The sequence below is a fragment of the Electrophorus electricus genome, chromosome 11, assembly GCF_013358815.1.
Source record: "Electrophorus electricus isolate fEleEle1 chromosome 11, fEleEle1.pri, whole genome shotgun sequence".
NCBI lineage: Eukaryota > Metazoa > Chordata > Actinopteri > Gymnotiformes > Gymnotidae > Electrophorus > Electrophorus electricus.
Genome location: NC_049545.1, coordinates 24,306,171 through 24,373,670, shown reverse-complemented (window position 1 = coordinate 24,373,670; position 67,500 = coordinate 24,306,171). Strand labels below are relative to the sequence as shown.

General features: G+C 46.3%; 2 protein-coding genes across 2 annotated transcripts in view; one reads left to right on the top strand and one right to left on the bottom strand.

The window, feature by feature from the left end:
* Positions 1–9,597: 9,597 nt before the first annotated feature.
* On the bottom strand, positions 9,598–35,035 carry cxxc4 (CXXC finger 4). Its single transcript, XM_027029780.2, has 3 exons — positions 34,768–35,035; positions 32,018–32,958; positions 9,598–10,811 (listed from the first exon to the last, which is right to left on the bottom strand). The coding sequence occupies exons 2-3, from the start codon at positions 32,840–32,842 to the stop codon at positions 10,767–10,769; spliced, it is 870 nt and encodes a 289-aa protein (XP_026885581.1). The 5' UTR covers positions 32,843–32,958; positions 34,768–35,035; the 3' UTR covers positions 9,598–10,766.
* Positions 35,036–66,049: 31,014 nt separating this feature from the next.
* Positions 66,050–67,500, top strand: part of tet2 (tet methylcytosine dioxygenase 2) — a 29,523-nt gene continuing 28,072 nt past the window's right edge. The window contains exon 1 of the mRNA XM_027022747.2: positions 66,050–66,424. The gene's annotated coding sequence lies outside the window, so the exon portion shown is untranslated. The remainder of the gene's footprint in view (positions 66,425–67,500) is intronic.

Here is a 67,500-nt window from a genome sequence, read left to right as displayed (position 1 = left end):
CCACACTGCTAACACATTATCCATGCTGCTAACACACTAACCACCCAACTAACCACCCCGCTAACACATTAACCACCCTGCTAACACACTAACCACCCAGCTAATGCACTAACCACCCCAATAACCACCCTGCTAACATACTAACCACCCCGCTAACACATTAACCACCCGACTAACACACTACCCACCCTGCTAACACAATAACCACCCCACTAACACACTACCCACCCTGCTAACACATTAACCACCCTGCTAACATATTAACCACCATGCTAATGCACTAACCACCCCGCTAACACAATAACCACCCCACTAACACACTACCCACCCCGCTAATACATTAACCACCCCACTAACACAATAACCACCCTGCTAACACATTAACCACCCTGCTAACACACTAACCACCCCACTAACACACTACCCACCCCGCTAACACATTAACCAACCTGCTAACACACTAACCACCCTGCTAATGCACTAACCACCCCAATAACCACTCTGCTAACATAATAACCACTCTGCTAACATAATAACCACCCTGCTAACACATTAACCACCCTGCTAACACAATAACCACCCCACTAACACAATAACCACCCTGCTAACACATTAACCACCCTGCTAACACACTAACCACCCCACTAACCACCCCCAACACAATAACCACCCTGCTAAAACATTAACCACCCTGCTAACACATTAACCACCCTGCTAACACACTAAGCACCCCACTAACACATTAACCACCCTGCTGACACCCTAACCACCCTGCTAATGCACTAAACACTCCAACACCCTGCAAACATACTATCCACCCCGCTAACACACTAACCAACCCGCTAACACATTAACCAACCCACTAACACACTACCCACCCCGCTAACACATTAACCACCCCGCTAACACACTAACCACCCCCACTAACACATTAACCAACCTGCTAACACACTAACCACCCCACTAACCACCCCACTAACACATTAACCACCCTGCTAACACATTAACCAACCTGCTAACACACTAACCACCCCACTAACCACACCGCTAACACATTAACCACCCTTCTAACCACCCTGCTAACACAATAAACACCCCACTAACACACTACCCACCCCGCTAACACATTAACCACCCTGCTAACACACTAACCACCACACTAACCACCCTGCTAACACACTAACGACCCTGCTAACATACTAACCACCCCGCTAACACTTTAACCACCCCACTAACACAATACCCACCCTGCAAACACACTAACCACCCTGCTAATGCACTAACCACTCCAACACCCTGCAAACATACTAACCACCCCGCTAACACATTAACCACCCCACTAACACACTAACCACCCCGCTAACACATTAACCAACCTGCTAACACACTAACCACCCCACTAACCACCCTGCTAACACAATAACCACCCCAATAACACACTACCCACCCCGCTAATACATTAACCACCCTTCTACCCACCCTGCTAACACATTAACTACCCTGCTAACACAGTAACCACCCCCACTAACACAATAACCACCCTGCTAACACATTAACCACCTTGCTACCACACTAACCACCCCAGTAACCACCCCGCAAACACACTAACCACACTGATAACATGTTAACCACCCTGCTAACATATTAACTGCCCCAATATCACACTAACCACCCCACTAACCACCCTGCTAACACACTAACCACCCCACTAACCACCCTGCTAACACACTAACCAACCCGCTACCACATTAACCACCCCACTAACACACTAACCACCCCGCTAACACATTAACCAACCTGCTAACACACTAACCACCCCACTAACCACCCCACTAACACATTAACCACTCTGCTAACACATTAACCACCCTGCTAATATGCTAACCACCCCACTAACACATTAATCACTCTGCTAACATGTAACCATCCTGCTAACACACTAACCACCCCACTAAGCACCCCACTAACACATTAACCACCCTGCTAACACACTAACCACCCCATTAATCACCCAGCTAACAAAATAACCACCCTGCTAACACATTAACCACCCTGCTAACGCACTAACCACCCCACTAACACATTAACCACTCCACTAAAACATTAACCACCCTGCTAACACACACCCATCCCAAAAACACATTATTCACCCCACTAGCACAATAACCACTCCACTGACACACTAACCACCCTGCTAAGAAATTAACCACCCTACTAACATATTAACCACCCCACTAACCAACCTGCTAACACAATATCCTCTCCGCTAACTCACTAACCACCCCAATAACCACTCTGCTAACATAATAACCACTCTGCTAACATAATAACCACCCTGCTAACACATTAACCACCCCACTAACGCACTAACCACTCTACTAACACATTAACCACTCTGCTAACACACTAACCACTCCACTAACCACCCCACTAACACAATAATCACTCCACTGACACACTAACCACCCTGCTAAGAAATTAACCACCTTGCTAACATATTAACCATCCTGCTAACATATTAACCACCCCACGAAGCCACTAACCACCTGCTAACACACTAACCACTCTGCTAAAACATTAACCACCCCGCTAACCACCCCACTAAACACCCTGCTAACACACTAACCACCCTGCTAACACAATATGCACACTGCTAACATGCTAACCACCCCAAAACCACATTAACCACCCCACTAACACACTAACCGCCCCACTAATACACTAACCACCTTGGTAACACATTAACCACCCTGCCAACATAGTAACCACCCCACTAACACACTAACCATCCCACTAATACATTAACCACCCCACTAACACACTAACCACCCCACTAACCATCCCACTATCATGTTATCCATTTGGCTAACACATTAACCATTCCACTAACAGACTAACCACCCCGCTAACACACTAACAACACCGTTAACACATTAACCACTCTGCTACCACGCTATCCACCCCACTAACCACCCCACTAACACATTAATCACTCTGCTAACATGCTAACCATCCTGCTAACACACTAACCACCCCACTAAGCACCCCACTAACACATTAACCACCACACTAACACACTAACCACCCCATTAATCACCAGCTAACAAAATAACCACCCTGCTAACACATTAACCACCCCACTAACACACTATCCACCCCGCTAACACATTAACCACCCTGCTGACACACTAACCACCCTGCTAATGCACTAAACACTCCAACACCCTGCAAACATACTATCCACCCCACTAACACACTACCCACCCTGCAAACATACTAACCACCCCGCTAACACACTAACCACCCCACTAACACATTAACCAACCTGCTAACACACTAACCACCCCACTAACCACACCGCTAACACATTAACCACCCTTCTAACCACCCTGCTAACACAATAACCACCCCACTAACACACTACCCACCCCGCTAACACATTAACCACCCTGCTAACACACTAACCACCCCACTAACCACCCTGCTAACACACTAACGACCCTGCTAACATACTAACCACCCCGCTAACACTTTAACCACCCCACTAACACAATACCCACCCTGCAAACACACTAACCACCCTGCTAATGCACTAACCACTCCAACACCCTGCAAACATACTAACCACCCCGCTAACACATTAACCACCCCACTAACACACTAACCACCCCGCTAACACATTAACCAACCTGCTAACACACTAACCACCCCACTAACCACCCTGCTAACACAATAACCACCCCACTAACACACTACCCACCTCGCTAATACATTAACCACCCTTCTACCCACCCTGCTAACACATTAACTACCCTGCTAACACAGTAACCACCCCACTAACCACCCCCACTAACACAATAACCACCCTGCTAACACATTAACCACCTTGCTACCACACTAACCACCCCAGTAACCACCCCGCAAACACACTAACCACACTGATAACACGTTAACCACCCTGCTAACATATTAACTGCCCCAATATCACACTAACCACCCCACTAACCACCCTGCTAACACACTAACCACCCCACTAACCACCCTGCTAACACACTAACCAACCCGCTAACACATTAACCACCCCACTAACACACTAACCACCCCGCTAACACATTAACCAACCTGCTAACACACTAACCACCCCACTAACACATTAACCACTCTGCTAACACATTAACCACCCTGCTAATATGCTAACCACCCCACTAAGACATTAATCACTCTGCTAACATGTAACCATCCTGCTAACACACTAACCACCCCACTAAGCACCCCACTAACACATTAACCACCCTGCTAACACACTAACCACCCCATTAATCACCCAGCTAACAAAATAACCACCCTGCTAACACATTAACCACCCTGCTAACACATTAACCACCCCACTAACGCACTAACCACTCTACTAACACATTAACCACTCTGCTAACACACTAACCACTCCACTAACCACCCCACTAACACAATAATCACTCCACTGACACACTAACCACCCTGCTAAGAAATTAACCACCTTGCTAACATATTAACCATCCTGCTAACATATTAACCACCCCACGAAGCCACTAACCACCTGCTAACACACTAACCACTCTGCTAACACAATATGCACACTGCTAACATGCTAACCACCCCAAAAACACATTAACATACTAACCGCCCCACTAATACACTAACCACCTTGGTAACACATTAACCACCCTGCCAACATAGTAACCACCCCACTAACACACTAACCATCCTACTAATACATTAACCACCCCACTAACACACTAACCACCCCACTAACCATCCCACTATCATGTTAACCATTTGGCTAACACATTAACCATTCCACTAACAGACTAACCACCCCGCTAACACACTAACAACACCGTTAACACATTAACCACTCTGCTACCACGCTATCCACCCCACTAACCACCCCACTAACACATTAATCACTCTGCTAACATGCTAACCATCCTGCTAACACACTAACCACCCCACTAAGCACCCCACTAACACATTAACCACCACACTAACACACTAACCACCCCATTAATCACCCAGCTAACAAAATAACCACCCTGCTAACACATTAACCACCCTGCTAACACACTAACCACCCCACTAACACACTAACCACTCTGCTAACACACCAACCACCCTGCTAACACATTAACCACCCCACTAACACACTAACCACCCCGCTATCACGTTAACCATTCGGCTAACACACTAACCATTCCGCTAACACACTAACCACCCCGCTAACACACTAACCATCCCACTAACACATTAACCAACCCACTAACACACTAACCACCCCGCTAACACATTAAGCATTCTGCTAATATGCTAACCACCCCACTAACATATTAACCACTCCACTAACATGCTAACCACCCTGCTAACACATAAACCACCCCGCTAACACACTAACCACCCCGCTAATCACTCCGCTAACATGCTAACCACTCTAATAAAATGCTAATCATTTGCTAATCTGCTAATCACAGTGCTAACCAGCTAATTACTCTGCTAACATCGTAAACACTAGTCTGTCAGACTAAACCTCTCCACTAACCTACTAACCTCTGCAGTCTGACCATTTCATGTATTTTGCACTTTCCCAGATGTATTGAGTTATTTTGGCTAAGTCACTGTGTGGCACTGTGTGATTGGCATTCTAATTATTTAACTAATTTAATGTATTTATGTATTAACTTACTTTTGTGATTTATACGGTGTACTGTACATCATCAAGTCTGCCACTGGTATCAAAGGTTTATATATATATATAATATGTTGAAGATATGCTTTGTTGATCTTCTTTCCCCAAAATCAAGCTTTGATTTTTAGATTTATGTTCTATTAGCCCAGTTAATACAGCATGAGCAAAGTCTGAGGTGTTCACTTTTTCATAAAAGCACAAAATGTGCTTTTTCAGAAAAATGCAAAATCACACAAATGCCTCATGGTGGCCATTCTACTTCCTGCCATAACCAAATTATGTATTTCACATCATATCTCCTGAACCAAACATGATGACACAGAAAAGCTGATGTCTACCCAGTGCTTTGATGGTTAAGTATTACAGGCACACCATATCCAACATGAACTGTTCTGGTGAATTTAGTGATGATGTGAGAAGAAAATCACAGTATCTGAGAACCTGGGCTTGGCTTTATAACATCATGTCTGTTTCACGCAAGTTGTGTAAAGGCTTTAAAGCTAAATCTTTTGTTTATTAATCCTGACAATACAGTAACTGTAAATACAATAATTTGTGATACCACTTTAACAACTGATCTAAAAAAAAAAAAGTGTTAAAACACTTAAAATGTTTTATTTTCTTTCAGAAACATTGTTTGTTTGTTTGTTGATCCTATCCTGCACTGCCTTTTTCAAAAGCTTCCATATGGACACAGAACTGCGGTTCTTGTGGGTAAGACGCTAGAACTTTGGGTCTTCAACAGCTTGTTCTTGGCCACATTGTGAGTTAATTTGCCTGGAAAACAGAATAAGCAGTGACCCACACAGTACATCATGAAACAGTGGCGTCCATACTAGCTGGGTCAGCAGGCGTAGGTAAAATCTTCACTTACTTTTCCAGCAAGATTTTCATACCTTATATCAAAGTGAAACTTGAAAAGGCCAACGCTTTGGGTGTTGTATAGGACTGCAATGAAGTTAACAACTGAAAGTCCCAGACAAGACAGAAGTGGGGAAAGGAAATAATAACAAGAGTGGATAAAAAAACAAGCTACCAACCACCTGAAAAGGCTTCCTGAGAGTGGTTGAAAACAAAATGGATCTCTTTCAATTTCTGGCCAGGAACCTTTGTGGAAATGTTATCTACCAAATGTTATTTCCACTTGTAGACCCAAAGTTCTATCCTTTTACACACAAGAATCAGATCACATTGCCCCCTTGCACTCATGAAAAGGCAGATACAGCTATACTGTGCATGGGATACAGCAAGAAAAGGATTTTAAAAGATCTCCCTGCATACAGTGGACACATATGTTGTGATCTTAGACCCAGAACCAGGCACTGAGGAGATGTGGGATTGGCAGGAACTCCAGATACCTGCCTGCCCATGGGCTTGCTACATCTCTGGGTCCTGACACATCCAAGGCCTTTTTTGTGTTCCATGACCTTCACTGGCTGTGACACAATAGCTGCGTTTGAAACCAGGCAAGAGAGTAGCATGGGATACCTGCCCTGAGAATGGCAGCAGACACTGTAGGGGCTCTGTAAAAGTCTCCAAAAAGCATTCCAGAGGAAGTCATTTACATCGTGGAGCAGTTCAAAGTTCTCTTTAATCGTACCGCGACGTTAACTCAACATCAATCTAACTCATCTGGAGATGTTCACTAAGAAAGGCAGGAACTCCAACTAAAGATGGTGCAGCACCTCAAAAGAGCTGTGTACCAATGAGGGATAAGTATCTGAGGTAGAAAGAGAGGATGCAGTTGGTGATAAGTACCTGAGGTACAACGAGAGGACACTGTTTGGGATAAGTACTGAGGTACAGAGAGAGGACACTTTTGGGGATGAGTACCTAAGGTGCTGCCATCTCCAACAGCCTGAATTTGGATGGATCAAAGTGATTGGAGACCATTGTAGTTTAAAAAAAACAAACAAAACAAACAAACTTGGTGCAGTGCAATTTTATAATGTTCTGTGATCTTTACCACCAGAGTCACAGCTCTGTGTCAGAGTGGAAGAGGCTGAAGGAGACAGTGAAACAGGTTAAACAACAACAAACAAATGTGTTTCTGAAATATTATTTAATTAAATCTTTGTATTTAACACCTTTTAAAACTCAGTTGTTAAGGTCATATTAAATACATTCACTGTGTAGAACAATGTGTAATGTGTCTAGATTAATGAATGTATTAAGATTAATGAAAGAATTAAGGTTATGGCAGAAAGCAAAACAGCTGACATGGCCACCGCGAGGTGTTTTAACATATCACTTTCACATATCTCCTTGACTATATAGTGTAATTTCCATGTACCAGTATGTTACTTATTTATTATTGTTATCGTTAGGATATGTACTGTTTTTGGTATGTTTAAAAAAACAAAACCAACCAAACCACCAATAAAACATTTGACACCATTTTTCTTCAGCACATCTTCTGTCTCCTCTTCCTGCATGTCCGCTTTCCCCAAACGTAAAGGCCTTTTGTTTAGATAATTCTCACCATAACTGCAACTTAATTTTGTGGTTATTGCCTTACCAGCTATTTCACTCACACACACTAAAAGCAAAGCTATGTAGAGCATTTTCCTTAAATTTATTCTGTGTCCTTACACAAGCTTTCAGCTCATTTATAGCGTACGGGTGTAATGATTATGACAAAATTCCTACCTTAACAGCTTCTTGCCAGATCAAACCGTTATCGATTAGAATGAATACCGCATACCAGCAATGACTCAACCCCGCCATGACAGAACCCAACTCTGATTTTACACAAATACGGCCTCGAGGCTCTGCAGATTAACACTTCAAAAATATTTCATTAAAAAGTTGTTGATCACGTGGATGTGACTGTCACCCAGTGTTTTTGACTGGTTTACTGATAAGCGTTTCTGGGCTGCAGTAAATGAGTGACAGTGCCTTAATCACACACAGGCCACGCAACCCCATCCTGGCTTACAGCTGGAAATGGAGATGTGTGTGTGTGCAAGCGTGTGTGTCAGTGTGAGTCTGTGTGTATGAGTGTGTTTTTGGAGGAGCGACAGCGGGAAAGTGTAGCGGGAGTGTGTGTGTGCGGCAGAAGGGAGGATTAGGGTGTCTCTGATGTGCTTTAATCTGGCTGTCCCATGCGTTCCTGACGCCCTTATCGCCCCCCCCCTCCCCACCCATCAGATGCTCTTCCTCGCTCCTCCTCCTCCTCCTCTCTCTGCCGCCTCGCTGCGGTTTCTATGGACGTACAGTACACAAAGATGTCATACGTAAACAGAATACTAGGACCTACTGTATTCAAAGCACATCTCTTCCTCAGAAACTGAACGGTGACACACTCCCTCTTATGCACGCACACACACACACACACACACACAGTTATACACTTGTATGCATATTACACACACATTCTGGCACTCACACACTTTCCCTGCCCAGTTCTGGACTGTTTCCGCCTTCTCCTGCACTTTCACAAAAATCCTCCTCCCTCTCTCCCTTCCCCTCCCCCACCCTCATTCTCCTCTCTCCCTCTCTCTCTCTCTCCCCCTTTCTTCATCCTCAGAGCATCCAGAGCTCGTCTCATTTAAACCCCCCACCCCCACCACCCTGCTCATTCCAGCGTGACAAACCACATGGGATTTGCGTCTCTCTTTAAAGGCGGGCGGATGCCCGTGGGAGTGACGCTCGTCTCCAGCTCGTGGTTTAGTATTCCGGAGGAAAGCGGGACTGAGGTGTCTCTGCCTGCTCTCCCTTGCCTTCTTCCCGCTCCCCCACCCCCTCCACCCGCCTCCACCCGCCTCCACCCACTTTCTGCTGTTGTGTGGGTGGTTTGCATCACAATAAGAGAAAGAAAGGATCAGAAACACATGCAGGTGATCATAATGTTTAATTTTACAAGTGAGAATAAAAATTTCCATTATTCGTTGACATCAAATTATTATTTTTTTCCTCATACTTTTTTGTCTTTTTTTCTTTTTTGGAACACATAAAAGCATCACAACAACAATATACAAATTCTCAGTAATCTTTAAAACCAAAACACATTTACACATGCAACAGCAGGGCGTATGACAGGGAGTGACTTACAGGATTCTTCAGGTTGGAATGTGTCAGTGCGGTTTCTCTACTACACACTATCACCGAGCTGGGCGCGCGCGCGTGTGTGGGCGTCCTCCCTCAGGGACCTGCCCAGATACTGGAGGTCTTCTGGACTGAACCGTATTAAAACGATGAATTCAGATGCTTCACTGTTAACTAGAATTTCTTTACTGGTACCTCTACCTTAAGACAGTTTTCAATGAAACATTTCACCTGAAACCAAGAGAAAATCAGCTATAGGAATGACTGTTGATCCAGTGTTTCAGTGATACTGAACCACCTTCAAATCAGGATGTTTCACATCACAAAAAAAGAAGAAAATGAAAAAGAAGATAAGCGTCGTGTTAGCAGGACAATATGCCCTGCCCTGTAACACGGTGCCCGAAACCAAAACAACAGGGGAACCACAGAGGTTCATGATGGCTGGGGTCTGTTCCTACTGCATCCATTCCGGAAGACAGCGCCTGCATCCCAGAGGATGGGACGCCATCGGGCTGCGGGAAGGTGTCGTCCCATAAGATCCTTCCAAATGAAACTTCAGCTGAAGCATGAACAGTGTTCACCTTCGGGGTTATTGCTGCAGGTCAAAGGGCTCCGTGTGGCATTGGGGCGGGTCGGGAACCCGGCTGACTTCCATACTGGTTATTCCAGGTTGTAATGATTGTCTACGGAAGTCCTTTACATGAGAACGGCTGCAACTCGCACAGCCACAACACTGAAACACATTCATAGACACCGAAAAATATACAATATGATACTGTCAAAAGGTACAATAATTACACAGGAAAAGAAATTACAGAGTTAAACCAACACCATATTGTTTTTCATTTATCTTTTCTCTTCATCCCTCTGTTTTTGTCTCTCTCTCTCTCTTTCTCTGTCTTCTTCTGTCTCTCCTCCATTGCCCGGGTTTGGTTTTGGGTTTCTGGGAGCCCTACAAGTTCTTTTTGCTGTCAGTCAGATGATGGACTTGGTTTTGGGCCTAAAAGAACCATCGGAATGCTTCTCCGTTGCTGACCGGCGTCCTCTACAGGAAGGGCAGAGAACACAAAGAGGTCACGTTAGAGAACAGCAAGCTAGCACAACGGAAGCAGCTCTCAGTTCGGATGTTCAAACATGGGGAATCCTGACCACCTGGGAGTGTGGAAGGGACGGCTTACTCAAGCTTCTATCACCTTTACAGAATTCTTTGTTTCCTGTATAAACCTGGTTGGTGAATTTGGCCCAAAAAACAGCTTTTAGTTAAACGATTACCACAGAGAGTCAGAACGAGAATCCTGTCCCAGGCTTGTATAATTTAATCTTCTGGAGTCCCAGGAGCAGGGAGTCGTGGACTCGCAGACACACCAAAATAATAATTACTGGGGGAAGCGCCTCGTCATGAATTCCCAAAGTGCAACAATGAGGCGTTTAATTACGGCACCTCCATCTGTGACGGAGCGGAACACGGCAGCACCATCTCAATCAGAGCTAAGAAAGCCCCCCCACCCGCACACCCCTCTCCCCTTCTCTCCCAACTCATTTGGCAGTCGGAACATAAAATCCTGAACTTCCTGGCAATCTCCGTGACCAATTAGCCCGCTGGGGGATTATTTATAACACTGATGGGAATTACTGGTGATCAGGAGCAGGACTGTGCCGGCCTGGCTGGGGAGACTGGAACGCCTTGCTGGATACGATGGATGTTTGCCTGGGCATTCGGTGAGAAACGGGAAACTCACGTTTTCAAGGTTCCTAACGACGGCTCTGCAGGGGAAGGTGATGACGGCCAGTTTAAAGAACTGTTTCAAACCAACCACGGAGACCCTCAACACTTCCCAGTGTTTTCACATATGATTATCAACCCCAATTCCAGATTTATGGTCTCATTTTCTCCTTAGATTTAAAGAGTGACCGTTTTTGGGGTTTTTTTCTTGACAAAGACCGATATCTATTGTTTTCATGTGTCGGTTTAAAATAAAAGCAGAAATGCAGTATGGGAGAAACTATTCACAGCTTTTCATGGACATAGAACAATAGATACGTGAAAACAACAGCTACGTGGTAAAAAAAAAAAACCCACGACGTTCTCCCCTACAGATGTGCCCTGCATCTGACTGCCTGGGGCTGTTCCTGCCTGACGCAGTGTGCGTGGGTGCTGATGTCTGTCAGGCATGTGCAAGTAAACACATTCAGGTGGCATGAGACGCTCAGAGCTGGGCATATCCGCCATGGCCCACATGGCATCACGGCAGAGATCAGGGCCAGGCTGCGAAGGGCATGGTTACCGACACCATGCTCCAGGAGACATCTGAGGAACACGCGCATCTACGCTGAGCTACGGTCATGCACACCTGCCTGCACAAAGTCTCACGCTGGAGGGGCTGTCTCTCTCACCAGGACGTTGTCCTGTAAGAAGTCCTGAATCTCAACGCCCTTCAGTTTGTATTCCTTGATGCGTTTGGTGCTGCACCGTTACTCGGGGACAGTCGTTCGTCCTATGACGACAGTTTCTAAGGCAGCAGCGTTGCATGTGTGGATGTAGATTCAATACTAACTGAATGGCACATGGTGAGCACTGGAGGAAAAGCTCATTATTGGAATAATTCTGATTCATATTCCGATTCACATTTTGATTTCACATCATACCAGATCAGGGAACCATTGGATTGCAGCAGGGGGAGTAAAACACTCATAAGAAGAGTTTTTCTGTTCACGTATCGCCTTGGTGGATTGGCCTGAGCGTATCCGGATTCGCCTGCCGTGTTCCAGTGAGTCTCTGTGCAGTGTGCGGATGCGTCCGGCCTGTGAACACTGGATTGGGAACTCTAGTCCTAGTCGCTACCTCCACACGAGAGCAAATGCACAATTAGGTGTTTAAGCAGCCCTGCGCCACTAACGAGTCATTATTCAATTACACTGGCTTGTTCATCACAAGCTCGGATTTGTTATTTCCGGTTAATTAATGGGGTTTCGGTTATGCTCGGTGTACGCTTGAGTGCTCTGTTTATGTGTTTAAACACTCCGTTCATTCGCCATCCCGACCCTGGGCCGCTGTTTAGACCACGGGAGCGCACACGCCACACACACACATACACACACAAACAGAAGCAGGTCCAGGGCGCTCCGAATGTGCTCCGAAATGACCTGGGGTAGGAAGGCAATGCAGGGACTGGCGTTCCAGACCCTCCGTGTGGAGACTATGGTCCGGAGCTTGCTTCATATGGATGTGCCCAAGTTTAGTCAAAACACCGAATATAGACTTGGTGGAGGGAGGTATTGCAGTATTGCACATTCAGTAACTACGCAGAGATCCCATGTTTCAGACCGCGTTAGAGTGAGAACTACAGCACTAGAAACACAGCCTTAGAAGACAAACAGGGAGAGGAAGGTTTAACATGTAACATTTTCTCAGAATAGTTAACAATATGATTTAAGGGAAGATTTTTTAAAACGTAAGGCTAGGATCGGAGGATTGGGGAGGCATGCAGACAGACGTGGAAGTGTTTTCATGTTTGAAGTGGGTGGGGCTGGTTACTGGGTGTCTGATTGGAGGATTGTAAACCCATTTGGAATGGACTTTATTCGTCTTTATTCAAATTTCCTTCTGTAGATGGATACAAATGCAAAACTCACCCCCCCCCCCCACCAAAATATATGAATGTGGAACAGATGGCAAAAGAATGTAAATAGCAAAACGTGATGAATAAAAAAATAAAAATAAAAACTGACAAACTTAAAAATTCCTCCCTGAAAATGAACTAAAATTAAACTGAATTGTGTTTGCTGAAACATTGGGAAACAGAAAATATTATAGAAATGAAATTTTCCACAATGCTGTAATTATTTCCTTAGTCTGCCCTCCCTTTCTCTGGGCGCTGTGTTTTCTGCGTGTCTCTTTGGGCGCTGTGTTTTCTGCATGTCTCTTTGGGCATTGTGCTTTCTGAGTGTCTCTCTGGTCCCTGTGTTTTCTGAGTGTCTCTCTGGATGCTGTGCTTTCTGCGTGTCTCTCTGGTCCCTGTGTTTTCTGCGTGTCTCTCAGCACTGTGTTTTCTGCGTGTCTCTCAGCACTGTGCTTTCTGCGTGTCTCTCAGCACTGTGCTTTCTGCGTGTCTCTCAGCACTGTGCTTTCTGCGTGTCTCTCTGGGAGCTGTGCTTTCTGCGTGTCTCTCTGGGCGCTGTGCTTTCTGCGTGTCTCTCTGGGCGCTGTGCTTTCTGCGTGTCTCTCTGGGCGCTGTGCTTTCTGTGTCTCTCTTTGAGCATTGTGTTTTCTGTGTCTCTCTTTGGGCATTGTGTTTTCTCTGTGTCTCTCTGGGTGCTGTGCTTTCTGTTTGTCTCCCTTCTCTTTAGGGGGAAACAAAATGGAAAAATGTTTACCCAAATTCCTGTATTTCCATATTGATCAGTCCCTAGTGGGCATGTGGCTTGCCACAGCCAGTAATGAGCAGGAAGTATGTGGCTGGCATGTCTGGGTTTTGTTAAAAACTGAACTATCGAGCACACCCAGACTGCCTGAGAAGTGCTAGGAGGAACTCCTCCCCTCCCCAACCTCCTCTCTCCTCCCCTCCCCTCTCCTCATTGCAGTGACCGGAACAAAGGCGGCTCAATTAGCACGGCTCTGCCAGCTATCTTGCACGCACACGTGCGGCCAAGCTCGCACACGTGCACGCACACATACACATGCCCGAGCCATCACAATCACTCCATCAGCCGCCCCGAGAGAGAGGGAGGGAGGGAGAGGGAGATAAAAGCTTGATAAAGAGAGCGAGCAGGGAGAACGTGAGAGGAAAAAAGCATGAGAGAGAGAGAGAGAGAGAGAAAGAGAGACTGAGATAGAAAGAGAGACTGAGAGAGAGAGAGTGCGAGGCACATAGGAGGGACCCTCTGGTTTCCCCTCCAATCAGCAGCACTGCGGCGAGGCCAGCCTCCCTGGGCCCCTTCCACATCAGCCTCCGCCAGCAATCTGGCTGATTGAGACCCAGGAAAAAAGTCCAAAGAGCAAAGACAGACAGTGAGGTACTCAGACAGCAGCACTACTGAAATCACTGTGTGTGTGTGTGCGTGTGTGTGTGTGGGGGGGTGTGGGGGGGGGGGGTGGGGTCCTGACAGCCATTGACACTGATTGGGGGTGGCAGGTGTGCTTAATGGCGTAGCTTCACGTGTCCTTCACTGATTGAAGCGCGAGGGGGGGGGGTGTGCTGACTCATAATCAAACCCTAATCAGTGTCTGTCAGACCCCAGCACAGCCCCACCCACCCACCCACACACACACACACACACACACACACACACCCTGCTAACCTGGCCCAGGAGCCCCAGCGGCGGAGGACTGCGTTTATCACCAGGTGCTAAAAACCGAGGAAGACGAGGACGATCGTTCCGTGCCTGTCATCTCTGCACGGGACACGTCCCTCCCGCAGTGCCACAGAGAGGACGAACGCAAGCTTTTGAAAATGTTAAAAACAAACAAACAGCACCTTAAGAAAGCCCTGTGGGAACGGCCCAGCAGACATCACGCAGGCGTGGCTGGCACTGCCCCCGCTTTAATCAGCTCTGACCACGGTGCCGTGGGGATGCGAGGTCTTCCCCCCAAGTGAGAACGCACAAGGAACTTGTAGTGGGGGGGGGGGCATCACGTTTGGGGGAAAAAGACAAAAACACATTTGGAAAAGTGGAATTAAAGAGGCAGCTAGTGGGAGAATGAGAGAGAGAGAGAGAGGGGGGGGGAAATGGAGGGGGAGAGAGAGATGGAGAGACTGATGTGGTTAGTCATTGTGAGTGGGTCATCTCTCTCTCTCTCTCTCTCTCTCTCTCTCTCTCTCTCTCTCTCTCTCTCTCTCTCTCTCTCTCGCTCTCTCTCTCCCTCCCTCCCCCACCTCTCGCTGGGAGGATGGAGATATGTGAGGGGAGGAGGCTGACATGCTCCAGAGCTCTCATTATACCCCGCGGCCCATACGTTACCCTGACACACAGACATTATTTATTAACGTATGGACGCAGATCCAGGCCACCTTCCATATCCCTTTGGAGGAAATTCTGACAGGCCTTTTTCTGAAATAAATAAATAATCCCTTCTCTCTATCCCTCGCTGTGTCCTTCCCTCTGTCTCCCTCACACACACACACACACACACACACACACACACACACACACACGCTCTCGCTCCTCTTTTCTCCTTTTCTCTGACACAAAACTAGCCACCTCTCCACGCGCTGCCTCCCTGTCGTAATTACAAACACATTTCACACGCCAGCGTGGCTGCAGCCCAACCAAAACTCAAGAACACGGGAAGGTCAGCCAATCCCAGCCAGCCAATCCGGCTCACCCAATCCCAGCCAGCCAATCTCGGTCTGTTTCCATCCACTGGCTTGGCTCTCGGTGTTCTGAGCTCCTCCGCCATGACAAAAGGCCTTTCTGTTTCAAATTAAGACATCGCGAGGGGAAAAACATGTGACCTTGGAGACAGACACCAAAGACCCCAACAAAAAGCAGAAAGAAGGGAGAGATGGAGAGAAGGAGAGAGAGAAGCAGTGGTAGAGCTCTGAGCTGTGGGAGGACGACAGGACCCGGCACCAGTCTCCAGCCTGCGGGAAAAGGAAAAAGTTTTGCCGGAGCAGTTGGCCTTAACTGATGGGTTATATATTGCCTGTCACTCCATTCTGCAGGAATATTGGGGCGTTGCCGAGCTCAAACCTCGAAGGTATAGCAATCCATCACCGACGCGCGCACCGGAGATCTCATCTCAGAGCTGCTAGCCAATATCACAGTGCGTGGCGCGCGGCGTAACCTAGGCCGGCACAAGGCCGGGACCCAGTGCGACTCATCCGTCCCTCCTGGACGTGATTGCTTTAGTGCTGCATCCAGAAAACACTGTCATCCCAACAGGGACCAGAGGAAAAATAAACACAAACAAACAAACAAAAAACACCATCATTATGATTTTTTTTTTTTTTTTACGATTTATTTTTCAATAAATTCCTAGCTGGTCGTTAGGACTTCCAGTAGAAACAGCACCTGCTTGCCAGTCCAAAAGACACTCTGGATATGACATATGAAAATATTAACAGCCATCAAGCATATAGAGGCTTTTGAAACATCATTTATGTAAATGATGTGACCATAAATTGTGAGTGTGTATATGATCTATTATATGTAGCACGGTAATGCCCATCTGTATGACGTTCTCAGGTGACAGATGAGCTGCTGGACAGTGTGAAGGTCAGGGTAGCAGACACAGTCCTCCTGCAGCTGAGGGTGGAGGGACATACCAGCTCCCTGAGGTGGGAGTATTGGGTTCTGTGCGTGGACACCCATCGTCCGAGGCACTTATTAGCACCTGTACCGAGGGAATTGGGAATGAGCGTTAGGGTGACAGGAATGTGGGAATGGTGGTCCAGTCGCATGAGCCATGGTAATATCCCAGAGTGCCCCAGTCACGGGCAGGGGCGCTTCCGCCCCTCCACCGCTCTGCCCTGACGTGTCTGACAGTTCAGCAGCTATTCGTCAGCCCATTAGAATATTAACACTGCCAGCTGGGACCAGCACAGGCGGGGCAACACCTCCCAACCACCCCAGCCTACCGGTGCCCTAACTGTGCTGGTACCATCAGCTGTGCCAGCTGACAGTCTGGGACGAACACCAGGGGTGGTGTGGGGCAGAGAGGTGGGCTGGTGGGGCTCTGTGGTGACTTTCTTTTGCCGGTTTTGCTGACTTAGCAAATGTGTCAGTTTGAGGGTATATTAGAGAGAAATGGGGTGAGAAAAGGGGGTCATGGGAGAGAGGGAGAGAGAGAGAGGGAGGGAGAGAGAGAGAGGGAGGGAGAGATGGGGGAGGGAGAGAGCGAGTGATGGAGAGGGAGAGAGAGAGAGGGAGGGAGAGAGAGAGAGGAGGGAGAGAGAGAGAGGGAGAGAGAGAGGGAGAGAGAGGGAGAGGGAGAGAGAGAGAGAGGGAGAGGGAGAGAGAGGGGGGGGAGGGAGAGGGAGAGAGGGAGGGAGAGAGAGAGAGAGGGAGGGAGAGGGAGAGACAGAGAGAGAGAGAGAGGGAGAGGGAGAGGGAGAGGGGGGGGGGGAGGGGGAGAGAGAGAGGGAGAGGGGGAGGGAGAGAGAGAGAGAGAGAGAGAGAGAGAGGGAGAGGGAGAGAGGGAGAGGGAGAGAGATTATATGGGCAGGTAGTAAAACGTGATTCAGCTCTACAAAAAGTAGAGTACATCCAAAAAATGGATCCAAAAACATGTCCTGAATGATGGTAACAGAAAAAAGGAAAAATGGAGAAAAAAACAGAGGGAAGGCTCTGTGTGTGTGTGTGTGTGTGTGTGTGTGTGTGTGTGTGTGTGTGTGTGTGTGTGTGTGTGTGTGTGTGTGTGTGGGTGTGGGTGTGTGTGTGTGTGTGTGGGTGTGTGCGTGTGTGTGTGTGCGTGTGTGTGTGTGTGTGTGTGTGTGGGTGGGTGTGTGTGGGTGGGTGGGTGTGTGTGTGTGTGTGGGTGTGGGTGTGTGTGTGTGTGTGTGTGTGCGTGTGCGTGTGCGTGCGCGTGCGTGTGTGCGTGTGTGCGTGCGTCTGTGTGTGTTGAGGAGGGCAATTAGCATAGTTGCAATAGCAGCAATATCCTCTGACTTGATATTTGACCTTCTGTGAAAGTTGCCAAAAAAGCACAGGAGAGATGCAGCCCACCATATGGCACAAAGCCACCAGGGGCCGCATGCCTCGAGTCCCTTACAGGCCTCCGTATGCAAATGGTGAATAATTACAGTACCTAGGTTTCAGGGGCCTCAATCTACAGCATGGAAGAGTCCTGTCTTAACAACTCCTAAATCACCCTAAACAAATATATCAGATTGCAGAAGGAAGTTAAACTATAACCAGGATTAAAACGTTGAAAAACTGATGCACACTTTCCAGTAATGTTGCCCTTCCTTATTGGCTTGCTATTGATGCTTTTGAAGCTGAACGTTCCATCACAATTTGTGTTTTTAACCCACAACAAATCAGACATCACATCAGATATCTCTGAGGCCCTGCTCATGGAAGAATAAGATCAGGTGGTCGTGTTATTGGTGTAGAAAACCTGGACCAGCCAGGCAGAACCTCTCCTAGTGAGTAGAGTCTGTGTAAGAGGGTTGTGTGTGAAGTAGTCCTCCAGCAAAGACAAGCGCAGAAACACACGGTCCAGCGTCGGCGCCATTCCCAACATTCCTCTTAGAGGTCAGATACATCACGGCAGCAGCAATCCAGAAGCTAAAGCTCTTTCTCATCTTCCTGTCCTTTCAGACACAGCTGGGGGAAAACCACACAATGTGGCAAAACCAAGGACGCTTGAAGAACAGTGGCTGTGGTTTTACAGAGACGTAAGGGTTAAAAACACACCTCAGCGTGGACCCTAGCCGCTTCTGCCCCTGTACGGGTTAAAAACACCCCACGGCATGGGCCCTAGCCGCTTCTGCCCCTGTAAGGGTTAACAACACCCCGCGGCATGGGCCCTAGCCGCTTCTGCCCCTGTAAGCCCTAGCAGAGCCGATGTTTCCTGGGTCAAGCTCACTCTTCTTCACCTTACAGTGTCTTTGCTCGCGACAACGACATCCTCCATCTCTGTAACCTCTGCTTACAGAGCAGCCAAACAGAATCCCAGCTCCATCCGTCCTGCTGTCTGGTTCTGCACCCCAGAGCTCACTTCTGTCTACACCGTGCCGGAACCATGCACACGTCTTTACGCCTGACGTCTGAGGTCGATTTGATTTTTGATACGTATGTGGTAGAAAGAAAATATCCACAAAACTGCAACTCCTAGAATTTCTAAGTGACTCATTTAAGCTGGTTTAAGCACTCCGTCCTCCCACGACTGACAGGACGTACACAGGACGTCTTTTTTAATAACTGACAGTGGTGTCCATGAAAGACGTCAAACGAGAGACCTACAGATGAGAATGAGGGGACAATCAGTGATGCTCTTTTCAGTTTTTCATTTTTCCTACACAGCAGTGAAATTGTTGTGCCTATTCTACTCACCAGAAACACCTCCCTCACATCGCACACCAAAACGCAAACGTCCCTTCTGCTTCATACCAAAAATAAGCTTCTCCTCACACCAAAACATACCCTCTCCTTCATACCGAAAATAATCTCCAGTTCCCAACAGAAACCAAGCCTCAGTGTCAATACCTCGGTGCTGCTCGAACCAAACACCGCCCTGGAGTCCACAGACCCTCCTGTTCCCATACGTATCCTGCCCCTCCAAACATAAAAATCACTGCACAAGAGGAGAGAGAGAGAGAGAGAGAGGGAATGCTAGAGGGAGAAAGACAGTGACAGACCGAGAGAGAGCAGCACAGAAGGAGCAGGAGGTGCTGCCTCTGGCTCCTCTGGGGACGGCGGGCGGAAAGCCACACTTCTGGTGCCGGCGTTGCAGGGCTTTGAGGCGTGTCAGGCCGGCGGACGGGCGGGCGGGCGGGCCGTGGGCGTGCAGCCGAGCGAGCCAAGCAAGCGTGGAGAGCAGATTGCTGTTCCTCTGAAATGTTAAATCAAAATGCAAAGCATGGCAACGCCGCCTCCTTGCTCCCGACAGATTCTCCAGCATATGTGAGGGAGCTGCCGGCATCTCGGGGGCCCGAATTAGGAACGCTGATATTTTAGGGTAATAACCTACAGAGCGGGCTTTCTCGCTGTGCGCTTCCCGTCTGTCTCATTCCTGATTCGTCTGTGTGGAATCGCGCATTGTTTTTTCAGAACGACCGAACAGACGCAGTCTTACTGGCCCACGTGTGTACAGTCAGACCATTTGGGTGGCGTGTGTGTTTTTGGAATTGGAATTGGGATTTATTTTAATGTAACTGAAAGTCATATCTGAACCTGGAATGACCTTTGACCCAATAAGTGTCTATCATCAGCGTTTTTCACTGATATGTCTGAGAACAGTTGTGTGACAGTGAGACCTCGTTTTTGTGATGATTTGCCAGCTATCATAACAGTGCCATTCTGCCCAAATCAAATAAACCTCAAAGCAACACAAACACACGAAAAACTGGCCAGACAGACCTGACCGCTGATCTCTGACTCCTCCCCTGCTGAGCTGACTCCTCCCCTGCTGAGCTCTGACTCCTCCCAGCACTCTTCCGGCAGCACGCTGAACACACTTGTTTGACATAAGCCAGTAACCCTCCACCAATGCCCCAGCCCACCCTGCTGGGGGCAGGACCCCAGAAGCTGCATCTGCTGGCAGGGCTCCAGGCCTCCTGCTGGGCTGATCACCCTAAAGTTCCTCCCTCCAGACACCAGAGAACGTTCAGATGGTGACAATGAAATATTTATACGTGAACACTGACCCGCAGAGAGCGAGCTGATGCTGTGTTGGGTTGGTGGTGAGACGATCGTGATACATCACAGCGTGCTTAGCACCTTCTTGGCTGTTGTTTGTTTGTTGGGGTGTGTGTGTGTGTGTGTGTGTGTTCACATCTCTAGCCCAGCCTTCACCGAACTCAGCAGTTACGATACTGCGTTCCTGAATAAGTCCAACACACCATGGCTGCCTGTTGTATGAGCACCCAGAGACTGAACTGCTTTGTTCTGTGGACATAGAGAGGTTGGAGATGGAAAGTTTAGAGAGTTCTTGCATTTGGAGGTTTTTGAATGTGCTCTACTGGAAGTGCTGTGGGTTATCTTCCGTAGGAGAGTAATGTACAGCAGAATAAAACAGAATAGAACAAGATCAAAATAAAAGATATGACAAGAATAAAATGCCAGGACAGAAAATCAAATGTGTAAATCATAAAAATAATTAATTATGAGTTAATTTTAAAAAATGCCATAAAAATCTGAAATCTGAAAATAGACCTGGGCCATCAAGTGTTCAGGCCATTACAACAGGACATAGTATAGGACCACAGTTAGAAAACACTGTCGCGCTACACATAAGAGCAGAGAGATTAAGTTAGCGCCATTCCGGTCTTCCAGAAACAACCATGAAAATTCCAAGGCCTGTATGATGGTGTCAGGACCTACACTATAATATGCCAGAAACGTCTAAACAGTAGTTTAAATAATTGCGATTCATTCATTCATTTGCAACAACTGACATCGGGGGTCATGGTCAATTGTATTATTAATTTCATATCTTTCACACCACAGGACTTGTTTGAGGTAAATCATAAAGGATGGCAGGATCTATAATATTTATGAATCATTACAGTGTTTATCATAACAGTGTTTATCTGGGCTTTAACAGTGTTGATCATAACAGTGTTGATCAGGGCTTTAACAGTGTTGATCATAATAGTGTTTATCTGGACTTTAACAGTGTTGATCATAACAATGTTGATCGGGGCTTTAACAGTGTTGATCATAACAGTGTTTTTCATAAGTGTTCAGAACAGTGTTTATTAGGGCTTTAACAGTGTTTTTCATAAGTGTTCAGAACAGTGTTTATTAGGGCTTTACAGTGTTGATCATAACAGTGTTTATTAGGGCTTTAACAGTATTTATTAGGGCTTTAACAGTGTTGATCATAACAGTGTTTATTAGGGCTTTAACAGTGTTTATTAGGGCTTTAACAGTGTTGATCATAACAGTGTTTATTAGGGCTTTAACAGTGTTTATTAGGGCTTTAACAGTGTTGATCATAGTGTTTATTAGGGCTTTAACAATGTTTATTAGGGCTTTAACAGTGTTGATCATAACAGTGTTTATTAGGGCTTTAACAGTGTTTATTAGGGCTTTAACAGTGTTTATTAGGGCTTTAACAGTGTTGATCATAACAGTGTCTTCCATTGCCGTGTCATGGACTCTCCATGCATTGGGTGTCTTCCTGACCTAAGTGCATTTTGGGTCACAAAATTCATTTCATCGCTGTGCAACATTGGCTTGATTGTTGCCTGTGGTCTCAGTCCAAACTTGGCAACTAACACCACATACATCAGCATGAGTGTTTCAGAGGGTAACAGCACACAGTGTGCAGGGTCCACTGGGAACAGGGGGCAATTCCCAGGTTTCCGGCCCCTCTAGAGTACCTATGGGTAGTGGACGGCTCTCTGTACGGGGCAGACGTTCTCGTTCCTGTGCAGCTGACACAGCCCAGATACTTTAATGATCAAACTATGGGACCAGTTAAATCCAGCAGGAGTAGATGGTCTCACACCAGCCTGCTATTATTGTAAAGAGGAAACAGCAACAAAAATACAATAATAGTCAAAAAATTAAATAATAAAAAAGTACCTTCAGCATGAAAAGAAGTCCTGTGATAAATGGATGACCCGTCGACCTCACAGAGAGCATTCAGTGCTGGAGATACATGCATGAGGTTCCTCCCTTGCATGAGGAATCAGCAGATAAACGCTCCTTAGATGTTTATAAACACTTATAAATTACTCATTAACATGAAACGCCAGTGTTGGGGGTTCGCCAGTGTCTGTGAATCACAGATAATAATGCGTAGGAAATGTTCACTCCTCTGCCTTATACTCTTAGAAATGATTCCACACTTCTTGTTTGTTTACTTCATGTGTTTGTTTATTTGTTGTGTTTGTTTTCCATTCTGTGCATTAATGTTGTTCCAGTGGCAACATTTTGCAAGACAGTAGTGTTGTGTGAGTCACAGGACTCTGCCCACACACAGCGTGACACGGTGTGATACATACGGCGGTGTACAGTCCCCAATAACCCTACGCTAACTTCTACCTGCTAATACCAGGTCAATGTCATTAGCATTAACATCTGTAATTGCAATTCCATTAATAATTCCATTAATATCTACATGTAATCCAAACAGCTGCATGCAGGTGTGCTTGCAACTGTGTATGGTAGCGATGGAGGGGTGTGTGTGTGTGTGTGTGTGTGTGTGTGTGGAGTCTCTGACTCCGGGGCCTGCAGGCATATGCCTCACTGTGATTGTGGTATTAGAGACAGGTACACAGACAGGTGTGAGTATGAGAGACAGGTAATCCCAAAGGTACACAGACAGGTGGTTCCAGTTTTCTCTGTGTGCTAATAACTTCAGATGCTAACGAGAAAAGCTGAACACTAAATTTAGTCTGACATGTATTAAAAGCCCCACATATGTCATTATTTGCATTCTGCACAGTTGGTCTAATATGCTGGTTACCTACCAGTCTGAAAGTGAGTCATCACCCTTTCAGTGTTCAGTGTTCAGTGTTCAGTCATCACCCTTTCAGTGTTCAGTGTTCAGTGTTCAGTCATCACCCTTTCAGTGTTCAGTCATCACCCTTTCAGTGTTCAGTGTTCAGTCATCACCCTTTCAGTGTTCAGTCATCACCCTTTCAGTGTTCGGTGTTCAGTCATCACCCTTTCAGTGTTCAGTGTTCAGTCATCACCCTTTCAGTGTTCAGTGTTCAGTGTTCAGTCATCACCCTTTCAGTGTTTTCACTTACAACATTAAGTAGCAAAGTGAAAAAAAACATCTTACCATTTTTATATACAGAAGAAAGTAAAAAGAAAACCACACAATTACTGGCACTCCAGAAAATGTGTTCATAGAAGCGCTGGCAGAGAACGGTCTCCAAACCCTCAGTTCTAATGCTGTGGCCGTGTGCTCAACACTGGCCTTACTCGCTATACACACACACACACACACACACACACACACACACACACACACACACACACACACACACACACAGAGACAGAGTGGTTTACAGTCCTGGCTTTGTCTCCATAACAAACTCAAACTTCCATTTTCAATCTCTAAGATGCAGGATAAATGAACAAAACACCAAATCTCTGATTGTTGTGTTTTCCTCTCAGCGGACTGCGGTGTGAACCTTCACCCAGCTGTACATGCACCTCCCGAGTACTACGCGATGGACTGGGGAAGTCTGAGTTCGGGTCTGGGTCAGAGGACACACACACCTACTGCAGATCAAGACACTTCACAACCTGCTCAGGTGACGGCAGCGTGTTACCCACGTGTGTCCTGCCCAGCATACAGCACGACGCCTACACTCACGCTACTGGAGACGGCTGCCCCTCCACCTGCCCCTGGGGGGTTTGTTTCCTGACTTGCCCCGAGGGGGGCGGTTCCTCAACCCGGTAGTGTACCACGTAGCTCCAGACTCTAAGAAGGCCCATCGCCATGTGCTGAGAACTCTCTTGCCTCTGGTCACAAAGTGTCATTTTGCTCTTAATTTTTCATATTTTTCCTGCTGGTTAGATGAATTTCATTCTCATATTCAAATCCCCAAGCTGGCTGAAACACCTTTCGTTCCATCTTTTTCAAACTGCTGTGTTTTTATGGCCATGGCCACGGTGGGATGTCTGGAATTAAACGCAGTGTGGTCTACGTTACGACGGCCTGCCATTACATTTCTGATACAGTAAAAAAAAAAAACTCTTACTCATTCTGGCTAAGAGGAAGAGCATCTCAGATTGGTATGTGACCACATCAGTTACCATCAGAACCATTTCACAGCCTGAGCTTGCTTTAAAGAGACTACCCACCATTCTGGTCCAAAAGACCTTCGCCAGAGACCTGCACACGAAATCAGGAAAAAATAACACAAGATCATCGTAAGCGGAGTCCCAGCACCCTTTGAGGGCTCATGTTTAATTGAGTGAAATTGCAGTATTACATTCGGTAGGTGATGGCGATGTTTCAGCGTCTGTGCTGCGGTTTTTTTTAAACAGGCCCCCTGTAATGACGAGATACCTTTTAACTTCCCAGCCAGAGTCGCCATCAATTATTTACGGTCATCTGTTTAAAATTTAAAGCGCCACACATTAGCGCTGCGTCTACCTGCACTTTCACGCGACCACCGCACGGCCGCCTCCGCGTAACACCCCCCCCCCACACACCCCCCCCCCCCCCCCCGACACACCCCCCCCCCCCCCGACACGAGTCAAGCGGAGATGTTAAATCAGACCGGGGCGGAGGGGGCGACAGACGCGGCCCGGAAGAGCGCAGGGCAGGAGCTCCGATTACACTCTGGCCTTAATTGGCGGCAGCAGCAAATGCCGATAAATTCTTAAACGGCACCTCTGCACCTCGCGGCAACCGGGGAGGGGAGGGGAGGGGGGGGGGCACCACAAATGGAAGCTGATTGAAAATCCACAGCACGTGAAACGTTGACGTAAAATGTATTTCTTTTTCTTTTTTTTAAGGGAAAAAAAGGGGGAAACGTGAGGAAGGAACCGCGTGAGCTGCGTCTGAGGCGCAGCGTAATTAAGCGATCTGCTTTGTGGCTCCGCCGGCGAAATCACATTGTCTTGACAGGAGCTTAAGGTTGGCCTTTAGGATCGAGACTCATTGCAGAGCTCGGGTATTTGCTTTTCTCTCTCCCTCCCTCCCTCCCTCTCTCCCTCTCTCCCTCTCTCTTTCTCTCTCTCTACCAGTCCTCCGTCAGATTAACCTGCAGTTTAGAGCTTGAATAAATCCAGTACGGTGGAGATCGACACATCTAAAGGATGCCTGTCCCTCAGGCCACCGCACCCCCTCTCCACCTCCCCCCACTGAGATTGGCTGCGAGCACACGCCGTTATCTCCAGGGAAGCAAAGGTTGTGGAGAGGAGGGGTTGCGAGCAAGCCCACATTCGTCCTTATCTATTCTGAGCACACCTAAAACAAATTAGAGCTGCCCGTCCAGGCTCATATAGGCCCCCTCGCTCTCATTAAGCGCAGGCTCCTGCCACCCTCCACCTGCGGGGGAGATTTGCGGGTGGCAGTGCGCTGGGGGTGTTTAAAGCTCCTCACTGGGAGAAGGCTGTACAATGGCTGTGCGACCTTTTCATTACACTGCTCCTTAGCGTGGTCGCAGCGCAGGGACAAAACGCGGAGCGTCTCGCATGTCTCGCACGTCTCGCACGTCGCCTTGCGTGCGGCCTTTCTTCGGGGTGACATCAGCCCGGCCTGCGGAGTCGACTAATTGTAAGGTGTTTTTCAGGGTCTTCTATTCAATTACCCAGGATGCTTTCTCTTCCTGTTTTTGTCAATCATATCACGGACTCATGCAGCCCCTACCCCCGCAGATACACGCGCGCGTGCCGTGCTGTTTTGTCCTGTGGGGCAATTGTGCTCCTGTTAAAGGCGATAGCGTTTTACCCTTCCATGCCCCCCCAACCTCTGCCCCACCCCCTCCCTCCCTGAGCACCTGAGCAGGCATCTCAAATTCGCGTCTTATTGTCTCTCGGACGAGTGACAGAGGAAGCTCGTGGAGATATCCCCTCTGTCAACATCTGACAGGCTGAAAGCAGCACGAGGCGCGGCTGTCTTGCAGGGAGTCCTGCAGGGGCTACGGAGCTGCTCGCGATTGCTGGGCGGCTGGCGCAGAATTAGCCAGAACTACAGCTAGAAACGTTATAGCTAAACGTATACGCTATCTACCAAACAATGCGTGGAAGTGTGCTTGGAAAGCCTGCACAGATACCCAGAGATACAGACACAGAAATACAGGCCCCGAGAAGCAGACAAAAGGACTTTAATTTATAGCAAAGGTCATCAGACCCAAATCTGCAGAGGCTAAAAGGGACTGCATGCATTTTTAATCTGCGCCGGTGGATCGCTAAGTAGCATGGCTACCTTAACCTTCACATTTCGCTCCACGTGTACTTTCAATTGCCTTCTGTAAATATCCTCCCTCCCATGTATGAAATCTGTTCGTATAGGTCAGGTAAATGTTCCTTTTCTGACACACACACACATTAATGTGCCTGTCCATTAAATGGTTATTTTTCACCAGATTCCACATATGAATTCGTGAAAATGTATATATTGTGAATATAGCAGGTATGTGACCATTTAACCAAACAAAATCGTTTTTGAGTTATGGATATTTTTTCCTCAACTCCTAAGATTTCACAGAGTCGTGTGGCACAGTGAAGCCACAAACACAGACTGGTCCTCCATACAGGTGTTTGTTCAGTGATCTGTGCTGATTCCCTTTTCAAAACTGCCTATTTTCAGACATTCCAGTGTCATATACGCTTGTTCACATGCGTTCATAAAGGCTCTTCATTCTAACAACACAACATCTTTGGACCCAAATGTTTAAACATTTCAGGCCCAAGTCAAGTTCCCCTTCACACTCAACATCCACACCAGTAATGTACCAGTGATGTACTAGTGCCTTCAGGATTCTGAATCCCAGTGTTTATAGTCATTCATAGGGCTGAATGTGTCAGACTTGTAACACACTCGTAACCTCACCTATATGGCCCAGTGTGGTCCGCTGTAGGGAATAAATCACAGGGCTGCACTATGTTAATGCACAGCTGTGCTTCTCTTTCCTGTCCTCGATCTCCCATATTTCTTGTGCAGTGACAATAAGTGACAGACTCTCTGACACCTCTGATGGACAGCTATCGGCTAGAACTCGAGTCTTGATGATGGGGAACTGATCTGCATACCGACAAAACACCATCGACGTCCTCGTCCTCTGTGTTCACACAGCTTTGGGGCTTTTTGGGGTTCTGGAAAAGAAGCTGACCTTCTTGGAGTACACTGCATCATTGCTGCACTGCATCGCTGCATCAATGTATCACTGCAATGCTATATCACCACATCACTGCATCACTGTATACTTCACCACTGCATCACTGGATCATTGTGTCACCGCAACAGCTACTTCATCCTGCAGATAACTACTTCACACCATTAGAAAAATCGAGCCTTAGCAGATGAGAAAGACCTTTGCTCAGCTCACTCCTGGCTGGTCTTTATGGCTGGTCTTCCTTCATATATTTCCAGGGCTGTACCATCTGCATCCCAGAGCAGCACCTCAGCTTGTCAATGTCCCGGTGAACGGATCGTTAAAATACCTGAGAAGATGCTGGTGAATGGTGACTCTGGAGTCACTACGTCAAAATCACACATTTCAATGTACGATTGTTCTTCTCTGAACATTGTATACATTGAAACTGTTGCCACTGACATGAACAAGGACACATTAAAGACTAACGCCATGGACAAGGTCTTACAAAAGGTTGTGTACCGTTAGGGTGGTTCTAGTTCAGCAGTTGAGTGTAATAGACGAATTCATGACCACTGGCAGCTGCTCTGAGGTCAGTTCAGAACCAGTCATGCTCCAACTGACAGTAGTGTTGTGATGCGAGGTTTTTATGCTACGTAAGCTCCACTCTGCCATAACATAATCATAAAGTCAATATTTCCACATTCAGTTTCATTATTAAAGATATGAGAGAAAATATGACTGAATGACTGAGGTTCTCCAGACCTCTGTGTCTCCGTAGTTACAGCTCACGGAGCTCAGACCCAAACACAAACAGATACACACCTGTGTACAAGTATGCTCAAAGCAGCTCTGTGTGCATCGCCCCTCACACACACACACACACACACACACACACACACACACCAGCACAGCCTTAGAGAGACTAAGCTTAGGCTCCTTTCTACCCAGAGCAGACAAAGGTAAGAACTCTGGAAATGTTAGCTTAGATGAGATGCCTCAGACTAGACTAATCCATTCTTGGGGCTCGGGGAAGAGAGAGAGAGAGAGAGAGAGAGAGAGAGAGAGAGAGAGAGAGGGGGAGAAAGAGAGAGAGAGAGATACTGTGTGAGTACACTCACACACATATATAATATATACACATATATATGGAGAGAGAGAGAGAGAGAGAGAGAGAGAGAGAGAGAGAGAGAGAGAGAGAGAGATACTGTGTGAGTACACTCACACACATATATAATATATACACATATATATGGAGAGAGAGAGAGAGAGAGAGAGAGAGAGAGAGAGAAAAGGCAGAGTTGGTGAGTGAGCGGAAAAGCAGTGACTTGGGCCAGTCCTCCAGGGTCCTGCATTAGTGCGCTAAATTAAAGGGGGTATTAGATTAAATTGGCTCTCCGATTTCAGGGGTGTGAGTAAAATTCTGATTTGCATTTTCCTCTGCCGCTTAAGATATAATTAGTTCAGGGCGATTCCCATGTGGAAACTCTGACAGCCACATGGAACCCAGCGCCAGCGCCTTCTCCCATTGCACTGAGAAGGAGGGGCAGTCAGATCACTGTGTATGTTTACCAACATGTTACTCATACATGTGGTAGCATGTGATGTGTATATGTCATTGTGTGTGTGTGTGTGTGGTAGCAACCCGTCTGGGTTCTTGGCCTATTTCTGCATTTGTCTGCATTCTTCATAAACCTGTGTGAGGAGCCATGTGTGGAAGATAGATACAAATCACACACACACACACACACACACACACACACAGCTGTATCACAGTGTGGAAGCATGAAAAGCCTTCAGATATTTCTAGGCTGGAAGCATACCTTCTGTTTCTCAGAGATGTCCAGTGTCATATTCTCTCCACACCTCCATGTCATAATTACAGAGCAGAGGCAAAAATAATCATTACTGTAGGAGCCCAGCATAAGAATTACAGGAATAAGCTCAGGACTGACTTCAAAAGCACGTCTGGACGTGTGGAGGGCGTTTCTCTCCCAGCCAGCACACCAGACACCACTGTAAGCACTTTCAGAGCAGAGGATGCTTCCCAAGACAAAGTCCAACCACATATTAGCCACACTACACCTGCCTTCCTGGACACCTGTTTCAGACACCTGTTAGGACATGATGAATGAAGCAAACATTGACTGTCACAGAAAGAATTTCTCTCCAAAACACGTGTAGAAGCTCACGTATTTTTCCGAACGCGTGCTCACTGTGTGCGCCGGTCAGAGGATAAGTTTAGCAAATCCCAGCTTGTGTCTTCAGCTGATCTAAAGCTCGACGTTGACCACGGCTTCTGCCAAGCCAGGTACATTCCATTATGTCAACGTTAACATTTCAACCATCCATTTGGCTGTCAGCTGTGCTGTTACTGTAGGTGGAGGAGCTGTGTTCAGTCTGCTAGATGGGTAAAAGTCACAGCGAATAACAGGGCACTCTGCAGCGCTGTGTAATTATTAGCAGTCCTGTGAAGTGTGTTAAGTGTTTTTATGCCGGATGTTTACTGGGGACTGAGGGCAGGTTAATTAAAACCTGAGATCACTTGGGTATTAACGAGCAGTCAAGCAACAAAAGCACAGCCACATCACGCTGGGCGGGGCTAGCCAAAGCCCCGCCCAGCAGCCCACGTGAAGATCACGCTTGACAAACGTACCACATTTTTACAGATGCCTGATGTGAGCTTGACATTCGTCTCTGTTTACACAAACACGTTAGAAGCATAACACACATTGAACAAAGCCAAGCCAATAAACAATCAAAATGTAAACTTTGTTTCACCCCACACAGATTACGCTGTTGGCCAGTCTGCTGCACAGATTTACCCTAATCTGGACTATCCTGTGTTCTTAGTGGGTGTATTGGTTTTAAAGTGTACTTGTACCTGGTTAGCAGCCACTGTGTTCATTTAAATTCATTTTGTATTTTACTGTTTGTTTAACATTTGTTCCTTTATGTCAAGTAGCAGGTAGAATGTCAATGTGTAGAAAATTGCAAAACTAAAAGTGATTACTTGTTCAGGAAATATTCAATTTACAGGATGTGCTGTGGGTATTTGGTGTGTCCTGTTGTGTTTGGCGATCAGTCTCCCCTGTGTGATTCATGCTAATGATGGTACGGTGAATTTTTTGGTTGCCACTATGATGTTAAACTTTCACATTAGAAAAATCTCTTTCTTTAAGATACTGAAAAATCGATAAAATATTTGAGTATAACATAATTCCCTGAATGAGCTACATTCATTCATGCTTTTAATGAATGAATGTTTATTCATTAACTCTAGTTTTGTACTGTAAACTCCAGAGTAAAACCTTGTGTGTGTGTGTGTGTGTGTGTGTGTGTGTGTGTGTGTGTGTGTGTGAGTGAGTGTGTGGCACCACCGGTCTTGCCATCTCTCTCATCGGCTTGCTGCAGTGGGGGCTCATGGGATATCGATTAGCCCTGTCCAGAGACGGTTTCCATAATTGGTTAAAATGACCAAGTGCAGAGAGGGACGGCTCTCTGCTGAAAACCATTTCCCAGCTCAGCTTGGAGCTGCGCCAAGCCTGGGGTTGCTCGGATACGTTCCAGGCCCATCCTGACTGGCAGCAATTAGGGGTGTCTGAGCCAAGCGCAGCTTGCGCGCCACACAAACACCCCTAATTACTGCCAATTAGGCGAGGCGGGTAGGCAGATTTGAGAAGCTGGGGGATGTTCAGGCTTGGGTGGGCATGGAAACAATTTTCAAGGGCTTAGAAACGTGACTGGAAGGAAAAGGTTAATGCTCTGGAGAGCTGGAGGAGGGAGGATGGGGTTGGTTGGGGGGGGGTATTGTGAGGGGGTTGTTGAGCGGGGGAGGGGGGTGCCTTGAGCTCACCTCCAGTGACGATCCAGGTTTCTTCTTCAGCTCCTCGCATTTCCGGAACTTGCAGATCTGGTGTCCCGTCTTGCGGTTCCGACAGCTGCTGCACACGCCGCAGTTGATGAGCCGCCTGCAGGGGGCGCACACGCCACACCTTTTCCTCTTCTTCTTCGCCGGGTTCCCGCTGGATGCGGTGGAATTATTCTGTGGGCAGTCTGCCAGATTGGCAATTTGAAACGCACTGTCTGTAACGGCAGCAGAGGCAGCAGGGGAGTGAAGGGCTGTCATGACGATGACCCCGGGAGGTAATGAGATGCCCCCTAAAGCCGGAATGGCGGAAAAAGTTCCGACGCGTTCGGGGAGATTCATTATCTCTGCTTCGGCAGCGCCGCATTTCAGCTTGTTCATGCATTCTCCCGCTAAAGGTCTGCAGTGTTCCGGGGATAAGGTAGAGAGGAAATTATTATTTGCCATTTGCAGCGTTTCTGGCGCTATGCCAGGTTTCCCCGGCCTCTGGGACTCGTTCCTGTGCACGCCGGTCCTGTTGGGGTTTATTGTTGCAGATTTCCTCCCCCAGAGCATGGCGTTATCGCAGTTCCACGGGGACACGCCGATCCGCGCGCTTGGGAAGATCGGCGTGGTTATGCGGGCGATCTTGGCAGTCTGCGGAAACGCGCCATTGGTTTTGTAGAAGTTTGCGAAAGACCGGTACCTTTCTATTTCCGCATTGTAATCCAACAGCTGATTTAATCCACTATCTTGCAGACTGTCCTTCTGCAAGAGAGACACGTCAGCGTTCTGTCCACTCTCGATGCAAAGGGCATTGTTTATATTAGACATGACGGGAGCTCAGTTTCAGGGGGTCGCAGGAGATGTCTGGCGATGGTCTTTGGCCTTCTTCAACACCGAGATGGTTAGAGACAGTGAGTTACCATCCTGGTTTAGTCTCTCCAGTGCTACAACAAGAAAACAAGAATTACACGTGCGACCGATGACCGGTCCCCCCTGCCCGTCCTGTACATGCTAAATCAAACACCATTTCACTTTATTCCTGCTGACTGCATCTTTAATGAAATGTATCCGTGTACCCCCCCCCCCCCCCCCCCCCCCCCCCCCCCCCCCCCCCCCCCCCCCCCGCTGATGCATATCTTCTGGCGGTAACGTGATCACTCAAACACTCTTATCTATCATAATAACAGGAAACCAGAACCTGCGTTCTCAGAACGGTGGTAGTCACCTTCCAGTTCACGTCCAACGCACAAGATTTAAGAAATAAGCTTCAGGCTAGGAGACTATTCTCAGGTAAAAGACTCTCCGTGAAAGCTGATGTAAGAAGGATGACACGCCACTGAACTCATGATTTGTAAATATTAAGCCCAACTTTAAGACAAATCCAACTTTAAGCCATGATTTTCAAAAATACGTCCTGCGAGTGTCCAAAAAGCCTCCATCTGCGTAACATCCTGCTGTATGGATCAAAATCACCCAGACGAATGCACTTCCACAGACCAGGCCAAGACGCAGCCTGTACGGTAGCCTCAACCAAGTTGGCTGGGTTCACATGAATGCGCCCCACCGCACTGCACGCACACGTCACCAGTTCCCATATGTGCAATACGTCTTCAGGTTATTCACTGTCTGCTGGTTTACATTCAGCCAGCGACACACAGACCTCACGCCAGCCAAGTCTCAGACCTTGACAACTGTAGTGTCAGCTGCTTGGAAGGGAGCTGAGGAAGGAGGTGTCCATTTCTCCGCTCTCTCACTCTGTCTGGGTTTCGTTTCCACAGATAAAAGCCCATTAGACACACACACACACACACACACACACACACACACACACACACACACACATCTTGCGTTAGCTTCCTCTGGCCTTTTTTTAATGACCAAAGCCCGTTGTTTGCGAGAACGCTCCAGCGTTTCGGATCACGTCTATGCTCTGGGCAACAGCTGGCGGATAAACGAATCTTAAAAATGCACTGGAGAGTCTCTGAGACCAGGCTGGGTGGTCATGGAAGCTCAATGACTAATGAAACATGCAGAAATAGCTCAGAGGAAAATGACAGATATTTCGCAATGGCTGTTATACAGTACAGTCACCTAGTATTAAACACTTTTAATGAGTTGTTTTATAAAGTGTATTATGGGGCCTATGATTAGCGATTTTCCAACTCAAGATTTACTATTTGCAAGCCAAGGAAAAAGAAAAAAAAAAAGCGACATGTTGTTTGTGCGGGCACAGTTCCAAAGTAAAGGATTCAGACCAGGAAAATATATATAACGCACCCAAATCCACACTCTCCCGTCTTAAGGATCGGACATCCTCTTGGTAATTATTACTTAATCAATTCGCCCCGTGAGCAAAACGTGCCGCCAGAAGCAATCAAGTCACAGCTATCGATCTTCGAGCTGTAAACAAAGTTTAGAGCAACAGCAATATTCGATACTTCAGGGAGACTGAAGTAGGGCGAGAGTCCTGGACGAGCGTGGACCAGCCCTGCTGCCGCACCGCTGTGCCATCAATGACACCCCGTCTCGCCTGGCGGAGACACTCTGACCAAAGGTCACGAACAGCAAGCCCGTGGCGCGGGACCACACAGCGCGCATAAACCGAGGAAATTCATCCGCTCGTGTCCTGATCACTTTGACGCCTGCAAAGCCCACGTAAGTTTAAAAAATAAAAAATAAAAAGGAAAAAAGAAAGTGTGTAGTAGAAAGCATGTATATCTGACGCTAGGGCAGGAAAATGGAAGTGCACCTACCAGGTTCCTGAGGAGAAGAGAATCCAGACGCTACCAGTCTGCAGAAACGGAGCACATTACTGTACGGCGCGAGGAGGGGAAACGGGAACGCGAGATACCGGAGCACGCGTAAAGACAGAGCGCTCAAAACAAAAGGACCATTTTTACGCACTTCAATTTGACAAAAAGAAAAGTGAACAAAAAAAACCCGGCGAATTGTTTGTGTAGCAAGCTCGTATTGTACGGCGGGTGCGAGCGGCCGGGAGCCGTAGGGACAGCGCGAGGCTGGCGTTTCCTCCTGCTCCGGGTGTATTGTGCGACTGCGTCCGCGGCTCCTGTCGCTGTGTGTGGCTGAGTGGTGCTGAGGTGGGGGGGAGCGGGGATGTGGACACCTACTGATCATTGGCTGGAAATTACTATAGAAACACGAGGAGCACTCGGGAGGGGGCTGCCTCAGACCTCTCAGCTGGGAGACAGCTCTGGGAAGCTTCGTCTTAACCTTTCTACCGTTCTTTCCCTGGCTATTATCTCTTCTATTCCCACATATGACAAGGCGTTTAGAGTGACTTGTCATCCAAGGATACGTTTTCTAATAGAGATTTTGTGGTCCGTCTGCAAAGAAAATGTCAAATTAATTAAAACAGGGACGTTGCGTGATTAAGATAAAATGCTTCAACCAGGGAGATTTTTTTTCCTGTCGGCAGAGCGACATCCATAATTACGGCGACCCGCGCGCATGACCACGGGCGTTCGTCAATATGCTAAATTCTCCCCGGTGGCCTCTCACGGTTGTACGCAGGCCGCAACTCACCTAGATTTAAAAAAAAAAAAAAAATATATATATATATATATATATATATATATATTTTTTTTTTTTTTTTTATTACAGCCTCAGAACAGCGTTTTATAAGAATGTATTATGCTTATTTTCTTATTTTAATCAACCAGTTGAATCAAGAGAATTTATTCTTTAAAACGTATACCAAAAATAAAATTAAAACAAAATTTAAAAACCATGATCTTGTGCAACTCTGTTACGTATCCATGTGTGACATCAATTATTTATATTAGACTGCAGAGTAACAGGTAGTTTAATGTTTAATGACATAATGGAAGTGAAACTGCTTCTGTCTCTGACCAGTACAAGGTTATGTGGGTAGTGATGGGGCTGAAGCTTGGAAGTGCAGTTAATGGATAGAGACTCACTGTCTACTGTGGGTAGAGACTCACTGTCTACCGTGGGTAGAGACTCACTGTCTACCGTGGGTAGAGACTCACTGTCTACCGTGGGTAGAGACTCACTGTCTACCGTGGGTAGAGACTCGACGTGTACAGTGGGTAGAGACTCACTGTGCACCATGGGTATGGACTCTCTGTCTACTGTGGGTAGAGACTCACTGTGTACCGTGGGTAGTGACTCATTGTGTACAGTGGGTAAAGACTCACTGTGCACCATGGGTAGGGACTCACTGTCTACTTTGGGTAGAGACTCACTGTCTACCGTGGGTAGAGACTCACTGTGTACCATGGGTAGGGACTCACTGTCTACCGTGGATAGGGACTCACTGTCTACCGTGGGTAGGGACTCACTGTCTGCTGTGGTTAGGGACTCACTGTCTACCATGGGTAGAATCTCACTGTCTACTGTGGGTAGAAACTCGCTGTGCATTGTGGGCAGAGACTCACTGTCTACCGTGGGTAGCGACTCACTGTCTACTGTGGGTAGAGTCTCACTGTCTACTGTGGGTAGAGACTCACTGTGCATCATGGGTAGGGACTCACTGTCTACTGTGGGTAGAGACTCACTGTCTACCGTGGGTAGAGACTCACTGTGCACTATGGGTAGAGGCTCACTGTCTACTGTGGGTAGAGACAAACTGCATTGTGGGCAGAGACTCACTGTCTACCGTGGGTAGAGACTCAATGTGTACAGTGGGTAGAGACTCAGTGTGCAAGGTGTTTAGGGACTTTTTGTGTACTGTGCGTAGTGACCCACTGTGCACTATGGGTAGAGACTCACTATGTATTATGGGCAGACTCACTGTGTACTGTGGGTAGAGACTCACTGTCTTCCATGGGTAGAGACGCAATGTGTACAGTGGGTAGAAACTCACTGTCTACCATGGGTAGAGACTCACTGTGTATCATGGGCAGATTCACTGTGTATCATGGGTAGAGACTCACTGTGGGCAGACTCACTGAAACTACTTACATTGTAGTAGTTACGTTTGTGTTCCCTGTTGCTTCATAAACACAATATGTAGTCGGTAGTATTTTCAATATAGGGCCAAAGATCACATCAGTAGCTTGACGTCGGCCTGTGGCCCAACACCACCACACAGCCTGGGTGAATCTCGGGAGAGACCCTGGGAGAGACCTTGTCCTTCGACTTTCCTCTGTCATGGCTATGATGCAGGATGGAGCTGAATTTTGTTGCGCTCCCAGTTCACGTTTTAATGCATGTCTTCATTTGTAGGCAAGATATGGAACTATAGTTCTACCCAGAGATTTGTCCTCACCACAGTAATGTGTGTTTATAGTGCATCCTAAACTCTACATGTAGACAGGAAACACTTTTACAAACTGTTTAATGGTTTAGAATAACAGTAGTGGAGATATCTGTAGTTGTGTGTGCCTGTGAGTAGCTGTGTGCACCTGTATGTAATTGTGAGCAGCTGTGTGGAACTAATAATTGTATCGCTCTGGATAAAACAGTCTGCCAAATGCTGAAAAAGTCAAGTAAAAGTGAGTAGCTGTGTGTAGCTGTAACTTTGAGTAGCTGTGTGTAGCTGTGAGTGTAACTGTAACTGTGAGTAACTGTGTGTTGCTGTGTGTAACCATAACTGTCAGTAGCTGTGTGTAACTGTAACTGGGAGTAGATGTGTGTAGCTGTAACTGTGAGTAGGTGTGAGTAGCTGTGTGTAGTTGTGTTAATGTACTGTGTGTAGCTGTGTGTAGATGTGAGGTAGCTGGGGTATCTAACTGTGTATCTGTGTGTAGATGTGAGGTAGCTGGGGTAACTAACTGTGAGTAGTTGTGTGTAGCTGTGTGTAGATGTGAGGTAGCTGGGGTAAATGTGTGTAGCTGTGTGTAGATGTGAGGTAGCTGGGGTAACTGTAACTGTGTAGCTGTCTGTAGATGTGAGGTAGCTGGGGTAATTAACTGTGTGTAGCTGTGTGTAGATGTGAGGTAGCTGGGGTAACTCAACCCCAGTAAAACTGAGCTTCTCTACTCCCAGCCATGACCTCACAGTTTCCTTCGAGAACTCTCTGGTATCACCATCTCAAGCTGCCCGTAGCCTGGGCACATCTTTGGACAACCAGTTATCATTCTCAACTCATGTTTCTAATGAAACATTCTAGGTCTTGCAGATTCCTCCTTTGTAACATATGAAGGTTTCGACTGTTTCTCTCACAGGAAGCTGCCCAGATGCTTGTGCAGTCTCTTGTGATCTCAAAGCTCGACTACTGCAACTCGCTACTTGCTTGTCTTCCTCTAAGAGCCATCAGACCTCTACAACTGGTCCAGAATGCAGCAGCACAACTGGTCTTCAATCTTCTGAAGTTCACACGTTACTCCACAGCTGTGTTTCCTTCATTGGCTTCCAGTAGCTGCCCACCTCAGATTTAAAAACCCTGATGTTTGTCTACAAAACCAAAAATGGGCCAGCCCCTCCATACATGAGGTCAATGTTCAACGCCCGATCCGTACCTCAAGTATTTTGAACCTCAAGTACAGTTCATCTTGAAACACCAGGCTTCAAGTCTCATTCTCTGTCCTGGCTCCCAGACAGTGGAACAAACTTCCACTGGCTGTCCAGAGAACAGTCCCTTGCAGTCTTCAAGTGCAGGCTGAAGACCCATCTATGTGTGGAATATTTAAATGACTTCTGATCCTGCTCCTATGTTGACTAACTGAAACTCTAGGGTATTGTTTATTGTTTATTGCACTTATTGTTTTCTGTTAGAGAGCTTATATGTGTTTTACACTTCTAGTCATCAGCAGTAATCCCTGTATTTCTACAGTATTCTAGATCATTGGTATATTGGACTCCAAGGTACTGTACTGGCTAGCATGTATTCTATGAGTAATTGACAAAGCACTTTTGTAAGTCGCTCTGCCAAATGCCATAAATGTAAAATATAAATGTAACTGTAGCTGTAATGTGCTGTGTGTAGCTGTGAGTAACTGTGTGTAGCTGTGGGTAACTGTGAGTAAATGTGTGTAGTTGTGTATAGCTCTGTGGCTCTGTCTAACTGTCTGTAAGGGTGAACAGGTGTGTGTACCTGTGAGTAGCTGTGTGCACCTGTGTGTAATTGATAATTGTATGTGAATTGCTCTTGATAAGAGAATCTGTCAAATGCTGAAACCTACATTGCTGTGCATAGCTGGAGTATTCTGTAGCCGTGAGTGGCCATGTCGCTGTGGTTAGCTGGGTCTGGAATACAGTATATTTATCATAGATCAGTTTATGCTTTTATTTTATTTATTTATTTTCACCACTTTCTTGGCACTGTACATACTGTTTTCTGTACTTACGTCTTAAAAAGAAGTGATAATTATGCTAATCGAATTATGCTAATTACAATTATAATTAGCACAGATAATCATGACACTGACATGAATAATATCACATCCATACACAGTTTCTGTTGGTTCAGATTCTAATGAATCCATGAATCCATGAATTCTAACGTGAAATACAGTAACACCCCTCTGTCTGTAATATGTGTATTATGTTATGTCTGTCTGTAATCTGTTTAACATGTTATGTCTGTCTGTAATATGTTTAACATGTTATGTCTGTCTATAATCTGTGGATTATGTTATGTTTGTGTGCAATCTGTTTAACATGTTATATCTGTCTGTAATCTGTGGATTATGTTATGTCTGTCTGTAATCTGTGGATTATGTTATGTCTGTCTGTAATCTGTTTAACATGTTATGTCTGTCTGTAATCTGTGGATTATGTTATGTCTGTCTGTAATCTGTTTAACATGTTATATCTGTCTATAATATGTGGATTATGTTATGTCTGTCTGTAATCTGTTTAACATGTTATATCTGTCTGTAATCTGTGGATTATGTTATGTCTGTCTGTAATCTGTTTAACATGTTATATCTGTCTGTAATCTGTGGATTATATTATGTCTGTCTGTAATCTGTTTAACATGTTATATCTGTCTGTAATCTGTGGATTATGTTATGTGCTGTCGGACAGGTGAGAGGTTGTGGTGCTTTTGCCCTTACCAGGGAGACATCCAGGTGGTCCCGACTAGTGGTCGTGACTGGGCAGGAGTCTCCCCTCCTGGTCCCCTCCCCTCTCCACATGCCCTGGGTGTCTTCAGTGCATCCTCCATGGGCAGAAGAGCAGCTGGCCAGCTCAGAGTTAAATGTGTATGGATGCATGTGCAAAGAAGTGTGTGTGTGTGTGTGTGTGTGTGTGACTCCACACCTATATTTGTTCCTATTTGAGCAGCGGTGCCGGTAACTATCTGCTGTCCATTGTTGCTATGAACATTCATTTCTTCTAACTATAAACACACTTATGTGCTGTTTTCCTTATAATGGTGCAAAACAGAAAAATTTGTAAAGAGGTATTGTTGAGAAGACTCAGCATGTGAGAGCGTCATCCTGAACTGACGTTAAGATGGAGCCTGCAGTTCATAAGAGTGAGGAGCGAAGAGGTCCATCTGATCCTGACTGTAGAGAGGACTCAGCGCTCACACGTTGAAGACGCTGCTCCTGGTTCAAGGCGGGGCACTCAGTCATGGGCGTGCGTGAGCCCAGGTGAGAGACCTCCCTCTGATGCCTCACAGCACAGAAGGCACCGAACACGAGAAAAATAGGGGAGGACGGTTCAGCAGTGATATGACGAAATGGTTAAAAAATATATATATGTGATTGACAGGGAGGATTGTTGTGGATTCTGGAGGTGCCTGTGATGAGATCTCCCTGAGTCCTCTGTCAGAGAGAAAGAGAGAGGGAGGGAGAGGAGGGGGGAGATGGAGGGAGAGAGAGAGGAAGAGAAATGAAGGAAGGAAAGGGGAGAGAGAGAGACCTGGAGGGGGGCAGAGGGGTAGATTAAGGCACATATCTCCTCGGTGTTGCGTTCACCTTGGGTGTTTATTTAGAAACGTACCTCATTTCCTGCTTCTGCTGAGACGTTATATACCACGCCTCACCTAGCGTATTAGCCATTAGTCCTTCCACCACCACATAGTTCACACACACACACACACACACACACACACACAGTGCATCTCTCTCTCTCTCTCTGCCCCTACCATCCCTCGCTAATTGGACTGTGTACACACGCTTCCTGCCAAACTGACATGCTAACCAGCCCTGCCGCTGTCACTGTGCACACACACACACGCACGCACACACACACACACACGCACACACACGCGCGCGCGCTCCTCCACGCGGCCCGCCCACTCTCCTGTTGCATCAGTGAGGGGGGGTGGGCGGTGTGTTTTCCGAGCACGGAGCTCTACTGCTCCGGGAGAGAGCCAGAGATAAATTAGGCCCAGTAATGGAGACGGATGTGACCAAACGCGGTTGCTGAGAGGGGTTCCATCTTCAGAGCCCTCCGCTGTCTAATTGTCAGTCTTTACAGTGGCCCGTAATGGAAGCGGGACCGTCCGTGTCGACATCTTTATTTATCTTTATGGCAAATGTTCCTCTTCTCTGTGACTGTTCGATCAGACCACGTCAGCGCTTTGCCTAATACATGTAGACTATACAGATTAACATAATTGATATTATGTACAGAGATGATCGTAATTGATATTCTGGCATGTGATTCAGCGGTTTTGTGGTACACATTTCATCGTGTAGTTTAGATATATTGAATAACCACACAGAATTGCGGCACAGTTTTCAGTAGGTAACGACCTGGGCAGGTGCACTCGGTGTTATATTGTCTAACATTTTACTGCAGTTTAATGCTCTTGTGTTTTAGTTACTTTTAGAAAAGTTCAGGTAATGTCCAAAACAATGACCTTTTGAATTCTGTTTTTTGCCCCTCTAAGAACTTCTATTATAATAAGAGCCATAACATGTCACATAATGTTATTGAGGTGTTTTATTTGGCCTTAGTCAAAGGCACTTTATGTAGACATGGAGAGACCAGTGTGATAGACGTGTGCTGAACATTAGTGTACTGAAAGTATATCTATTAGGGTACTGAATGTTATCCATTAGGGTACTGAATGTTAACTATTAGGGTACTGAATGTTATCCATTAGTGTACTGAAAATGATCCATTAGTGTACTGAATGTTGTCCATTAGTGCACTGAATGCTAATCATTAGTGTACTGAATATTATCCATTAGGGTACTGAATGTTATACATGAGTGTACTGAATGTTATCCATTAGGGTACTGAATGTTATACATTAGTGTACTGAATGTTATCCATTTGGGTACTGAAAATTATACATTAGTGTACTGAATGCATTCGTAATGCAGTTAGTCAAACTGCTCAGTCTTCTAGGAGTTGCGTGTGTGTGTGTGTGTGTGTGTGTGTGTGTGTGTGTGTGTGTGTGTGTGTGTGTGTGTGTGTGTGAAATGCCCAGAAAGGTGTTGTTTGACATGAACACACAGGTGGGAGCCACACGTGAATGGGTCCTGAAAGGCGTGGGAGGAGGAGGAGGCATGCTTCATCACCAGCATCAACAAACACTGACCAGCTCCCTCATCTCTGCAAGCAGGTGGCCAAGAGGCCTCAGCAAACACACACACACACACACTCACTAACACATAAATACATAGACAGACACACACATACACACACACACAAATACATACCAATGCACATAAATACACACAAATACACAAATGTACACATGCACACACACACTTTCAAGTGTGCCCATATATACCCAAACTCACACACAATTGCAAGTGGATACATACACAGAGGTACACACACACACACACACACACACACACACACACACACACACACACACACACACAAAAATGCGCACACACACACTCACACTTGCCCACACATGCACACATACACGCACTCTCGCAAATTCACAGAATAGCAAGCCTATACACAAAAACAGAAACATTACATTTACATTTATGGCATTTAGCCAGCATTCTTATCCATCAATTTATAAACGCACACACACACACACACACACATTACTAAAGCCATAAGGTAGATTCTGTGAGCTGTGAGACTTAGAAGACTGAATGTATTGAACTAAAGAGGTACTGGGCAGACAGGTACTGGTATTGGGCAGACTGGTGTTATGTTTATCCATCAGTCTGAGGATAAACAAACAACAAACAAAAACATTACAGACATATCATTTTTCTAAAACATCTTGTAAAACACTGTTCTGATATGATTTGTGGTTATGGGTTAGTGCTCTTTCACTGTAACTGTAAGATAACCTCACACACACAGAGAGGCTGGTTGGTTTGGGCTCTGGCCAAATACATGAGTGGAAAGGTCAGTAATATTTGATCTCCGTTGGTCCCTCTGGACACGAGTTCAAATGTGTATCTTTCATAAAACAGGGGAAACAGATTGTGATATTAAAGCATCTCATCCCAATTAGAAACAGTGTTCACATCAGTCACAGGATACACATACAAGCTGTTAGTGTGATACACTCTGGTGTAGCCAGCTGGCATAGTGGGGCCACAGGCAGTTTGACCCCGGCCTCCCACCAGGGGCAGTTTGACCCCAGCTTGGACTGAAACGGGCATCTCCACTGCCTCCACCCTGCCCTCCTCTCTAACTCATATAAAATTGTCCAAAACAGGGCAACGTTAATGCGTCCTAATCAGCCAAGGAACGCCGCTATTTTCAGCATAACATACATAGAGCACGTTACCCGCTTCTCCAGCGTAACGTACACAGAGCACGTTACCCGCTTCTCCAGCGTAACGTACACAGAGCACGTTACCCGCTTCTCCAGCGTAATGTACACAGAGCACGTTACCTGCTTCTCCAGCGTAATGTACACAGAGCACGTTACCTGCTTCTCCAGCGTAACGTACACAGAGCACGTTACCCGCTTCTCCAGCGTAATGTACACAGAGCACGTTACCCGCTTCTCCAGCGTAACGTACACAGAGCACGTTACCCGCTTCTCCAGCGTAACGTAGACAGAGCACGTTACCCGCTTCTCCAGCGTAACGTAGACAGAGCACGTTACCTGCTTCTCCAGCGTAACGTACACAGAGCACGTTACCCGCTTCTCCAGCGTAACGTACAGAGAGCACGTTACCTGCTTCTCCAGCGTAACGTACACAGAGCACGTTACCCGCTTCTCCAGCGTAATGTACACAGAGCACGTTACCTGCTTCTCCAGCGTAACGTACACAGAGCACGTTACCTGCTTCTCCAGCGTAACGTACACAGAGCACATTACCCGCTTCTCCAGCATAACATACACAGAGTACGTTACCCGCTTCTCCAGCGTAACGTAGACAGAGCACGTTACCTGCTTCTCCAGCGTAACGTACACAGAGCACATTACCCGCTTCTCCAGCATAACATACATAGAGCATGTTACCTGCTTCTCCAGCGTAACATACACAGAGCACGTCCAGTTTAACGTACACAGAAAACGTTCCCCAGTTCTGCATCATCACTCACTTGGGTCTTGAGGGCTTCTTTTAGTCATGTAACCAGATCAGAACCAGGGGGTTGGAGTGTGGAGGGTCATTAGACAGCTCCAAAGTGCAGCCAGCCGTCCCGCTAACGGGCTTTCCAAAGTAGCGATGGATTGTGGCTAAACTGGATTATTAAAATAGCATACTTAACCTTTACAGTTCTTTTATATATAGGCATCACAGTTCTTATTCATCAGTCTTTATTGTTTTCATATAACCTTATGGACATAACATAACTTTTACATTGCAGCTGGGGTTTCTATAGGGGATATTGGTGATGTCACCATGTGGCCTGCAGTCACATGACTTTGAGCACAGAGGTCATGTTGAGCGCAGACAGTGGGGTTACCAGCCTTTCCTATTGCTTAAGGGGATTTTTAAATCTCCGACACGTTTGCTTCTCTCATTAATGTCAGTAACACCGCATTCTAGGGAGTATCAACTTAAAAAATTCTGGTTTAAAAAAAGTTTATATTTCCCAGTTGATGGTCCTCTGTGGTTGAGCTGTCAGTTTGGTGAGAAACACTGCTCACAGTTTCTTTAAATACAGTGAATATAAATACAGTTCATGGTGAGTTTTATAAATACAGTAAATATAACGTTCACCTTCCTCAGCCAGAAATACTGCACGTCCAGACTGGAATTGGCTGGAACCGGGGCTGTTCACAGGCAGGCGAACCTCATGGTTTCGTTTAACCACCAGCTTCAGGAAGGACAGTGCAATGCCAAAAGCTCACCTCAGTTCTGCACAGCTTTCTGTGAAGAGAAACTACTAAAAACTCCCGAGTCCTACCAACCACCTGTTATTCCTGCACATGTCATTCTAGTGAGCTTTCCCAGCTAACAGAGGACAGCTTTGAGTCACACGCTTTGCAGTAAGGGACTGGATTCAGTGATACCTGGTCCTCTACAACGGCTGAGTTCCAATTTACCATCGCGCTTGTGATGTTTCTACGCGTGTCAGGAACTTGAACGGGAAGATGAAAAATGTTCGATAAATCCCGTCGCTCACTAGAAAACACTGTCCTGGTTTGCTGGTCATGGTACGCTAATAGATAAATTAGATTATTGTTTTTTGTTCTGTGTTATTCTGTGTTGAGATGGTGTAGTGTGGTATAATGAAGGGAAATGTAGTGTAAGGTAGTCTAGTGTAGTATAGAATAGTGTAATGTAGAGCAGAGTAGTGTATTGTTGGTACTGTAGAGTAGTGTAGTATATTGTAGTGTGGAGTAGTGTATTATAGAGTGCTGTAGTGTAGAGTTGTGTAGTGTGGAGTAGTGTACTACAGAGTACTGTAGTGTAGTATAGTGTAGTGTGGAGTAGTGTACTACAGAGTACTGTAGTGTAGTATAGTGTAGTGTGGAGTAGTGTACTATAGAGTACTGTAGTGTAGTATAGTGTAGTGTGGAGTAGTGTACTACAGAGTACTGTAGTGTAGTATAGTGTAATGTGGAGTAGTGTACTACAGAGTACTGTAGTGTAGTATAGTGTAGTGTGGAGTAGTGTACTACAGAGTACTGTAGTGCAGTATAGTGTAGTGTGGAGTAGTGTACTACAGAGTACTGTAGTGTAGTATAGTGTAGTGTGGAGTAGTGTACTACAGAGTACTGTAGTGTAGTATAGTGTAGTGTGGAGTAGTGTACTACAGAGTACTATAGTGTAGAGTTGTGTAGTGTACTATAGAGTAGTGTAGTGTGGAGTAGTGTACTATAGAGTACTATAGTGTAGAGTTGTGTAGTGTACTATAGAGTAGTGTAGTGTGGAGTAGTGTACTACAGAGTACTGTAGTGTAGTATAGTGTAATGTGGAGTAGTGTACTACAGAGTACTGTAGTGTAGTATAGTGTAGTGTGGAGTAGTGTACTACAGAGTACTGTAGTGTAGTATAGTGTAATGTGGAGTAGTGTAGTACAGAGTACTGTAGTGTAGTATAGTGTAGTGTGGAGTAGTGTACTACAGAGTACTGTAGTGTAGTATAGTGTAGTGTGGAGTAGTGTACTGCAGAGTACTGTCGTGTAGTATAGTGTAATGTGGAGTAGTGTACTACAGAGTACTGTAGTGTAGTATAGTGTAATGTGGAGTAGTGTACTATAGAGTACTATAGTGTAGAGTTGTGTAGTGTACTATAGAGTAGTGTAGTGTGGAGTAGTGTACTATAGAGTACTGTAGTGTAGTATAGTGTAGTGTGGAGTAGTGTACTGCAGAGTACTGTCGTGTAGTATAGTGTAGTGTGGAGTAGTGTACTACAGAGTACTGTAGTATAGTGTAATGTGGAGTAGTGTACTATAGAGTACTATAGTGTAGAGTTGTGTAGTGTACTATAGAGTAGTGTAGTGTGGAGTAGTGTACTACAGAGTACTGTAGTGTAGTATAGTGTAATGTGGAGTAGTGTACTATAGAGTACTGTAGTGTAGTGTAGAGTGGGGTGGTGTACTATAGAGTACTGTAGTGTAGAGTTGTGTAGTGTACTATAGAGTAGTGTAGAGGGGTAGCGTACTATAGAGTTCTGTAGTGTAGAGTGGAGTAGTGTACTATAGAGTACTGTAGTGTAGTGTAGAGTGGGGTGGTGTACTATAGAGTAGTGTAGTGTAGTGTACTATAGAGTAGTGTAGAGTGGGGTAGTGTACTATAGAGTACTGTAGTGTAGAGTGGGGTGGTGTACTATAGAGTACTGTAGTGTAGAGTGGGGTTGTGTACTATATAGTAGTGTGGTGTAGGGTTGTGTCGTGTACTATAGAGTAGTGTAGAGTGGGGTAGTGTACTATAGAGTACTGTAGTGTCGTGTAGAGTGGGGTGGTGTACTATAGAGTACTGTAGTGTAGAGTGGGGTGGTGTACTATATAGTACTGTAGTGTAGTGTAGAGTTGTGTAGTGTACTATAGAGTAGTGTAGAGTGGGGTAGTGTACTATAGAGTACTGTAGTGTAGTGTAGTTGTCAGAGGATATTGGAAGAGCATTAACACTAGTATGTTTTTAAAAACTTAAATCTTAAAAATTAAAACATCTTTATTTTTGACTCAGATCCTGTAGCACTACACTATATTGCACTTTTATTTCTTTTAATTCTTTTAATTGATTTTGTCTTATTTTTTTAATCTCAACCCTATATTTTAATTTGATTCTATGCATTTTATATATTTTATTAATCATATTTTTTAACTTCTATCTGTTTAATTTTTTCTTTTATTAAATTAAATTAACATTATTTTCCTGTTTAAATCAAGTATATTTATTTTAATAAGTTGTTTTTGTAACCTTTTCTGTTTATTTGTCTATGTAAAGCGGTGTAGGTGTAGGGTAGGTTTAAGTGTAGTGTAGGTGTAGGGCAGTGTAGGTGCAGGTGTAGGGTAATGTAGGTGTAGTGTAGTTTAGGTTTTAGATGTAGTGTAGGTGTAGTGTAGGGTAGGGTAGGTGTAGTGTAGTGTAGGTATAGGGTTCTGTATTACTGTATTGTAGGTGTATTGTAGATGTATTGTAGGTGTAGTGTAGGTGTAGTGTAGTGTAGGTATAGGGTTCTGTATTACTGTATTGTAGGTGTATTGTAGATGTATTGTAGGTGTAGTGTAGGTGTAGTGTAGGATAGGGTAGGTGTAGTGTAGTGTAGATATAGGGTACTGTATTACTGTATTGTAGGTGTAGTGTAGATGTAGTGTAGGTGTAGTGTAGGGTAGGGTAGGTGTAGTGTAGTATAGGGTACTGTATTACTGTATTGTAGATGTATTGTAGGTGTAGTGTAGGTGTAGTGTAGGGTAGGGTAGGTGTAGTGTAGTATAGGGTACTGTATTACTGTATTGTAGGTATAGTGTAGATGTAGGTGTAGTGTAGATGTAGTGTAGGTGTAGTGTAGGGTAGGGTAGGTGTAGTGTAGTATAGGGTACTGTATTACTGTATTGTAGGTGTAGTGTAGGTGTAGTGTAGGTGTAGTGTAGGTGTAGTGTAGGTGTAGTGTAGGTGTAGTGTAGGTGTAGTGTAGGGTAGGGTAGGTGTAGTGTAGTATAGGGTACTGTATTACTGTATTGTAGGTATAGTGTAGATGTAGGTGTAGTGTAGATGTAATGTAGGTGTAGTGTAGGTGTAGTGTAGGTGTAGTGTAGTGTAGATATAGGGTACTGTATTACTGTATTGTAGGTGTAGTGTAGATGTAGTGTAGGTGTAGTGTAGGATAGGGTAGGTGTAGTGTAGTATAGGGTACTGTATTACTGTATTGTAGGTGTATTGTAGATGTAGTGTAGGTGTAGTGTAGTATAGGGTACTGTATTACTGTATTGTAGGTATAGTGTAGATGTAGGTGTAGTGTAGATGTAGTGTAGGTGTAGTGTAGGGTAGGGTAGGTGTAGTGCAGTGTAGGTACAGGGTACTGTATTACTGTATTGTAGGTGTAGTGTAGATGTAGTGTAGGATAGGGTAGGTGTAGTGTAGTGTAGATATAGGGTACTGTATTACTGTATTGTAGGTGTAGTGTAGATGTAGTGTAGGTGTAGTGTAGGGTAGGGTAGGTGTAGTGTAGTGTAGATATAGGGTACTGTATTACTGTATTGTAGGTGTAGTGTAGATGTAGTGTAGGTGTAGTGTAGGGTAGGGTAGGTGTAGTGTAGTATAGGGTACTGTATTACTGTATTGTAGGTATAGTGTAGATGTAGGTGTAGTGTAGATGTAGGTGTAGTGTAGATGTAATGTAGGTGTAGTGTAGGGTAGGGTAGGTGTAGTGCAGTGTAGGTACAGGGTACTGTATTACTGTATTGTAGGTGTAGTGTAGATGCAGTGTAGGTGTAGGGTAGATGTAGTGTAGGTGTAGTGTTGATGTAGCATAGGGGTAGGTGTAGTGTACGTGTTGCGTAATTACAGTCACGGTACACTGAGCTATAAGTGGTAATCTGTTTATATTTTTTATAAATATATAGATCAGCAGCCATAGGAGGAATTTGTGACAGAGGTTCCATGTTTCTAATCCACATATTAACATTTCCCAGTACATTGTAGGATATTTATTTACACAGTTTAATGTGGTAGCAAAGGGAGCATCATCAAAGCTATTGACCACTTTCTGTTCACTTTCTTATTTTTGTTGATTCTCTCCCCTTATTTGTAATTAGCAGGCTATTCATTTCTATTGATCATTAGGTTAGATTCAGAAACATGTATTTTGGGAAGCTTGTGCAGTATGTGTGATATCAGATGCTCTGTGATTCTCTATGGTCATTGTCGCCATGATGCCGATCCCTAACTCCAACCCTAACGCTGATAGCAGGTTGTGAAGGTGTGTCCTGTGTGTCCTGTGAGCTGGAGGTCAGTTCAGGAGAACTGAAGTCTTGATTAAGACATGGTGAAGGAAAACTCATGAGTGTGTATGTCGCCTTCAACCTCCACTGGGGATGCGAACCGAATTAGACCTCCTACAACACAGGCAGATCTATATATACTCCGGGGGGGGGTGTGTGTGTGTATGTTTATGTGTTTGTGTGTGTGTGTGTGTGTGTGTGTGTGTGTGTGTGTGTGTGTGTGTGTGTGTGTGTGTGTGTGTGTGTGTGAGGCGAAAGGCCTGGCCCTGCAGCTCTGCCGTGTCTGTCAGTGGTGAGGTATGACAAGCTAATCTACAGGGGAAAACACACAGAGACCGTCTTACACAAGCCTCTCAGGGAGCAGGAGCCCTCCCAGTGTGTGTGTGTGTGTGTGTGTGTGTGAGTGTGTGTGTGTGAGTGTGTGTGTGAGTGTGTGTGTGAGTGTGAGTGTGTGTGTGAGTGTGTGTGTGAGTGTGAGTGTGTGTGTGTGTGTGTGTGTGTGTGTGTGTGTGTGTGTGTGTGTGTGTGTGAGTGTGTGTGTGTGTGTGTGTGTGTGCGTGCGTGTGTGTGTGAGCTTTTTTTTGGGTTTTGCTTTTTTCTTTTTTAGCGGAACAATTAAGTGTCCGTGCGACGATGGTGTGACTCAGGAGGGGGTCATTACAGCACACGTCCTACAGCAGCACCGCAGGGCACAGTGGGAACAGCCGCGTTCCAACCCAGTTATTCCCAACCTCCCAGCACACACACACACACCTGTGCACCTGCACACACACGCACGCACATACATGCACGACACATCCTCTCTTTCTTTCCCTCTTGCTTTCTCTCTCTCTCCCTTTCTTGCTCACTCCCTCTCTCTCTCTCTCACTCCCTTTTTCTGTCTTGCTCTTATTCCTGCTCTCATCTCTCTCCCTCTTTCTCACTCACTCTCTCCATCTCATGCTCTCAGGCTTTCTCTCTCTCTCTCTCTCTCTCTCTCTCTCTCTCTCTCTCTCTCTCACTCTCTCCCTCTTTGTGAGACAGCGAGGACAGTTTTGGCTTTTCAATTAGCAGATGGAAATTGCACTTCCTCTCTCCCCCCTCCGGAACGATTAGGTATTCCGAGTCTTTCGTGCGGTAAGTGAGAGTGTAAGTGCCAGATCTCCTGATAGCTCAGGATTATGGCAGTGCCCTTATTAAGGTGAAGGGAACAGCAACCGTGGGGGTGTGCGTGGGAGCGGATGGGGGGAACCACTGCTGCCTACAATGATGTATTTATGCTTATATGGACATGTATGTTTCATCACTGCAAGCCATCGCCAGATATATTTAGGAATGCAGCCTTGTCTACAGTCCTGACTTTAAAATAATCTAATTTAATATCTTTGTATGGGTCAGTGGGATTAATTGTTTAGTAAATAACATGTTTTATTCACCCCACAGTGAGTCTGACGCATTGTTATGAAGGCTCTAAGTCACGTCATAGCTTAGAGGACAGCATCCATCCCGTGTCCTGCCTGTGGCGGGTGTTAGGTAGGAAAACCTTGAAGTTGTTTGTTTCCTGAACCATCAAATCAGTGTGGTCTGTGCCTCTCCCAGCTTTGCTTCCTGATCTGCTCTGCAGCCTAGTCCATGCTGCTCTGGGATTTTCTTTGTGTTGAATTTCCATCCTCCCCACAGTTTGCCACGGGAGTTGAATCCAGTGGACACATTGTCCTCTAGTGGTTGACAGTGGTTATGCATGTAAAGCAGAATTTATTTGCTTTCAGCCCGCTCAGACGGCTAACAATAAAAGTCTCGTTTAACACGGCTGTAAGATTTTTAGAATTACAACTTTTATAGTAGCTAAATCTAAATATCTAATTCTGCCCTCTTGCACCTTTGTGGTGGGACACCAAACTTTCAGAGACATAGTTCAGTATGTCTCAGTACCATATACAGAGAGCAAATATCAGCAGTGTGTGTGTGTGTGTGTGTGTGTGTATGTGTGTGTACTCTTGTTTGTATAATTAAGCTGTATTTTTTTGCAGCATTTGTTTATTTTGTTACAGAATTTGTTCATTAAAAGTAAAAAATAGTAAATTAAGGTAAATATTAAAAAGTAGACATTTAAAACTAGTGGCAATTCTTTTTACCGCACTACTTATATTTATTTCAGTGTTATTTTTTTCTTCAAAAGTCCATACATATATTACATGTTAATGAGGGCCTTCTGAATGTTGTTTCAAGGGTGCAAGTACTTAAACTGCAATGCATTTTATGAATCAAATATATATATATTCACATGTTTACATTTCACACTTAAATTTGTACATTTCGTGTATGTATTATTATACTAAATGTCTAGGATGTGACAAGAGGAAACAGAGGACCGCTCCTCGGGCCCGTATCCCTCCCAGTCCACCAAATACTGGACTCCTCCACGAACCCGCCGGACGTCCAAGAGACGCGTGACCATGTACGCCAGTGCACCGTTCACCATGCGAGCACCCGGCGGGTCCCACCGAACACAATACGGGCCTAAGGCAAGATACGTAGAAAGTTGGGCAGATACACAACGACGGGGGAAGAAACAGGGTTTATGCGGCGAAGAGCCTTGAATGGCCCGATGCAGTGAGGGTTGAGTTTGCGGGTGTAACCATGCAAAGGCAGGTCCTTGGCCGATCGCCAAACCTGCTGTCCCGGCTTATAAGTTGGCGTTGGTCGCTACCTCTTGTCAGCATAACGTTTTTGAGCAGCCGTAGCAGATAAGAGAGCCCTGCATTCCCTCCACCAGGCCAAGCGGCAGCGCCTGACTGTCTGCTCAGCAGACCAGACACCAACGTTGGCCTCCTGGTCTGCAGACATGAGCGGAGCATAACCGTACTGGCACGCGAATGGTGACATGCCTAAGGAGGAGTGCCACAGGGTGTTGTGGGTGAACTCTGCCCAAAATAGGTGCTCAGACCAAGAAGACGGGCAGGAAGAGGCCAGGCAGCCGAGGGTGTGCTCCAGGTCCTGGTTAACTCTCTCGGTCTGGCCGTTGGTTTGTGGATGGAAGCCAGAGGACAAGCTGGCTTCTGCCCCCAACAGCCAACAAAAGGCTACCCAGAACCGGCTAGTGAATTGAGGCCCGCGGTCTGACACGATGTCGCTAGGCAGCCCATGAAGATGGACAACCTGGTTAAGTAATAGCTTAGCTGCAGATGGCAGTTTAGCTGCAGATGGCAGTTTTGGCAGTGCAACGAAGTGGCCGGCCTTGGAGAACCTGTCAACGACCACCAAAGTCACAGTGTTGCCCCTTGATGGGGGCAGCCCCATTGCTACAATCGAGTGACAGATGAGACCAAGGGCGCAAAGGGACAGCCAGTGGATGCAACAGACCAGCGGGCCTTGTCCTGGGGTCCTTGTACTGAGCGCAGATGCGACAGGAGTTCACAAACGCTTGGCATAACGGTTGAGAGCGGAGCAGAAGGCAGCGAGGATTCCCACTGGTGGGAGAGGGCATCAGGTTTAATGTTCTTAGCGCCCGGCCGGTATGATAAGGTAAACTCAATCCTGGCAAAGAACAGTCCCCATCTGGCCTGACATGGATTAAGTCGCTTGGCCTGCTGTATGTTGGCCAAGTGCTGGTGGTCCATCCAGACCAGGAAGGGATGTCTTGCCCCCTCCAGCCAGTGTCTCCACTCCTCTAGCGCAAGCTTGACCGCCAGTAATTCGCGGTCGCCCACATCGTAGTTCCGTTCTGCTGAGGACAGCTGCCGAGAGAAGTAGGCACAGGGATGCAGTTTTTGTCCTCTCCTGATCGCTGGCACAGAACTGCACCAACACCCATCTCAGATGCATCCACCTCAATGATAAATGGAAGTTCTGCATTGGGGAGCCGAAGAATAGGAGCTGTGATTAGATGGCACTTTAGTTCTTCGAATGCCTGCTGGGCTTTGGTGGACCAGCAAAACTGACCAGACGCTTTCCTGGTCAACGCGGTCAATGGGGATGCAACTGTCCTAAAGTTCTTCACGAACCTGCGATAGAAGTTCATGAAGCCCAGGAAGCGTTGGACCAGATGCGCCGAGGTGGATCTGGGCCAGCTCTCCACAGCCCGTACCTTGGCCGGGTCCATGCATAACGTGTTATGGGAGACAATAAATCCCAAAAAAGGAAATGGTTTGTGCATGGAATGTGGACTTCTCCAGCTTGACGAAGAGGTGGTTTTCCAGTAGGAGCTGGAGGACCCGCCTAACATGGTTAACATGTTCGTCTACTGCTTGGCTGTAGATCAATATGTTGTATAAATAGACGAACACGTACCTGTCAATGGCTTCCCTTAAGACCTCATTGATGTACCGTTGGAAGATGGCGGATGCATTCATCAACCCAAATGGCATGACGAGGTATTTATAGTGCCCAGAGGGGGTGCCCAGTCAGAAGGGAGATGATGTACGCCACCTTTGCTCACTCTGTGGGGAACTGAGATAGCTGCTGCTCGAAAGTCAGTGAGCATTGAAGGAGGAACCCCCTACACACACAAGATGGCGCCGGTGAGGTCGGCTGCCATCACGACTGCTCCATCCACACCTGGCACTTTTTTCGCTATCTTTGCTCTTGTTGCTCTTCCTGCTATCCCTGATATCTCTACAGCCCTTCTCTCTACACCACGACGCGCATCTCATACAGCAGAGATGCTCTTATTTCTCGTAATCTACATAACACTCACCGCAAGCCGTCTCTAATCCCGGACCCAAAATGGCCAACGGAGATCCTGAGGGAGAACAAAGGACGTGAAGCGAGGAAAAGGCCTCAAGGAAAGCGAGTCAGTGTCAGGAACAGGCTGAGGGCTCGGGCACACAGAACTCCCTTACCTAGTATCCTGCTAGCCAATGTTTCAAGTTTGGTTTATTTGTCACATACATAGTCATACACAGTATAACTCGTAGTGAAATGGTTGAGAGTGCTCTGTCCAAACTGAGGAAAAAGAAAACAGGAGTGCATAGAGGAATATATATTCTATATATGTACAAAAATATATTAACAATGTATGTACAATATATGTATATTATGTTTATATACACAATTTACAATGTATATGGTTGTGCATGTATGTCTGTATACAATGTACAAAATGTACAGAATGTCCAGTCTCTGGACAACAAGCTAGAAGACCTCTGGGCCAGGATAAAGTTCCAGAGGGACATTCGGGACTACAACCTCCTCTGCTTCACTGAGTTGTAGCTGAACCCAGCAATACCGAGCTAAGCTATGCAGCTGGCTGAGTTCTTCTCAGTTCACTGCATGGACAGGACGGCAGATTCAGAAAAGTCGAGGGGCAGTGGAGTGTGTGTGATGGTAAACAACAGCTGGTGCAACAACGCCAATGTTGTTACTCTCACCCGCTCCTGCTCACCCAACCTGGAGCTGCTCGTCCTCAAGCTTTGTCCTTTCTACCTTCCTCAGGAGTTCACTTCGGTCATCGTCAACACCGTGTACATCCCACCCCAGGCCAACACGGACAGTGCACTGTGTGAACTTCATGAGGCTCTCACACAGTTTCAGGCACAACACCGGGAAGCTGCACTTATCGTGGTTGGGGATTTCAACAGCGCTAAACTCAAGCGTGTGGTGCCCAACCTTTACCAGCAGGTAACCTTCCCCACCAGGGGAAATAGGACACTAGACCACTGCTACACCCCGTACAAGGACAGCTACAAGGCACTAGCTCATCCACCGTTTGGTAAGTCGGACCATGCCGCCATCTTCCTCATACCAAAATATAAACAAAGGCTGAAGCGGGAAGCTCCGGTTCAGAGGGAGGTCACACGCTAGACAGACCAAATTGGTAGCCGCTCTGCAGGACGCTCTGCAGGACGCTCTGGATGACGCAGACTGGGACATGTTCCGGCACAGCACTGATGATGTCAGCGAGTTTACGGAGGCAGTAGTAGGGTTTATTGGGAAACGGGTGGATGATACGATTCCAAGAGCCACCATCAAGAAGTTTCCCAACCAGAAGCCCTGGGTGGACAAAACCATCTGCAAGGCTCTGAACTCTCGCACTGCTGCCTACAACGCGGGGATCATCAGCGGGAACATCAGCGGGAGTACAAGTCTGCGGCATACCGAGTGCGCAGGGCGGTGAGGGAGGCGAAGCAGCGCTATGGGAGGAAACTAGAGTCACAGTTCCAGCAGAGTGGCTCTAGATCCCTGTGGCAGGGACTACGGATGATCACGGACTACAGGAGCCCACCCTTCGGACTGAGGAGTTGGGATGAGTTTCTGGGGAATGAACACGTTCTTCACTCGCTTCGTGGCTACATCTAGCAGCGCTAATGCTAACAGCGCTAGCGCCAACAACGCTAATGGTGCTATCGGTGCAGCCAACGGTGCATGCACAGAGCCCACCATAGAACAGCGCCCTCTCATCATCACGGAGAGTGATGTGAGGAGAGTGTTTAAAAGAGTGAATACCACGAAGGCGGCTTCACCACACAGTATCTGCAAGAGAGTCCTCAAAGCCTGCGCAGACCAGCTAGCCCCAGTATTCAATCATCTTCAATCTCTCCCTGATGCTCAGTATCGTCCCATCCAGCTTCAAGTGATCCACCATCGTCCCCGTCCCAAAGAAACCTCGACCCTCCGGCCTCAATGACTACCGCCCTGTTGCCCTCAAATCAGTCGTGATGAAGTGCTTTGAAAAGCTAGTCAGAGACTTCATCACATCTTCACTGCCAGCCTCCATGGACCCACTGCAGTTTGCATACCGCCACAGCCGCTCCATTGATGATGCAATTGCACATCTGCTCCACACCACACTGACCCACCTGGACAAAGGGAGGGGTAATTAAGTTAAAATGCTGTTTGTCGACTACAGTTCAGCATTTAACACCATCATCCCCTCCCTACTCACTACTAAGTTGGAGGATCTAGGACTGCATACATCCCTGTGCGACTGGATCTCCAACTTCCTAACAGACAGACCACAATCAGTACGGGTGGGCAACTGTGTCTCATCCACCCTCACCCTCAGCACTGGAGCTCCTCAGGGTTGTGTCCTAAGCCCCCTGCTCTACTCACTGTACACCTACGACTGCGCAGCCACTTCCAGCTCCACCATCATTGTCAAGTTTGCTGACGATACTGTCGTTATGGGACTGATGTCAGACAATGATGAGAGGGCCTACCTGGAGGAGATTAAACACCTGGAAAACTGGTGCCAGGGAAATAATCTCCTCCTAAACATCAGCAAGACAAAGGAGCTGAGTGTGGACTGCAGCAAGAAGCAGGAGCGGCACTACCAACCTGTGAGGATCAGTGGAACTACGGTGGAGAGAGTAGACAGTTTCAGGTACCTTGGTGTTCACATCTCACAGGACCTGTCCTGGTCCCGCCACACTAACTCCCTGGCAAAGAAGGCTCGTCAGCGTCTTTACCACCTTAGATGCCTAAGAGACTTCAGACTTCCCTCCAAGGTACTGTGGAACTACTACACCTGCACTATCAAAAGCATCCTCATGTGGAATATCACAGTCTGGTTTGGGAACAGCACCAAGCAGGACAGACAAGCACTCCAGAGGGTGGTGCATTCAGCAGAGCGCATCACTCATACGGAACTTCCTGACCATCTATTACAAGCGGTGCCAGACCAAGGCCAGGAGGATTGTGAAGGACCCCACCCATCCCAACAATAGACTCTTCTCTCTGTTGAGGTCAAGGAAGCACTTTCGCTCCCTGAAGATCAACACAGAGAGACTGAAGAGGAGCTTTTTCCCACAGGCCATTCGGGCCATGAATCAGGGCAACTGATAAACTGTGGGGACCACCACCACTATGTGACTGTAAATCTGTAAATTTGTAAACTGGAATTGTACATTGTGTACATACATCCATTGTACATATATTGTACATACATTGTTATATTTTTTTTGTGTGTGTGTATATATATATACAAAAAAAGTTTTTTCCTTATGCACCCGTTTCTTTCCTCAGTTTGGACAGAGCACTCAGAAAACCATTTCACTGCTATTTATAGCATGTATGACGATGTAGGTGACAAATAAACCAAACTTGAAACAACCTCCTGTCTCACCAGCATAGCACTCAGGAGCAGGGAGCAATGGCTCTGAATGTGAGGCGGGCAGGATTTGGGCTGGCTCTGCTACCACAGCACCAGCTGCCTCCTGCCTAGGGGCAGCGAGAGGCACTGGTGTTCATGTCAGGAGATCTATCAGGACCTGCAACTGAGAGGTGATCTGTTGCAGGGCCTGCTCATGTTGACCAACAGTCACCCCCTGATTAGTCAGAGCCACCTTTACCTGGTCCAGATCTAACTGTTGAGCTGGGTCCATGGCTGGGTCTTTCTGTAAGGTGGGCTCAAACCCAGTTCAGCTAGGTGATGACACCACACAGCCTACTGGGTGAGCAACCACGCTCTAACAATGGTGGGCCCGTGTGCAGAACAGTTAGATCTTGGATCAGATAAAACAAAAGGAAAAAAATTAACGCCACGCCGAGCGTGACAATAAGGGAGAACAAAGGACACCACGGAAAGAAATGGTAACCCCAGTGCCATTTCCCCACTGGGGAAAACCAAACTAAAACTTCCCAAACAAAACCAGAAAACAGGGAGGAACTTGAATGGCTAAGGGAAGCCTCAGGAGAGAGACAGACTCGAGATGGAAAACTGGAGAGGGGAGGGGACGTGTAAAAACACAAACACCCTCGCAGACAAGAAGTGAGGTGTAGCACGAGGGCTCACAGACCTCAATACCTGAAGTTACCGGCTAGGAGCTTGGCGCAGAACTTTAGCAAAGACCCAGCACTGAATGACTGGCTCACTGGGCTTTTATAAGGTCTAGCCCAACTGTTGGGTGTTAAGTCTGATTAGTGTTGTGGTTGACTCGAGGCCTCCCTCAGGTGGCCGGAGGGGGGCCTTGGCCTGGTGCCAACCCTTACAACAACAGAAAACATAAGTTATAAATAATAATAATAAAATACAACAACAGCAACAAATACAGCAGGGTTAAACAGCGGTAGCTCTGTGGTTGAGGTATGTAACTACTAAGTCGCCACCGTTGGGCCCCTGAACAAGACCCTTAACCCTCAATTGCTTGACTTATATTCAAAATTTGTAGGTTGTTTTGGTTAAAAGCATCAGCTAAATAATGTAACTTAAGGAGATTTCAGGAATGATATGTTTTGTGTGAGCATCATTGTTACGCTAATGTAAAGTTATTCTAATGTTTTTGTTGAGCTAGCATAATGCTAATTTAGTCCAACTGTGTTATTACTGCAGTATTACCGTAGGGCGAAAGTGATACTATGGTAGAGCTGCTGAAATCCTGTAGTGGAACTGTAGGGTCACCAAGGCATTACATTAGAACTACTGTAATATTATTGTAAAGGCACTTGGTAAAATTACTGTAAAGTTGTTTTGGTCATCTTTGCTGTTTGTTTGTCTCTTGTGATCCTCTGTTTATCTTAGAAGCTGAAGTTTCAGACCAGTGCATTTTCAACCGGCATGAAAATGAAAAAAACCGTGAAGGACACGTTGGGCGAAGTGTGTGTCAGACGGGGAATGATTCAGTGTCACACAAGGAGGAAGGATGCTGTTATGGACGCTGTTATGGACAGAGGTACTTCGTATGCTGTGCAAGCAAAGTGCTTCTGAAACTCTCAGAGTAACTGGCTGCACAGCTGATGAAGGACTTCCTTATGAACATCATAACATCAGCTACATCAGTATTCCCACGTAAAACCTTTCGATGAGCTTAGTGAAAGGAATCATTTAAATTAATTTCAGTGAACATTCTAGCTTTAGGTGCCTGTGGTTTCCTACTAATTACACCTGTTTGTCTGATTGGAGTTGTTTTATGTGATTTCAGTGCCTCAGGATATTTGGTGCCTGTGACCCTTTGTCCCTGCCTCCCAATGAAGCAAGCCTATTGGCTGCAGTGGTGGTTATTGACAACCAACCAGAAGGGGGCATTTTCCCCCACATTTGTTGAGGCAGGTTTCTTATGACCCAGCACCCGCTGGGTCATCTGCTCTGAGTAGCTGTTAAACAGTAATTCCATCTCCATCCCTCCTCCACAGGGAAAGTGAGAGAGGAATTCTGCCTCTTCCAGTTCCAGAGGATCTGACAACATTCGCATCTTTCTCACGTTTGATCTGTAACATTACAAAAATCTCAGAAGCCGCCTATTGTTACTCCTGAACCACAACACACTCTGTTACTCATTAACCACAACACACTCTCCTGTTACTCCTGAACCACAACACAATCTCCTCTGTTAATGCTGACCTCAGATTTCAGGCACCAAAAAAATAGAACAAACCTTTACTCTGTCATTGGCCTGTGTGTGTGTGTGTGTGTGTATTCTATTTTGTGTGTGTGTATTCTATTTTGTGTGTGTGTGTATTGTATTTTGTGTGTGTGCATTGTATTTTGTGTGTGTGTATTATATTTTGTGTGTGTGTATGTGTATTGTATTTTGTGTGTGTGTGTGTATTGTATTTTGTGTGTGTGTGTGTATTGTATTTTGTGTGTGTGTGTGTGTGTGTATTGTATTTTGTGTGTGTGTGTTTGTGTATTGTATTTTGTGTGTGTGTGTGTGTGTATTGTATTTGTGTGTGTGTGTATTGTATTTTGTGTGTGTGTGTGTTTGTGTATTGTATTTTGTGTGTGTGTATTGTATTTTGTGTGTGTGTGTATTGTATTTGTGTGTGTGTGTATTGTATTTTGTGTGTGTGTTGTATTTGTGTGTGTGTGTGTGTGTTTGTATTGTATTTTGTGTGTGTATTGTATTTTTTTGTGTGTGTGTGTATTGTATTTTGTATGTGTGTGTATTGTATTTTTGTGTGTGTGTGTGTGTGTGTGTGTGTATTGTATTTTGTGTGTGTGTGTATTGTATTTTGTTTGTGTCTGTATTGTATTTTGTGTGTGTGTGTGTGTGTGTGTGGGAGCAGAGGAGAAAGGGGTCATGGGAACAGGCATTAGTTTTAAAAGCCACGTGCATATGCCCTGAAGGCCAATTGGTTTGTATGTGTGTGTGGGGTACAGATAATAGGCACAGTGTGATTGGAGCCTCATAAAGTCCAGCATATCTCCACACGGCTGTCAACAGACACCTGCACACTGCCTGCGGGAAAGCGGCTCATGCGCTTCTCACTGGAGGCCTGCATTGCTCAGGGGCGGGGCTATACGACTGGGCGGGCTAAAATGATTGATTTTAGTCTTGTCCCACTGAGCAGTGGGAGGAGCTCTGGCAAAGATTAACTGCCAATTAGCAGGAGGGATGTGCCTGCAGCTGCTTCCTGTATTTGGCCAGAGAGGGTGGAGGTGGTGCTACTGGTTCTGCTCTGGGGAGGCACAAAGGAGCAAATCCCTGGATGAGTGACCAGGGCTCAGTCAAAGACTCAGACAAGGGGCTCAGTCCAGGGGCTCAGTCCGGGGCCTCGGTCCAGGGGCTCAGTCAAAGACTCAGTCCAGGGGCTCAGTCCAGGGGATCAGTCCAGGGCCTCGGTCCAGGGGCTCAGTCAAAGACTCAGTCCAGGGGATCAGTCCAGGGCCTCGGTCCAGGGGCTCAGTCAAAGACTCAGTCCAGGGGCTCAGTCCAGGGCCTCGGTCCAGCAGAATGGCTTTTGGCCTGGTCTAATCCCACTGCCCTGCCCCCAGACCTACACATCCTCCACTAAGCCCCCACCCTGGCACTCACCCCACCCCCCTCTACAGAGCTCTGGTCTTCCTGCTGGGACAGTAGTAATTAGGTCATGAAGTTCCTCAACTAACGATTCTCTCTGGTCTTTTAAGATAAGACCCTGGAAGGGGGCGGGGGTATGACATCTAGTTAGTGGGGACCCTGTGGTCAATGTGTATTGTGTGTGTGTGTGTGTGTGTGTGTGTGTGTGTGTGTGTGTGTGTGTGTGTGTGTGTGTGTGTGTGCGCGCGCGCACCTGTGTGCATGTTTGCATGCCTGTATGTGCGTGTATGCTTGAGTGTTTATGTCAGGTATGCTCTGTTCATGTCAGGTAGGTATGTTTATGTCAGGTATGTGTGTGTCTGTCATGTGTTCGTGTCAGGTATGTTTATGTCAGGTATGTGTGTGTCAGGTGTATTTGTCAGATATGCTGTGAATTACTGTTAGTGGAAATTCTGCTTTTGGTGGCGTGGGCCTTCACTGAGTAAAGATTTCTGCATGAGGATTATACACACACACACACACACACACACACACACACACACACACACACACACACACACACACGTATCAGTGGCGTCTGTCCAGGTCCAATAGTATGACACCAAAAAGCCAAGGTGTGCTATTTTGCACTGCCACTAAACCAAGCAGCAAAAGGCTGTATTTCTAATCTACAGAACGTCAGTACTTACCACAGGCCTCCAGACATAAGGGACACATGTCCTGGTCCAGAATGCTTTCAGCAGCACGTATTATGAAGAGATTATGTGTTCTTGCCACTGATTGGCTGATCCTAAATCTTCAGATTGAGTGTTCTTCAGCTTGGAGCACATAAGCCTGTACAGTGTGTGTAACCCTGTGCTGGAGCTCAGAAGTCCTGCCCTGGTGCGACACTGCTAGTGTTCACGGCCCTGTGAGGAGTAGAAGTCTCAGTGTGTTTCAGTGTGTTTCTCAGTGTGTCTCATTATGTTTCTTAGTGTGTTTCCCAGTGTGTTTCTCAACGTGTTTCTCAGTGTCTCAATGTGTTTCTCAGTGTGTCTCAGAATGTTTCTGTTTCACTCTTTCAGTGTTTCTCAGTGTCTCAGCATGTTTCTCAGTGTGCTTCTCAGTGTGTCTCAGTGTGTTTCTCAGTGTGTCTCAGTGTATTTCTCAGTGTTTCTCTTCACTGTAGCTGTGGCTGTGTTGAGTTGAGACCTCTGTCATGTACCATTTTCCTCACTGACGGCTGAAGTTGTGAAGGGTATTAACTGGTCCTGACCCCTCCAGCTCCAGAATAATGTTAGTTTAAATCCCTCACAATGCCTGAGGAGGTGTGAAACCACTAACGTGATAAGTGTGTGTGTGTGTATTCTCACACCTCCCTGCTCTTATAGCACGTCCTGCCCTTCCTTCTTAATGGACCGAGTCAGTACTGCACCAGCTGAGCCAGTACACACCACACACCACTCTGTTCCTAACCAATCCCCATTCCGGCTCCATCTGGACCTGATAGGACCAGGAGCAAGAGAGGCATTCCGGAGAAAGTGCCACTCAATAAACAACGCTCCTGCTATCTAAATCCCATTAGTGTGTGTTCCCACTGAAAGACACACAGGTCCCTCTGGAAAGGAGGTGCCGTCACGCTGCTCAAGCTCCATGTGGGATTGGAGGGTCTGAGGGCTTGACATGGGTTAACAGGATTGTCACAGTCAGGTTCTGCTCCGCTCAGCTGATCGGTGCGGACCGGGGAAACCCCTCCTCCCGTCTCCCCTCCCCCGGGGACTTCAGAGGCTGACAGGGCCACTGGCTTAACAGCTTCCTTCGCGCTCAGGCAAAAACACCCATTTCTGCGTTTTTTAAAAACCACTTCTCTTTTAGCTAAGTGCTAACACTGCAACATTTCACTGACATCGATATTGAAGGATCTTAAAACCCCCCCCAAAAAAAGCATATAATGCATTTTTTATATATTCATTTTTTCCTATATAGGAAAAAATGAATATATAAAAAATGCATATGATTTATATATATATTATATATATATATATATATATATATATATATATATATATATATATATATATATATAATATTTATAAAATATATATATATATATATATATATATATATATATATATATACATATACATATATATAAATCATATATATATATAGATAGATAGATAGATAGATAGATAGATAGATAGATAGATAGATAGATAGATAGATAGATAGAAATACATGCAAAAAGAATAATCCTGGTGGTATCCCAAAACCCCCGGCATGAGGACAGACTGCTGAGGCAATGTCTTTGTTTACAACTGCTGGTTGGATAATGCTGAGCTCGTGTGAGCTGGGTCTTGAATGTCAATAAATAAAAGCAGTTTAGTTTTGTGGAAGCAGACTACACGTTAGCTTAAAGGACACTGGACACTTCAGATAAGGTGTTGAAGTGTCTCAGAACAGTAGAATGATAATAATAAACATGATAATAATAATCTCCTTCATCATCGCTCGGTGTTGAAATATTTGGGACAGCTCTCTGTTCACACCAACAGTACGTGAGGCCCCGTGGGATTCCTGCAGACGTTCAAGCGTACAGGATCAGCTAAGCCAGGACAGACTGCAGGACTGTTAGGGGACTGGGCATGACAGGCGGGGGGTATCATTATCATGAGCTGAAATGCGTGAGATTGAGCAGAGAGATCTTCAAACTCTGCCAAAGGACAGAATCTAAAGTCCAGTCTGCCCACTAGTGCCCATTGCCCTGTGAGCTCTGCAGGTCGTGGTGGTGTCTTGTCCAGTATCTTGCACCATACTGTGCTATTCTATATATATATATACAGCAGATACTTGTATGAATAGACTATAATAATACATTTGTTATTAATACAATTGTTATGCAGGAATGCAACAGTTTGCTTTTTTTTTTTTTTTGCCTAAATTATGCAAACAGCACATACTACGCTGAAAAGAGTATTATCTTGTTCTCATGAACAAATGTCAAATAAATAAATAACTCTACATCTTCCTCTGAAAACCAGACCTGTGACTTGACGTTACATTCACCATTCAGGACTGATCTAACCCGTTCCGTGTGAAAGCCCTTACTGGGACTGTTGTACACTCTCCTGCAAACATTGTTTTCACATGAGATTTTTACCAAGTAAATGCTCTTGTGCAGGATTGAGCTGAGAGGTAGTTTAACTCTGGGGAAGTTAGTGCAGTATTGTGGTGTTCTCGTGAATGTGTTGTTTCAAAGCTGAGCTGCTGGTTAGAGTGCTACAACACACACACACACACACACACACACACACACACACACACATACATACATACATACATACATATAACAAATCTCCTTTTCTTCTATTGAGTCAATAAACTTCACTGCTGCCAGGGTGGGTCCTGCCTTTCAGAACTCCACATCGCTCAAAGGCTGATTATTTGCAGACAAGAACCACCTGTTAGACTGTAGCCAGGGCAAAAATGGATCCCATAAGAGCTCTGTATGTTGAGAAAGAGGAAGAGGGGTGTGTCTGCCTTTCATATCTGCAGCTGCCCACCGAACCATACTGAGGACCCCGAACATAGCAGTGCACAGAGTACTGTACATAGTGTAGTACTGTATATAGTACAATAGTGTACATAGTATAGTACTGTATATAGTACAACACTGTACATAGTATAGTATTGTACATAGTATAATACTGTATATAGTATAGTATTGTATATAGTATAATACTGTATATAGTATAGTACTGTATATAGTTTAATACTGTGTATAGTGTAGCACATTGCATAGTACTGCTCCAGTTCTCTGGGATTAAAGTTCATTCATTCATCTCAGTGGCCAGTGCACATTCACAGGGCTTATAAGGAAAGTCTGGTATAGATAATATTGATACATTATTCATTACGATTCCATTTTCTATCGGTGTGTGACGGTTCATCTGTGCGATGGTACTGCCCTGCTGTCTGTGGTTTTCTGAGAGTCCGAGAGGTTAGTGGATGAATAAAGAAACACATTTTCCTTCATCTTTCCCATATGTGATGTCCCTCTGCATCACCACCACTAATTTACACCACCACTGAAACAGTGCCAGCTCTTCAAAAGAGGCAGCTCTCTGAACTCCGCCTACCACTCCGCGACTCCGCCTTCCTCTCCTGTGACTGTAGCAGTACTGGTTTTTTCGTCATGTGCCCACATGCACTGACACCCAGCATGTGGATTTCTGCTGGTGGATGTGCTGAGTGTGGGATCTCTGTTCCCGGACCTCCGCCCGGCTAACACCGTCCCACCCGGGCAGAGGACCAGAGGAAAGACCTGCGCCTAATGGCATGAGTCACCTTCTCTTCTCCACCGTTCACACAGAGACAGCGAGACAAAAGGCCAGAGAAAAGAGGCAGTGAGAGAGGAAGACACTTGTGCTTGTGTTACTGAGTCATTCATTTCCTCGCTGTAGTGGGGGTGGGTGGTGTTTTTTTGTTTTGTTTTTTCTTCTCTGAAGCATATGAGGTCAGAGTGGAGGGGATTTCCCCTCCACCCACGGCTGGAGCGCAGAGCCGGGGTCACGAGTCGCACGATCCGCTCCACAGCTTCCAGCCTGCCGCCGTGGTGTGTGTGCACTATTGTGTGCGGCTCAAAAAAAGAGAGGGAGGGAGGGAGAGAAGAGAGAGAGAGCGAGAGAGAGAGAGAGAGAGAGAGAGAGAGAGAAGAAACTCTGGCCCTTTGTGTGTGGAAGGCGCAGCAGGAAAGAGATTTTGCAGTTACTTCAGCTTGCAGCTTCTGAACCACACACACACGCGCGCACACACACACACACACACACACACACACACACACACACACACAAACACGCGCACACTTTGCCTGGCGGCTGCCTCTGCTGGCGAGCCACGCGTGTGGGTGAGTGTGTGTCCGGAGAGATCCGACCCGTGTTCCAGCGAGTGGACAGCAGCTGTGTCGCTCTCCTCCGCACCGATGAGCGGGGACGTCAGAGCACCACATGAATACTGACGTGGAGGCATCCTGCTTCACAGAGGACAGAAGGGAACAAGATGGCTGCCATTTAGGACTAGGTTTGCTGGAATTCTACAAAGTGGAGGGACTCAAAACAAGGTGAGGACGATCGGCGTGTGTGTGTGTGTGTGTGTGTGTGTGTGTGTGTGTGTGTGTGTGTGTGTGTGAGAGACTCTCCTTTCCGCCAGTTGCCAGGGTCTTTCTGCAGCGTGAGAGAGAGTAAGCTCACCACAGCAATGTCTCTCTCAGCCCGAGACACCAGCCTGAGCTGATATTAGATAAAGCATTAACAACATGGCTGCCATTCCTTCCTCTGTCTGTCTCTCTGTCTCTGTCTGTAAGTCCCTGTTCTACGTTTTCTTTATATGGGTTTATTTTTGACCAGTCCAGACTGAGAATGTGGTGAGTGATATCTGTGTGTCTTTGATGTGCAGTGGACACTGTGGACACTCCTCTGTTGAAGGAATGTGTGTGTGTGTGTGCGCGCGTGCGTATGTGTGTGTGTGTGTGTGCGTGCTTTGGAAAAGGGTGACCTTTGAAAAGGCTGCTAAGGTTTTATTTACCAAACACTCTGCTAAGAGTCTCCAGTACAATATCCAGCCCATGTCTGAATCTCAGATGCTGCCTTGTCTGTCCTGCAGACTTTGGTAGAAGAAAATGCTTTTTGTATTGTAAAATACATATGCATATTTCAAAAGTTCTGATTCCTTGTTAGATCTGGTGAGTTTTTGCTTGTTCATTCAGTCCTGGCTTGAATAATTCTGGTTGTTGTTTTCTGTGAGGGTCTTGTGTTAGTGAGTGGAGTGGCCTGGGAAGGGTGCTTTTGTCTTCTGCACGGTTGATTAGTAGCAGCCGTGGTGAATAGAGGAGACCGGCTTTGTGCATCTCGTGAACCCGCTCTGGCCGTGGTGAGTGTGGGGAGTGACACCGGATCAGCAGAGTGAAATGGGAAGGAAAGGAGAGTTAGCGTGCAGGAGCGCAGAGGAGCAGCGCTGGGGAGGCCTGAGAACATGAAACCTTATCCTGCGACTCCATTAGCCGTGAAGGGAGAAGGGAGCAAGCCTGCTTCCCCCGAGCACCACTGGAAGAGCCGATCAGCACTGAGCGTGCGCTGCACCTGAAATGCTGCACATGCCACTTGTGATACATTTGTGAAAGAGGCAAAAGAAGTGACA

What these genes read in the sequence shown, in the direction of transcription:
- cxxc4 (XM_027029780.2), bottom strand. Translation starts at nt 32,842, where the DNA reads ATGTCTAATATAAACAATGCCCTTTGCATCGAGAGTGGACAGAACGCT. An exon ending in AACCTGGATCGTCACTGGAG is followed by an intron (nt 10,812 to 32,017) that starts GTGAGCTCAAGG and finishes CCCTTCCTGTAG; the next exon opens with AGGACGCCGGTCAGCAACGG.